This window comes from Salvia splendens, chromosome 7 (genome assembly GCF_004379255.2).
Source record: "Salvia splendens isolate huo1 chromosome 7, SspV2, whole genome shotgun sequence".
Lineage (NCBI taxonomy): Eukaryota > Viridiplantae > Streptophyta > Magnoliopsida > Lamiales > Lamiaceae > Salvia > Salvia splendens.
In genome coordinates this window covers 25,941,805-26,013,893 of record NC_056038.1, presented here as the reverse complement: position 1 = coordinate 26,013,893, position 72,089 = coordinate 25,941,805, and the positions used below count along the sequence as shown (strand labels likewise).

The 72,089-nt window shown below is 35.5% G+C and overlaps 5 protein-coding genes and 1 long non-coding RNA gene across 6 annotated transcripts; 3 read left to right on the top strand and 3 right to left on the bottom strand.

The window, feature by feature from the left end:
* Positions 1-1,076: 1,076 nt before the first annotated feature.
* On the bottom strand, positions 1,077-1,556 carry LOC121810631. Its single transcript, XM_042211389.1, has one exon. It carries the CDS (start codon positions 1,554-1,556, stop codon positions 1,077-1,079), a length of 480 nt encoding a protein of 159 aa, XP_042067323.1.
* A 3,001-nt stretch (positions 1,557-4,557) lies between these two features.
* On the bottom strand, positions 4,558-5,394 carry LOC121810630. Its single transcript, XM_042211387.1, has one exon. The coding sequence runs from the start codon at positions 5,392-5,394 to the stop codon at positions 4,558-4,560; it is 837 nt and encodes a 278-aa protein (XP_042067321.1).
* A 17,340-nt stretch (positions 5,395-22,734) lies between these two features.
* Positions 22,735-23,443, top strand: LOC121741123 (14 kDa proline-rich protein DC2.15-like). The gene has a single exon (XM_042133824.1). It carries the CDS (start codon positions 22,829-22,831, stop codon positions 23,246-23,248), a length of 420 nt encoding a protein of 139 aa, XP_041989758.1. The 5' UTR covers positions 22,735-22,828; the 3' UTR covers positions 23,249-23,443.
* Positions 23,444-26,874: 3,431 nt separating this feature from the next.
* LOC121741124 (14 kDa proline-rich protein DC2.15-like) lies at positions 26,875-27,538 on the top strand. The gene has a single exon (XM_042133825.1). The coding sequence runs from the start codon at positions 26,922-26,924 to the stop codon at positions 27,327-27,329; it is 408 nt and encodes a 135-aa protein (XP_041989759.1). The 5' UTR covers positions 26,875-26,921; the 3' UTR covers positions 27,330-27,538.
* Positions 27,539-35,846: 8,308 nt separating this feature from the next.
* LOC121740885 lies at positions 35,847-38,023 on the bottom strand. Its single transcript, XR_006037692.1, has 3 exons — positions 37,848-38,023; positions 36,947-37,011; positions 35,847-36,447 (listed from the first exon to the last, which is right to left on the bottom strand). It is a non-coding gene; the product is annotated as an uncharacterized LOC121740885 (long non-coding RNA).
* Positions 38,024-67,118: 29,095 nt separating this feature from the next.
* On the top strand, positions 67,119-67,930 carry LOC121742441 (14 kDa proline-rich protein DC2.15-like). Its single transcript, XM_042135577.1, has one exon. The coding sequence runs from the start codon at positions 67,190-67,192 to the stop codon at positions 67,622-67,624; it is 435 nt and encodes a 144-aa protein (XP_041991511.1). The 5' UTR covers positions 67,119-67,189; the 3' UTR covers positions 67,625-67,930.
* Positions 67,931-72,089: the final 4,159 nt, after the last annotated feature.

Below are 72,089 nucleotides of genomic sequence, written 5' to 3'. Positions count from 1 at the left end.
GTGGAAATGCGGGTGTAGGCGTAGGGGTGTGACGGGGGGTTTAGGGTTAAGGGGTGTGACTGGGGATATTCTGACGCGGGGGTCAGTGTTTGGGAAGAAGATGGAGGGTTTTGGGGAGGATTTTGGGGTGTGGAAGTTGTGGCTCGGTCCCTTGACAAGGAAATCCCCAGTCGGGCTTTAGGGGTGGCGTAAACGGTCAGAATATCCGTATCGGAGGGCATGCTCCGGAGAATTCTGGTTAGGCGCCGTTGGGCTTCTTCATCTACATCGGGAGATAGAGCGGCGACGCTGGTTTGTGGTAGAGGCTCAAAGGATGGGCTAGGGTTTTCAACTTGGGCCTGGGGTGAGGTCCTCCGCTCACCACTGTCGGCGCCAGAATTGGAAGAGGATGATGAAGTTAAGAGTTGTTCAAGCAACATTGTCACTGGTAATGGTGGTAGGTTTTGGTGAAGAGGATGCTGATGTTGGGCAAGGGTTTTTGAACTTTGAGCGGTATGGGAGAGCAAAGAGAATGTACTGTAGGCGATTTGGTTAATAGTGATATCAGAATCTGAAATTTGCTTTTTATACTGATATTGCGGCTGTTGGGATCCTCTACTGTTGAGATCCCTGCGGCTGTTCAGATCCTTGGGACTTTTCACGTACAGGTGCGTCCTTTCAGAGTGCCAGCTGGCTTAGCGTCTCCGATACGCTTCCTCCCTCTCTCCAGGACGTCCTTTCCAATGCAGCAGTTGGCGCTTCCTGACACCTTTCCAGTGACTACGCACGTCCTTTCATCACCTGCCCTGATCAACTCAATCATTGTACCACCAATTAAATACTAATTCGACTGATCAAGTGGTCAATGAATTCCAGATGAAGACTCAAATAGGTCCACTTGATCAGTTTCCGTCCTTACTTCTGACTCTTAAAAACTAATAATTAAAAACTGACACATAAAAAACTAGTTACACTAATTACCAAGGACTTGACCGTGTTCCCCTAGGACGTCACTTGATCATTTGAATAGACTAAGAAATTGTTGCTTGATCAAGCAGACTATCCATGAGTACTCGATCACTCCCTTTACCTGTTTACTAGTAAGAGTTAGGCATGAGTAGTGGAATGTCGTCCACCACGAATGCCTCCATTCTTTCTCTGTACGGTTTTACCTTGTGACCATTCACCATAAAAGAAGGCGAGTCTGGATCACTTCCTTGGAGTTCGACTGCTTCATTCGCTCTGATGGCGACAATGGTATAAGGCCCAATCCACCTCGACCGTAGCTTTCCTGGCATTAGTTTAAGTCTGGACTGGAAGAGAAGCACTCTCTGGCCCACCTTGAGTTCCTTCTTACGAAGGTTTTTATCATGCCACATCTTGGTTTTCGCTTTGTACCACATGATCGAATCATAGGCATCAAGGCGGAGTTCTTCAAGCTCTTGTAGTTGCATCCTTCTCTCCTGAACACCAGCTTTGACATCCATATTCATCTCTTTTACTGCCCAGAAGGCCAGGTGCTCCACTCCCACCGGCAGGTGGCACATTTTCCCAAATACCAGCCGGTATGGGAACATTCCGATAGACGTCTTAAAGGCGGTCCTATAGGCCCAGAGCTCGTCCTCCAGACGACGACTCTAGTCCTTCCTCGTGGGATTGACCGTTTTCTCTAGAATTGCCTTGATTTCTCTGTTTGACACCTCGGCTTGGCCATTGGACTGCGGGTGGTAGGGTGTGGATAGACGGTGGTGGACTCCATATTTCCTCATCAGGGCTTCAATGGTTCTATTGACAAAATGAGTTCCCTGGTCCGAGATAATATCTCGTGGCACCACATAGCGGGTGAAGATGTTCGACTTTAAGAACTTCGCCACTTCTCTGGACTCACATGTTCTTGTCGCCTTTGCCTCGATCCATTTGGACACATAGTCCACCGCTACTAAGATATAGCGATTGCCTTCAGAAGATGGGAAAGGTCCCATGAAATCCATTCCCCATACATCAAATATTTCACAGACAATAATAGGGATCTGAGGCATCTCATCTCTTGTAGATATCCCTCCAGTAAGTTGGCATCGAGGACACCTCTTCCAAAACTCATAAGCATCTCTATGGATGGAAGGCCAGTAGAACCCGCTGTCCAGTACTTTCCTTGCTGTTTTCTTTGGTCCGAAATGACCACCACAAGCTAATTCGTGGCAGTGAACCAGCACATCTTCTTGCTCCCAGTCGGGTATACAGCGTCGGATCACTTGATCTGCCCCCATTTTACATAGGTAAGGATCATCCCAATAGAAGTATCGGGAGTCGCTTTTCAGCTTCAGCTTCTGTGTTCTTGTAGCTTCATCACTTCCATGCAGCTCACCTGTCACCAAGTAGTTGTCCATGTCTGCAAACCATGCCTCTTTCCGCGTGTGCTGTCCCTTGCTTCCTTTCTCGGCTTGATCAACCTCTTCCACTAGATTGACCCATTGTCGGTCAGATGTTGACTTGATCAGGTAGAGGTGCTCCTCAGGGAAAGCGTCTGGAATAGCTTCATCGTTATCTTCTTGTAAAATTTGGCTTAAGTGATCCGCCACTCTGTTCTCGCATCCCTTCTTGTCGACTGCCTCCCAGTCGAATTCTTGTAAGAGGAGGACCCATCTGATTAGTCTTGGCTTTGATTCCTTCTTAGCTAACAGGTACTTGATCGCAGCATGGTCAGTATAGACTATTACTTTGGATCCCAGCAGGTACGGCCTGAACTTCTCAAATGCGAAGACTACCGATAGCATCTCCTTTTCGGTCACGTCATAGTTCTTCTGTGCCTAATTCAACATTTTTTATGCGTAGAAGATGATGTAACTTTTTCCTTCGATTTTCTGACCTAATACTGCCCCCACAGCATAATCGCTAGCGTCGCACATCACCTCAAAGGGGTGATTCCAGTCGGGGGTGCATATTATCAAAGAGCTTATCAATCGGTCCTTCAGAAATTGGAATGCGGCCTTGCAAGCATCAGAGAATTCAAACTCCACATCGTTATGGAGAAGCTTCGTCAGAGGTTGGGCTATCTTTGCGAAATCCTTGATAAACCTTCTATAAAACCCAGCGTGGCCTAAAAAGCCTCTGATCTCCTTCTGATTGGTAGGATACGGCAGTTTTGCAATGACCGCTACCTTTGCTGGGTCGACCTCTATTCCCCTACTCGACACTACATGGCCTAGGACTATCCTTCAGTCACCATAAAATGGCATTTCTCAAAATTCAGTACCAAGTCCTTCTGGCGGCATCTTTCCAATACCCTGTTCAGGCTATGCAGCCCTTGATCGAAATCGTCCCCATAGACAGTAAAGTCGTCCATGAAGATCTCAATGCAGTCTTCCAACAGGTCAGAGAAAATGCCCATCATACATCTTTGGAAAGTGCCCAGGGCGTTACAGAGGCCAAACAGCATCCTCCTGTAAGCGTAAGTGCCAAAGGGGTAGGTAAACATCGTCTTCTCTTGGTCATCTGGATTCACAGCGATTTGGAAGTAGCCACTATACCCATCCAGGAAGCTGAAGTACTGCTTCCCTGCCAATTTCTCTAACATCTGATCAATGAATGGCAGAGGGAAGTGGTCCTTCTTCGTACCTTGGTTCAGCTTCCTGTAGTCTATGCACATTCTCCACCCAGTAACTGGCCTTGTCGGGATCAATTCATTTTTCTCGTTCTTCACCACTTGAATCCCTCCCTTCTTGGGTACCATGTGCACTGGGCTAACCCAGTTGCTGTTTGGAATGGAGTAGATAATTCCGATTGATACCAACTTGACAATTTCCTTGAGCACTTCCTCCCTCATATTGGGGTTGAGTTTCCGTTGTTGGTCGCGGTGTGGCTTGGCTCCTTCTTCCAGTCGGATGTGGTGCATACACAAGTCTGGGCTGATGCCCACCAAGTCTGTCAGCTTCCAACCGATAGCCTTCTGATTCTTTTTCAACACTTCCAACAATTTGTTTTCCTGCCCCTGGGTCAACTGACTATTGATGATGACGGGCATTGTTTCTTCCTCCCCCAGGTAGGCGTACTTAAGATGTGCTGGAAGGGGTTTCAATTCCTTCGCGGGCTTTGGCTCTTCAGTAGGCAGAGGATTTTCTGCCGCTTCTTTTTCCAGTGGCTTGCCTTGATCAAGCCGCTTCGCTAGTCTAGATACTTGAGCTGTCCCACTTGACCCAGCTGGCCTCTGGGGCTCGCAAAAATCCATTATTGCTTTAGCAACGACCTGGTCGTCCATCTCTCCGACCTTCATGGTATCATACCACTCTTCTACTTCTTTCTCTACTTCCTCGTTTACAGCGGAGTCAGTGAACTGCCTCTTTAGGAATTTTTCCTCCAAAAATACTTGTACTAAGGGTTCCGTCACATCTACTGTGTATATATTCTCATTGTCGGCTGACCTCTTCATGGCTTCATCAATATTGAACATGAACTGTTCTCCATTGAAGTCCAAGCTTATCGTCCCATTACGGACGTCTATAATGGTGCTGGTCGTAGATAGGAACGACCGTCCCAGTAGAACTCCACTCGATTCCCTTGCTGCTGGCTCCGTCATCTTGATTACAAAAAATCGTCTGGGTACAGAAAGTTATTCACCTTCACAATAACGTCTTCCAGAATTCCTTCCGGGTGAATACACGATCTGTCGGCCAGCTGGATCATTATGTCAGTGTCGATGAGCTTGGCTGCTCCCAGCTTCTCATAGATAGTATATGGCAGCACATTAATGGATGCCCCGAGATCGCACATCGCATGCTCTATTTGAATATCTCCGATTGAAATCGGGAGAGTGAACATCCCTGGGTCGGTCTTCTTTGAAGGGAGATCACTCCGCTGGATTACGACAGAGATATTCTCATCTGCAATCATTCTACCCTCCTCATTGACCTTCCCTGCCAGGTAGTCTTTAATGAATTTGCTGATCGGGGACATTTTTAACGCCGTCAAGAGCGGCACCTTTACCTCCACATCCTTAAACATACTCGCCACGTCGATCGTGGCGTCCCTCTTTCTTGTCACCATTCCTCGGTACGGATATGGCTTAACTTTCTCAGCTTCCTCTCTCTGACTTTCCTCTGAGGATTCACCTCCCACTTTTGCCTTGCCTTTTTCACTCCATTTCGCTTGCTCTGCTCTACTGGATTCTCTTTCTTCTTCATGGCTCGGTCCAGACATAGATGCTGGAGATTTCATAGGTGGAGTAGGGCTCTGGTAGACTTTTCCTGATCTCAGGGATACTTCGCTAATGATCTCACGACCAGGTGGCTGCACAGTGGCCGGGATCTTTCCTTCATTTCCCTTCAGCTCGCCAAGTGACATTGCTACTTGAGAAATTTGCTTCGTCAGCATTTCTAAGGCCGCCCGCTGCTCCTTCTGAGCCTCTTGGATTTCCCGCATCGCATCATTAGGATAGTGTGGTACTATCATATCTCTTTGGCCATCGTTGGGGTGTCGGTTGTATCTTTGATTCGGCGGTCCCCTAACGTGGTTGGGCTGCGGGTAGTTAGATTGCCCATAATGCTCTTGCTGGTATTGCGGCTGGTTGTGCTGTTGATTTACAGGGTGCTGATTCCCCCATTGGTGCGGTGGAACATAACTGACCATTTGGTTGTTTGGCTGCCTTCCCTGGTTGCTTGACTTGGGGCCCTGATGTCTGTATCCCTAGTTTCCCTCTGGTTGTCTGCTTGACCAGTTGGGTTGTCCCCCATTGGACCAGTTCCCTTGAGGTACGCCCTGTATTTTGTTTCCTCCAGTGTTTGGTCTATCCTGGATCCGAGCAGGACAGTTGGGCTGCCCTTCGCTGTGTTGTAAGCACTGTTGCACTGGCTGCGGTGATTGGTTTTGATTTGGATCGGTCCATCGAAAGTTGGGGTGATTTCTCCATGGGGCGTCTCTTTGCTTTCCCTGGATCCAGTTGCCATTTGCATTCCAGTGGCCAACGACATTTAACTGGGGCAGCGACTCTACCTCAGGTGGGAATTCGCAATAATAGTACTGATGCTCTTCTGGCGGGGGCGGGGGCGGCGCATACTGCGTCTCTTTCTGTATAGGTGGTGGAGGGGATCTGGCTTTCTCCACTGCCTCAAGCAGCTTCTTCTCCATTTGCTCAAATCGAGCCTCCAACTTTTCATCATTTCGCGCCTCTGCTGCGTGCACTGCCCCTCTCCTATACTGTCCTCGGGACGTCTCATACGAGCGCTTGGCTTCAATAAGCCTCTCCAGGATGTTTTTGGCTTGGCTGAATGGGGTTTTTGAGAAATCTCCCTGGGCTGCGAGGTTGAGATCATTCTTGCTATCCACATTGAGTCCGCTATAGAAAATTGAGTAGATCTTTTTCTCCTTCATCTTGTGATTGGGGCATGCTTGAAGCAGCCCTTGAAATCTGTCCCAGTAATGACCGAGGGGCTCATCGTACTCCTGTCTGGCTTCCGTAATCTCCCGCTTGAGGGCACTCGTCTTAGACGCTGGGAAGAAGCGATCTAGGAAGATCATTCGGAACTTGGCCCATGTTCTGATGGATCCTTCTGGCAGTCTTGACAGCCACACTCCAGCATCACCTTTCAAAACAGAGGGGATAGCCTTCAGCCTATAATCTTCAGACGTAGATCCGGCCAGTACAGGCTGGATATCACAGTATCGGCAAAATTCCTCCAGGAAGGCGTACGGGCACTCTTTTGAAAGGCCGTAGAAATGGGATAAAACGGCTAGTACTCCTGACTTGATCGCGATGGTCTGCATTCCAGGAGTAACGACAATGGCATGTGTGGGCTCCTTCTCATCATGAGCGTGCAGAGATCCAATTCCTGAATCTTCACGTTCTGCTCTCCTTCATCTTCGCTGGTCAGTTGATCAGCGGCTGCTGCTGCTACTCCTAGTGCTGCTCTGTAACGAATGGTAACGACGCCGGCTTCCTGGACTCTCCAATACGCGTTAGTCTCTCTGTATAAAAAGAGATGATTCCAGTGTCCACCGCGTTGGTACCTTCTCATCAACAGTAAGAAAAAACAAATGAGAAAAGAAAGTAATAAGATTATGTACACCTACGCACTACGCACAAACATAAAATAACACCGTGCTTCCCCGGCAACGGCACCATTTTGGAAGGATTGCTCGAGAGGGGATGGTAATATAGAGTGGATCAAGTTATATGGAAGATAACCGAACCGGTTGGATCAGTTAGCAAATGTCGTTGCCACTTGATCAATGCAATCTCGCTCTCACTCGTTCTCTACCAAAGTAATTTATAACTCCCAATTTTGCACTACTTTAACAGTAAAGTGACAAGTTCGGGGTCGATCCCACAGAGAAGCTGGTGTATCAAGTGTGTGAATAGTGAACAGGGGGTTGGCTGCTGCCACGCTTTAACTTTGGGAGTTTTTAACTATTGATTTTAACTTAGACAGAAAAACAACTAACTACTTGATCAAGGGAAATTTAACTATTGGGTCAAGTGCTCAAAAGCGAAACTGAAACTGAAATAGTAAACATGAGGATGAAAACAGAAACAACTTTGATTAAACTAAAACTTAGAACAGTACAGCGTGAAACTTAAGCTAAGCTAACACTTCGGAAACTGTGAAAGCAAGTAAAACCGAGGAGATTCTCGGCGGGAAGCTTAAGAATACGCCGACAGATATCAAGTATTCTGCAGCGCTCTTTCGATCGCCCTTTCTAACTAAGCATTACTTTATCTAAGCTAAGCTATCTAGAGAACCAAACTAGAGAACTAAGCTAAACTAAAGACGGAAAGTAAAGGATCAGATTTCTTCAATATGGTGGCGCATCCTCTATTTATAGGCTCGGCACGTCCTTGCGTCTCATATATCAGCACGTGTCATCTTCTAGAACGTTGTCCTTGATAACAGAATGATGCGCACCATCCAGCTCATAGCCTCATGTGTCCTTCTTCTGGCAGCCAGTGGTCCCCTCCTTAACTGCTTGATTACTCCCCTTGATCAACTCCCCCGATATCTGTCCTTTTTCGCCTATTGTACTCACTTGATCAGTTTGGCCTTGTTGCCTTGGTCAAGTGGTATTCATGCACATTTAACACTTGTTTTACGCGATAAACCGATCAAGTAGCATACATTTTACCCTTAAACCGATGCATGAAATGATCCTTATCATCAATCTTCTGGCGTTCAACTGGAAATCCTAAACATGGTTGCAAAGCATTGTTAGAATTATAACATGAAAAATAAGGATGATTACCAAAATGAAAACAACTATTATCCCCCTATTTATGATGATAATCAATAGAAACCCCATTCTGGTAATGTTGAATTTGGCGTGGCTATAGTAAGATTCCTAAACGTGTAACCATGTTGAGAAGCATTGTTTGTAAGGAGAGTGTTATGGTTTCAAGCTTCTCAATTTGGATTTCTATCTGATTGATCCTTCGCTCATCCTTAATCTTATCCAACATGAATTCGATTATTAGCAGGTCTCTTTTGCTAATTTCCTCTTCTGCATTACGGCCATAATATTCATTGAAGTATCCATTCTGATATAATTGATGGCAATAGTGCATGACCTCCATATTAGTAGGTTCAGTTTCCTCTTTCCTTGATAACTCGATCTTCTCGATCCTCATTCTCATTGCTGCCAATTCCTCCATTCCTAATCAAACAAAATAAACTATAAAAAGGAAACAAAAAAATAAAATAAAAAAACAAAATATAAAAATAAAAATGACTAAAATAAAATAAAATAAAGCAGTAAAATCCAAATTAGTATTATCCTCCTTTCTATGTTATCAATCTATGCGTAAAAGTATTCCCCTGCTACGGCGCCAAAAACTTGATTCACTATTTTTTAGCACTACAACTATTTGCAAGTATATAAGACAGAAATAGTATAGCTAAAGGTTAGTACCGAGATATCGAAATCAGGGAATATAATTGCAACTGGCTATCATATACTAAGCATCATATATTATCTAGAGAAACAAGAGTTTTGGGTTTGAAATTAAAAATAAATAAATAAAGTAAAAGCATAAAACAAATAAGATAGAATCAAGCAAACAGAGAAATTTCAAGGATAATGATTTCACTAACTCTTTAGTTATTCTAATTAGTTCTATGTTCATCCGACTCAAGTTTTACCATGATTTCTCCCTATCATGCATCAATACTCATGTCACAATTATTGTATGAACATATAAGATAAACCAATCGAAGCTATCACCGATCAAAGATTGACAATAATCAAGGTAACGGCCAATTAGTCGAACAAAATTTCAAGAAAAATCAAGTGGAACGAGTTCTGAACATTAAACATAAAAAGAACTACATAAAAATTAATTACTATCAAACCTCAAAATTCTATTGTTTAGTAACCCATAGACAGATGAACTAAAACAATAATTAAAGTACGAGACATGAAATAAACAAACAAAACCCAAGGTTGAATCTTGAAGTCTTCATGCTCCTCTTGCCTTGATTCAATCTCCAAGAATGATGAAAGAATTAGGTTAAGAAGTGGAGAGGGAGGAGCCTTGAAGGCTCCCCTTTTGGGGGCTATGGAAGGGTGAATATTATAAATTAGGTTATAAGGTATATATAGGCTTGAAAATGATTTAAACTTGGTAAAACTTTTCCTCCAAGCAATACCAAATATGGAATTTTCGTGCCCCATAGGTTAAGGAAAAGATTTGGCTTCACAAGGTACTGTCTTCTTTTCTTCCTTGAATTTCTGCCTAAATTCTGCACTTGACAACTTTTTGGTAGAACCACCATAACTTTCTGCACAAAACTCGGATTGAGATGATCAAGATACCAACGAGAATATCTTTTAGAGACAAAGAGAATGGTATGTAGCACGCCCTAATCGGACTTCAGAATCGCCAACAAATTGAGTTTCATCAGAGGCTGTCGTGCGCGAACATGCCCAGCGGACGCTGGCAAGGGTCCAGGGGGCGCTGGAGAGAGTCGGAACGTTCTGGAGTGATTTTGAGCGACCTCTGGCGTGCGCCAGCGGTCCGCTAGGTTGCCTTCAGCTCCAGCTTCCGAACGTTGACGTTTTATGCCCTTTTTTAGCTTTATTTTGCACATTTCTCACAAAACACGTCAAAATATCAAAATGGATAAAATATGCAAATAATAGAAATGTAATGCAACTTTCACACACAAAGCAAACCAAAAAATGGCCTTAAAATAGTGCAAAATCCGAGCGTATCATTAACCCACATAATAAACAGATAATTGCGTACTAGAATGCAAATAGATTGATAGGACTGTTGATAGTGGTGTAGAAGACTAGACGTGTGTTGTGATGGGTGTGCACCTCAACTAACTAGGGGGGTACCTAGACCTAGTTGTGTCGTTGGGTTTGTGACTATCTTTTCTATCAAAACCTCAGCCCACTACTACTGGTTAGCATAGCGTAGTAACTGATCGATCCCACATGGATGAAAGATGCGTTATACACTTGTAAAGACACTTTGGTGGGGTTGGTTTGCTACCACGCTTTAGGGTTGAGTTAAACTAGAAGTAACAAAAATTAGAACCTAGTCCTTTCCTGACCAGTAGATCACTAAATGCAACATAATGTGAAATGTGTACATAAATGTGTGTGTTGGACTGCAAGTGTGCATGTGAAAAGTGAAAACTTACTAAAAATGGACAGACAGTAGAATATCTAATTGTGCTAGCTAACCAACTACCTAGATGTGCAGAAAAGCTTAAAAGTGAAAGGACAAAAATGATCATAAAATCAAGACTCCATTGACGAATGCTCGAAATCAAACTCATAAAACTCAGATCTAGACTAGAAATTAAATTACGAAAGTTGAATCATGCAGAAAGTAACAATGGCATAAACTAACCAACGTGCAAGGTGGCGAAAATGAAATAAAGCTTAGGTCCATGCATCTTTTGAAGAAAGAGACCGATTAAAACTTTCAACTACTTGAGAAATTACTAGAACTAACTAACTAGGCAAATCCGAGCATACAAACAACTGAAATCAACGTAAGATCTTTAGATCTATCTAAATAGGCAGAAAACATAAGTAGCTAAACTCGAATCAACCAAAAGAACTTCATTGCGTTCACGATTTCAAACCAAAACATGTTTCCAACAAGTGATTAACTACGATCAGCTCTGAATGCAAGGTAAAACAAGTGCTAAAACTTAAAAGTTACTCCCTCTGTTCCTTCATAGTTGTGTCATTTTCCATTTCGGGAAGTTCCTTCATAGTTGAGTCATTTTCAAAAATGGTAATTTTTCTCTCTCTTACTTTACTCTCTCTTACTTTATTCTCTCTACTTTTTCACTTCATACTTTATTCTCTCTACCCTTTCCTTTTTTACTTTTTTTATCTATTTATTTAATACACCCAACATTTCTTTCTAAAATTTCGTGACGAAAAGTTTCGCCTAAACTATGAAGAAACGGGGGCAGTACAAAACAAAGCAAGTAAAGATTGTTTTGTGCTGATGCACTTTTTATTAGCACTAAATAAACCTGGAAGTATACAGAGTATATATAATATAGCTAAAGGTCAGTACCAGATATCGAACACATGGAAAACAATCACAAATTGGCAACCTTCTACTAAGCTTCGTTCACTATTTGGAAAACCAAAAGTTTTGGAGATTTTGAAAACTAAAAACAGTTTGAAAGCAATAAAACAACTAATTGCAAATAATTAAAGAGGTAAAATATGAGAGATAAGAGAATTCCAGGGATGTGCGTTCACTGGTATGGTTATACAAATTCCAACTACAATACCTTAGCACAATTTATACTTCAATAGAACGAATCACATAAGTTTTTCCCATGCGGCGCAAGCGTAGATTACTAACACTAGAGTTGTCAATCCCAAATTCGCAACTCCTAAAAGCTCCTAAGACCCTTGAAAAGTCCTCACTCCCAATTAACAGTGCCATTTTAAGGGAAGCTAAATATTGTGTCTACTAAGTGGATCTAACTCACCAACCTCCTCTCAAGATTATGTAACAAGTTATATTAAATCATCACCGAATGTGTCACTCAAAAGTGAAGTATTATGAAACAACTTAGGGAAGAAACGGAGTAAAAATAAAACGAATATTAAATAGAAAACGAAATTGTAAAACCAAAGTCGTTACTAACACATCCCTAGAATCCTATGAATTTAGTTACACATAATTGAATAATCTAAAAACATAGAATTAAGGGAAAACAAAAAGAACATAAGAACTAAAGCAATAAAACCCAAAGGTTGAATCCTTGTAGCCTTGATCTTCTCTTGATTTCTTCTTCAACCTCTTGCACAATGAAGAACTCTCTTAAACTTATGCTCTAGACTTGTAAGGCAAAAAGAAGATCCTAATGAAGAGGTTTGAGGGGATATATATAGAGGAAAAATCGAGCAGCATGAAATAAGGTAAAAGGTGGCTAAGTTTGGTAAAACTTTGGGAGAAAGTTGGTCAAATTCGTGCGCCGCGTTTTCGCAGCGGGCCGCTGCACATTGATCCGTAGCCTCTGCCTCTTCGATAGCGGTCGCTGCACTATGTTGCAGCCGTAGCTGTGAATAATCCCCTAGCTTCGGAAACTCTTCGAGCGGTTGCTGCGCACTCCCTAGTGATCGTTGGGTGTGTTCTTCATTTAAGCACAACTTTCTCCGGAGCGGATCGCTACTAGCTCAGCGGTCGTTGGGCTCCAGCGGTCGCTGTGCGTGTTGCAACGGACCGCTGGGCGTCTCGAATTCTTCAAATTTCCAACTTCGACTTTTTGTTGTCTTTTAAGGCTCAAATATGCACAAATCTCACAAAACACGTCAAATTACCAAAATAGAGAAAATATGGAGAATAGGGATATGAATTGTGATTTTGACATTAAAAATAGACCAAATAAAGGCCTTAAAACAGTGCAGAATCCGAGCGCATCAGTGCTCCTTAGAGCGATGGAACTGACACACTCTTAAACTACGATAGTGATGAACTAGATGGAACGGAACGGTGAACTCCCTCCTCCGACCGGCAGCTGAAGTCGTCAAGGTGAAAGGTAGACTAGAGAGCGAGCTAAGAGAGTGGAATAGAGCTAATCTCCAAGTCTCTTATTTCTTCATGCCGATCTTTTATTTATAGGGCGGGCGGCCCCAATCCCTAGGGCTGCTTCACTTCTTCAAATGACAATTCTGCCTCTCCTGAATAGATGATCATTTTGTAGCAATCCCTTCGATCTCGTGCTCAAGATCCATGGCATGCATCCTGACTGATTTGCACCCTTTCTGAGTCTTTTTCACCTAACTTATACCTATTCCTGCCCACTTTAGCAACTAATTTTGCACATAATATCCAATTAAGCCCGTTATCATGATCATCAACCAGGGTCTAGAATGAGACTTATCATAAAGCATGCACAAGAAAATTTAAATCCTAAATCATGAATTTTTCGGTTTTGAATTACTGGATACATTTTCAAAAGAATCATTAATTGTTTGCTTGATCTCCATGTATAGTTCTTAGTACTCAACCATGAATCTTCCAATCTTCGGTTATGAACTCTAGATGAGAAAAGCTTGTCAAAAACCCAAAGGACTCTACTATAACTAAAACATAATTTTACACAGAAGAATAGAGAATATTTTGAAATTCCTAAGTTGGGGATTTTTTAATAGTATAATAGTACTAGTTATTTGCACACCAATGTGTCCCAAAGAATTGAAACCATGCATTGGTTAGACATTTATTACATCTAAACATGCCGGTGTTGGTTTTCGGAATAAATAAGAATCTATTTAGTTTGATTGATTAATTTACATCTAAACATGCTTTTTTAAATTGTAATTGGAATATAATCATAATTCAATTTGAATATATATAATTAAAATCATAAGATTTACAGTATGAATTCAAGTAATTGAATTCAAACTCTTTCTTCAATGGATCTCTACCACGGATCTTCCGATATGTTCCCTTTGACTCGAATTTGACCTTTATGTGGGCAAAGCTCGTCAAATACTCAAAAGCTGGAGAAGACTTGAAGACAGAAATCTCTAGGTTGAAGAACCCTAATTATCAATTTTTTTCACTCTCTCTCAGACCGCAGAGAACGAAAATTATGATTAATTACGTCTGTCTTCTCTTCTTCTCCCTTTTATATTAATTTAATTATTTTTTTGGCCAGACCAGGGATCATGGAGGATTGGATTGGACCACAGTTCAGGCTTTCACTGATTAAATTAAAAGTAATTTAATTCAAGCTCAAACTTAAATATTATTATCATCCACTATAGATATAATATTAATTGCCTGTCCAAATCGAAATTACGAGTATTCCCGGACTTCCTCTTTAATTAAATTATTTCTCATGTTAAAGATCTAAATATCCATTAGTCATTATCAAGTCTGCTATCTGACTTTTATTAATTAATTTATTTTTCCAAGAGTGGTCTAGTTTAAAAATATTATTTATTATTCATGGACTAAATTCCAGCCGACCAGTTTTTTGAATAATAAAACATTTTTCCAAACACCTCTTGAGGATATTATCAGACTGGTCTCTCCCAAAACACGATTCATTGCAATAACAATACTAGCACCACTTAGACATTAATGATCACTACCCAATCTATCAGGATTCTTGGGTAACGAAATACCCTCACCATTTGATAGGTCAAAGTAATTTTCAATTAATATCATATGCTCAATGTTATGTCAACAATGATTAAGAAATGACAATCACCGAGATCTCGTCTTTCAGTAAATAGCAAGAAAGACTTATGTCACTGTTTGATCCTTTCAGTGCTATACCACACCGACGTCATTCATTTCCTTAGGTATGGAAACTTTCGGACTAACGTTGCAACCTTTCACGATAGGTAGTCAAAGTCTATCTAGGTTGCGAAACATTTTTCCTTCTGCAAGAACCGGCCAAGTAACCTACTGTGAACGCCGCTCACGACTCGTCTACCATGCAGAGGACTTAGACTCATTTTGTAAAGATTGGTTTTTAAATGAAACATTTTGTTGAAGAACATAGTCATGAAATGGTTGAGCATCACTATAAGCGTTTTATGAGGTTGAATCGCAATCTAGATTTAGTTCATCAAAATCATACTTGATTGTGCTAATGTTAATTTTGGATGTACTCTGAGTTTTTGTTTATTTAATGAAATGCACGGTTGGACTAGATTATGTTAGTTGCACTGTTTTATTAGTGTACAACTACAGCCGCGACCTCAATGCATATGTCGAAGGAGCGTTGATGCACAAAGGCTATTGAGCTGAAAGGAAATTTGTGGTGGTTTCAAATTTAACCATTTGAGCTAAACTCGAAGGGCAGGCTCACACGTTTTTTTTGTGTGATCCAATTGCAAAGAAGGATTATCATATGTATGTGGTGATATTGTGTCATTTGACATTACATACTCAACTATTGGGTATGCTTAAGGTCGGGGAAAAAATAACGAAATACCGTCCTTATCCTACCAAAAAAATACTGAAAATACTGAAGTTTTGGTATACTGTGATTTTTGTTACGGTATGATACCTAACGATATGAATTTTCATATACTGCGTTATATTGCGGCATACTGAAATTCAGTATATACCGTAAATTAAGGTATATATCGTAAAATATACTCCCTCTGTCCCATTAAATATGCAACGTTTGCTTTTGCGCACTTGTTTTGGAAAAATTATAATAAATAAATAAGAGAGAGAATAATGTAGAGGAGAGTCTCCTTCACATTATTCTCTTTTTCATTTTATTTTTTCTCCACTTTAATTATTTATTATCATTTTTCAAAACATGTGTGAAAATGCAAACGTTTCATATTTAATGGGACAGAGGGAGTATATAATTATATAAAATATATTTTATATATTTTAAATTATAAAATATATTATGAAAGATAAATATAATTATATATAAATATGTTTAATATAATTATTAAATTATAAAATATAAATAATAGTCTAAAAACTCAAATATTCTATTTTCATTGATGTTGAAAGGCAGGTATACCGCAAAAGTACGATATACCGAAAATGAGGTACGGTGTCGGTATGGAAATTCGCCATACCGAAAATAATGATACCGAAGTCCGGTTTACCGAAAATTTTGGTAAGCTAAAGGTATGATTTTTCTGCATACCGTGTTTTCAGTAAGGTATACCGTATGGTAGTTTCGGTAAGGTATATGTATATTGTCACGACCACCCTTTAGGGTTAATAAATGCGGGCGATCGTGATTAAAGAACTTAAAGAACAGACATAGAAATTTAGGGTTTCAATAAAGGTTTGACCCAGAATTAATAAAACGACCAAGGGTTTGACATTATTCAAATGATACCAAGTTTCCAAACATTTAAATAAACAGCTTCAAAGTTTAATAAAAGAGAAGTAAAAGAAATGTCACAGCGGAAGCATCCAAGAGAAGAGTGCAGTTATGTGTGGAGACACAACGACACTCGGTGTTTCAAGACAACCATAGTTTTTATTGATATTTGCTCAACACCACCAACCGCTTGTCGCCGCTCAACCTGCACATAGGGAAAACACATGCAGGGCTGAGTACTATAAAAATAATACTCACTGGCTCATGCCGAAAACATTTTTTAAGTAAAAATATAATTTATCATGCCATAAGTAATTAACCATCGGGGTTTAGCTTTAGAAAGGCCCGCGGCACTCAAATCATTTCCCATAGTAAAAGTCGACTGATCAGTCATTTTCCCATAGACGTTAGCCATATCTGCCAATACATGACAAGGAATGCGGCCGCAAAGCAGGTCACTAGACCGGCCAGCCCGTACGCTAGCACACGATCTACCATAGGTGTACACTAATCCAAGTAGGGTTTGCGGCCCTACGAGGACCCGAATTCGATTTAAATAATAGTGGCAAAAGCCACATCAGATAGGCACGTTAAAACAAAACACGGCATGATAAACATGATAATTTCCACCGATAAAGTATTTAGGACATTGTCCTTAGATAAAAGAAAGCCCACCTCGACCGTTTAGACCTTAAGTACTTCTTTCCCTATGTTATCACGCTTCGTGCACTAGTTATCACCTTTAGATAATATGTATTATAAATCAGTCACAAACATTGACTCATAATTATGCATGTCCCCAACGTTTCTCATTTCCCCAACAACAAAAGGAAACACACCATAGCATGCATCATCGAATAACACATCACTTCATCATAGAGTGGGTTCCTTAACACATACATATCATGTATATCATTTAAACACAATAACATCGTTATTTTCGCAATGATAGAAATCTGGCAGAAAAGCGCGGTCATTTTGTAAAAATCATTTGAATTTCATCCGGCCTCCCCTGGGGCTGAAACTTTCCCATAATACAGTAGACACATCGAATATCATTCAGTTAAAATTTCACATCAAAATAATCTTTTTAGGTCGGTCAAATCGAAAACGTAACTCACTGGTCGAGAAAATAATTTCTTGCAGAACTGCGCAGTCAACTTCAGAAATTCACCAAAAATTCATCTTTCGTTCAAATAGATTGAAATGGACATACGACACAGACGACACCTTGAGGTTTACTCAGAAAAAGGAATCGTATAAAAAGGAGTTCGTTTGGTCGGTCAAACATGCATCGGAACCTACTGTCCGAACACTACAAATTTCATGCTTCAAAATTCGAATTAGGGTTTTATCCTCATTCATCCAAACACAACCTTTTTATGCTTCCAACACACAACCATGCTTAAAAAGGTTCTCACAATCATGTTCCCATATAATCACACATCATTCACCCATGATTCATTTAGACTTCATACAAATTCATTCAAAACGCATATTCACAATTTGTTCTCATTCAAACACGAATTCCCACAGATTAAATTCCTAGATTTGAAATCCCTATACTCACTATATGCATGAGGGAGTCAAAACAATGTTTGAATGGAGAGGATGAAGAAAAGTTCGATTGTACCTTTCTTGATTGAAACGATCGGTAGAACAAATATAAATCTTGATTCTTCAACAACTCTTGGCAAGGATGAAAAGATCTTGAGTGGAGTAGAAGAACAAGTGGGAGAGGTGTGGGGAGGAGATGGGCGTGTGGAATGAGGAGGGAGGGAGGCGTGTAGTTTAGGTTTAGGGTTTTCTCACCCCCTTTATTTATAGAGTGCAATGAAATCCCAATTAATTAAAGGAGATTTGGAGAATTAATTAAATGAAGATTTGAAGGAGATTTGAGGGGGAGATTGGCGTGAAGTATGGGGAGGAATAAGGGGAAATTTTTGAAAATCATAGGCTATTTAATTAGCCTATGATTAAATTTTGTATTTCACGGAGTAGAATAAAATAATACGGAGCAGAAAATTAATAATAATCCTTCCAAAACATAGGGAAGTAGGCGTGTAATTAGGTTCCTCCCACAAGGAAAAATTTACAAATCTTTAATAGAATAAGGTAAGGCAAGATTTGCTAGGATATTCCAATTCATTCATGGAAATAAATAATTAGGAGATCAATTAATATAGTGGAATAATTTCCTCTCCCATAGTTAGGGAAATTTCGAAACCTCCCTTGGAGTAGCATAGGGATCGATTTTTTTCTCATGAAGAAATAAAGTAATTGGTCCTTGGATTTAATTTGGATGATTATCCCAAACAAATAATTAAATCCAAGAAAATAGAATTCCTCTCCAATAATTAATAGTGGTCGAAAAGGGCAAGATGAAAAATTGATGATCCTATTTAATCTCACCCACCCTTAGGAAAATAATTCACCGCAATATATTTCATCCCACAACAATTATTTAAAAGCCACGTCGTAAAAATCAACGAAGTTGACTCAGTCAAATCAAAATTAGGTCACCAAAGAAATCACATAACAATTCGTCATTTAATTCGCGATATTAAAAGAAATTAAAGCAATCGTCTTAGGGTTCGAAAAGTGAGGCGTTACATATATAGTACCTACCCACCCCGCCGTATGCTCACGCCAATAATTTTATTCTGTATGAACTCAATTTACTTTAGAATGACCTTATAAAAATGTTTATAATTTTTGGAATGACATGTTGGAATGTTTCCCATAAAACCCGCCAGAAGGGGGGAAAACCGATTCCCAGTTTTTAACAAAAATATTTTAGCTACCAAGGATTGAACCCAAGACCTCATAGGAGACTAGGAATACATCTACCACTCCAACAAAAGAATATAAGTGATATACACTGAACAATAATTATTCTAATAATATAATCCCTCCGTCCCACAATAAGAGTCTTATTTTACCTTTACCATAAATAGTAAGTAGGCCCAACATTCCATCAACTTATTCCATTCATATTTTATTATAAAATAAATACATATAAGTGAGACTTATATTCCACTAACTTACACAACACACTTTCTTTACATTTCTTAAAATTTGTGCCATAACCAAATATGACTCCTATTGCAAAACGGAGGGAGCGTTAAATATGAAATTTTTTATTTACACTAATGAATAGTTTATATTTAATTATATGTTTTAATTAATAATTATTATTTATACTACATTCGTACCGTAGAAATATGACATTTGGTATAGTTGAAATAGTATAGTGAATGGTGAAGCCCATAAATATTAGTAAAGTCAAAGAAAAGGAAAAAAAATTATAAATGGATACGAACTATTTATGTGGAACTGAAGGAAAATAAAGTTGAATTATTTCTATAGGACGAAGAAAGTAATATATATTGAATTGTATTTATCGTCCACTTTAGGTATACTTTATCATTCATTAGATTTTATTATTTTTATATATAGTTAATCATAGAATTAATACTTTTGTTAGTATATTATTATTACATTTTTTAATTACTAAATATAAATAGTTACAATTATTATTAAAATGTGTGCTATAATATTGCTTTATTATACTAATTATATATAATGTTTAAGGTTAAATTGTGATATGTAATTAATTTATAGATTAATCACTAAATTAATATATTTTGTATATTATATATTAATTTTATATATTTACAACAATATTCTCCATTGACCAGTGGTTTAATTGGTCGGACCCGGGCCGGTTAAACCATGACCAGTTGTCTCGTCAGTTCGTTTATCAGTTTGATTTTTAAAACATTGATTAGTGGAAAATGAGACATACATCATCAGATAATTTTTTAACTATATATTAATAAAGACCGATTTTGGTAAATGGCCAAAAATAAAAGCCGAAACTATTTTTTATAGACGGGGTAGTATTATTTACTTTCCTTGTACATATAGAATAAAACTCTATATAACGAGTTGGAATGCAGTGAGAGATTAAAATAAAGCATAATAAAATGCAATCTTTAAGATTATTTCCATTTTTTTATTTTCTGTAATAGTCTTTTATTTTCCGTATTCTAAAATCAGAGCGGCTAATGATTCATAATTAATTACTAGTTTTTTTCATTACAAAAGCTAATTTGATTCACTTTAACCATCCAATTCATAATGAATTATTAGTTTATTCATTATAAAAACTAATTTGATTCACTTTAACCATCCAAATGAACTTTTGATACAAAAAATATCTTCAAATGACTCCTGAATATGATAAAAATTGTTTAGATTTTGCTCCTAGACACGAGTTAAAATTTTCTGAATTAGCTCGTTGATAAGAGTTAAAACTCTGTGTTTAGCTTCTAGACACGAGTAAAAAGTGCCAATGATGAACTGAAAAGGCTAATTGATACGAGTATGAACTTTTAATTAAAATTAAAGAACTCCTAAATACGAGTATAAACTATTTATCGAATTGAAGATTGTTGCAAATTAAGTATAGACATGTCTGATATTCAACTTGATGAGGGGTGTTGGAATGAAGAGAAGATTGAGTTACGAAAGAAAATAATAAAGATTACCATTTGAATCTACTCGAGAAACGAAGAAAGTAATCATGACCAATCAACTATTATAAAAAAATCAAATATAATAAATTTTATATTAAATACTCATAATACTACAATATAGTCTCTACAATTCTTTCAATCTTTATGTTTTCTTTATTAATTTATTTTTTCAAATTTTATTTTCTGGATCATCTGAATTTAGTAACGAGCAATCATACACAACCCGCGAGTCCCAACAACAAATAATCGAAAAGTAAGTTATCGTTGAAATTATTGCTAGCAACCAAAAGAGCATAATGTCTTTTAAAAAATAATATAAGTATATCCGATCAACAATTTAGCACAGATCATCAAATCACGATAATGACTTCGCAAAAATCCAGTCGTCGTTTGTGCTTTATTGTGGGGCAACCGACATTATGAACTGAAAAAGACATTGTTCATATCTGATTTATGTAATATAAAATGGATAAAAACTTGTATACATTCAAACGTATGGAATATCTTTTTAATTTGGAGTTATCAATTAAAATTAAAATTTATTAATAATTAGAGAAAACTTATTGATCATATGCCGTTAGAATCTTATCAGGACATGTTCACCCTACATTGAAATCATTTGTATATAATGCATGTGAAAAATGTATAGAGCCTGGGAAAGACGGATCAAACTAAGAAAACGAATTACTTTAACTGAGACAAATGATACACACCCTGCGTTTACAAATAAAATAGTTCTATATTTTCATTTTCATCCGTCTATTAATAATGGAAAGTTACTCACAATTATTACTCACTTTTTATCGTTCTCTATTTTACTTTATTCACATTTTCTTTTTCTCTCTTCTATTTTATCCATTTTTATCTCTTTCTCTCTCATAGTTTATCAATTTCATATCAAAGTTTGTATCGTGCACCAATAAGACTATTTCTGGTGGATGGGGATACTAATTTATTCGATTTTAATATGTCTACTTCAACAATAATTGTCTACTTAATTGATTTTCATTCTAACTATTGGTTATTGGCCTAATATCACGAAACCTTTGAAAATTATAATTTTCTTCACGAACTTCAAACTTGGGCCATAATGTTACAAACTTTAATAGTATAAAATAAAGGTTATTGACGCATAATATAAAAAAACATTACTTTCGGGTGGTATTTTTCATAACAAAAATGACGACGTTTCCCTTTTATGCTAGTGAATTCCACGTCATCTTTTCAATGGAAAATTTTGCCACATCTTCTATCAGATGGAAAATTGGCACCCCGATCAAAATTCGTGATACAATTTACTAAGTTTGAAGTTCATCAAACAAAGATCTTCTAAAGTTCCGTAATATATTAGCGCTAATAGAACATAACATGTAAATACCTACAATGCATCAATAATCCGAATTATATATATAGTATTATTATTGGGGAATCCAATTAATATTTTGAACTTAAAAAATTTTAAAACTCCATAGTAGAAGCATACACCACTATAAGTAAAACTCCAAATCATAGTCTGGCATAGCCTCATTTGACAGTTTACAAAAGTATCACCTTGTCGTTCTAGATTCAATAAAACGAATAATCAGCAACTGACCAATGTGCATGTTACTTAGTTATATGATAACGACAAGAGATGTGATTCATATATATTACAAGTTACAACACTAATTCTAATGTAATAATACTAATTAATAAATCTTCTCTTGCAGTTATACATGCACTAAAACAACTACAAGATTGATAGATCTCGCATCCACCACAAACACTGAGTGCTAACTGATAACTTTTACAATTATACTACACAATGTTTCATGACAAATATTATTAATTTTTCCTCTAGTGTCGCCATATCCACATGGCTCCTCTACTCAAATTATTACACCAAAAAATTCAATAAAACCCACATTTCTCACTATAAAAACCCTAATTTCATCCCCCAATTTTCTCACCTAACTCTAAAGCAAAGCCTACTTCATTCCTCAGAAACACCATCAATCAATTAGTCCCAAACACTCTCTCCAAATGGCTTCAAGAGCTGCCATTTTCGTTGTCCTAAACATTCTCTTCTTCACACTAGCAAGCTCAACCAATGCCCCATGCCCTCCTTCATCTCCGACTCCGATCCCAAAGCCACCATCCCCGGCCCACCACGGCCACGGCCATGGACACAAGGCGTCGAAGGGAAAGTGCCCCAAAGACACCTTGAAATTGGGGGTTTGCGCCAACTTACTGAATGACTTAGTGCACCTTGTGGTGGGGACACCTCCCAAAACCCCATGCTGCACTCTCATTGAGGGTTTGGCCGATCTCGAGGCGGCCGTGTGCCTCTGCACTGCGCTCAAGGCCAATGTGTTGGGAAACAACCTCAACGTGCCCGTCTCGCTCAGCTTGCTCGTCAACTACTGCGGCAAGAAGGTGCCATCCGGCTTCCAATGCGCATAAGTTATCACCAATTTGATCAAACTATATTACTACGGTTGCTTTGTATGTCATGTCGATTCCTTATGTTTGTTCATATTTTTTTTATCTTTGATTATAATGTATGCTTCTTGCCTTCTGTCATTTGTATTGGTTGCTACTGAAGCACCATCTTAATTAACAATGAAATGGAAATGGATTATGATTCCGATTTCAGAATTATAATTAGCCAATAATTAGGCACTTTACATTTTGGAATGTTACCATCATAATAGAGTCGTTGCTATTTTTGCCAAAAGTTAATCATTTTATCTTTCCTACTGTATTATTTATGCTTCTTTCTTAATTTATTATCTTCCCACTTAATAACACTAAACATCTCTTTCATAAGCTTTGTGGCGAATAGAAACTGTCTCTTTTAACAAGAAAAAGAGGAAGTATCTAATTGTGACCAATAAGTTTTAATTGGATATTGCTTAGTCAAACAAATTATAAGTTAATTTGCTAGACGTAATTGAGTATTGCTAAATTCTAATGTGTACTAATTTACAGTAAGTATAATTTTAAATCTCAAATTATTACCGTAGTAAAATATATCCCAAACTTTAATATGTACATGTATAGACTGTCTGAAATATGTACATTTTCCAACCCGCGAGCTTATCAGATGCGCCACTTTATAATTTTTATTTGAGGGAACATCTTTTTTGTCCCACGAACTTTACCAAAGTATCATTTTAGGTCCGTGAACTTTGAAATTATCATTTAAGGTCCACCAACTATGAATTAGTATCATTTGAAGTACTTTTTACTATTTTCAAGTTTTTTTGGACGAAAATACCCTCAATACCTTAAAGGGTGTATATTTTTAATAAATTTATCATATACTCATATTTTTTTATAAATATCTTTACAATATATTTTTGACAAATTTTCTAAATATAATTTGACCTTCAATATTATCATTTAATTTTGTGACATGCAAGAAAAGATCTTTATTCAAATTTTTATTATTAAAGAAAAGTTCTTTATTCAATTTTTTAAAAAATTAATATAAAAAATTGAAGAAGCAATTTTACTTGCATGTCACAAAATTACTCCCTCCGTACCATTAAATATACAACATTTGCTTTTCGGCACGAGATTTTATGTAGTGTTGTTTTGTGAGTTAATGAAGAGAGGGTAAAGTAAGAGAGAAGAAAAAGTAGAGAGAGTATTGTTTCCATTTTTAGAAACGTTTCATTTTTAATGGGACAGACTAAAAAGGAAAACGTTTCATTTCTAATGGGACAGAGGGAGTAAGTGATAATATTTAAGGTCAAATTATATTTAGAAAATTTGTCCAAAATATATTGTAAAGATATTTATAAGAAATATGAGTATATGATAAATTTATTAAAAATATATACACTTTAAGGTATTGAGGGTATTTTCATCCAAAAAAACTTGGAAATAGTAAAAAGTACTTCAAATGATACTAACTCATAGTTGGTGGACCTCAAATGATATTTTCAAAGTTCACGGACCTAAAATGATACTTTGGCAAAGTTCGTGGACCAAAAAATATGTTCCCTCTTTTTATTTTTAGTTTTAGTTTTAATACTCCGACTCCAATTTGTTATTAAATCCATCTCTAATCATTTACACCAAATTCAAATTCATTTTTTTACATATATCACACAACAAAAATAATTTACTACCACAACTATCTACCCCAACTTTAAATTTTACACTATTTTTTTAGTATACGTCTCACAAATTTTTTGCAGTAGCTACAATATAAAAAATACAAGAAAATTCTGGATTTGCAATATAATTTGATAAGTTTTCCATACCAAAAATAATATTTGATGAATTGTTTGACTTATGAAGAAAAATAGGAAAATGAATTACTAGAGGGTAGATCTCACTTTTATGTACTCCATCCGTCCCACAATAAGAGTTACATTTGGTGTGGGCACAAGTTTTAACAAATATAAAGAATAGTGAGTTGAAAAAGTTAGTGGAATATGAAGCTCATTTTTTATATTTGTTTTATAATAAAATAAGAGTAAAGTGAGTTAGTGGAATGTAGGACATACTTATCATTTATGGTAAAATTGAAATGTGACTCTTATAGTGAGACAAACCAAAATGACAAAATATGATTTTTATTGTGGGACGGGGGGAATATTGGTTTTATAATAAAATGTATGGTGGGATCCGTATCTAGGGAGTATTGGTTTTATAATAAAATGTATGGTGGAATCCATATCTAAAATAGAAAAATTACTACTACTCTCTCCGTTCCCTCTTAATTGAGGCGAAACTTTTCGGCACCGAGTTTTAGAAATTGATGTTTAGTGTGTTAGGTAGATAGGAAAAAAAGTAAGAGATATAAAAAAGTGGAGAGAATAGAGCAGAAAGTGAATAAAGTAGACAGTAAAGTAAAAGTGAGAAAAAGTGTTACCATATATAGAAACTCAACTATGAGTGAACTTCCCGAAATGGAAAAATGACTCAACTATTAGGGAATTGATGGAGTATTAAATAAGACTTGAAATTGTGGACATTCGAAAATAGTAAAATGAAATAATTTTTCCTGGACGAACGGAGTATTATACAGTGGCATCTGAAATGCCACGTAAGATTTTGAGCCGAAAAAATAGATGTAAATGTTTCTTAAAGTTCGAAAAAATGGCATAGTTGTGTGCTACTCCGTCCTTCCTAAAAGAATATGTACTTTGGGTTCAGCACGAATTTTAATTTTAATGCAAAATTAAAAAAGTAAGAGAGAGGTAGAGAGAAATGGTAATTAAAATATTGTTAGTGAAGAGTGAGTCTCCCCACATTATAGAGAAGAGTTTTCAAAATTAGAAAGTGCATATTCTTGAAGGACGGACTAAAAAGAAAATAGTGAATATTATTGAGGGACGAAGGGAGTATATCCTTAACAGGAACATCTAAAGAATTTTTAGTACATTGGATTTGTGGCTTCTATATTGTCAGCAAAAAGTTCATGGACAAAGTTACCAAAAGGCCTAGCCTTAGCCCAAAATCATGTTTGGAATTTTCATTGCCAAAATTGCACAGCTAAATACATGCCCAAATTTAAATAAGTACTTATGTAGATTAGATTCAACATAAAAAAAACCTCCCCATTTAGTGACGGATTATTTGGCTAGCATTATTGAATCAAAAAAATATAATTTAAAGGGAGAATAAGATTGGCATATCCACAATAGCATACAACTCCTATTGTATCGCCTCGTTTACCAGTTTGCTAATATTTTCCACCACACTTGTCTTCTAGATTCAACCCCACTCTTAATTCAAGAAAAATCACATATGTATGGCATGAGACGAGTATTTTAAGTGATAGGTATAACACAAGAGCTGTGACCGAGCTATACAATACACTCATTTGTAAAATAAAATGATAATTTGCAGGACCAAATTTCATGAGAATCGTTCCCATACACATTTCTATGATTTTACATGAATGCATAGTAACAAAAAAAAAAGGAAAAAAACTCAGCCATAACTTTAGCAAGATTTCTCATTACATCCTGTAACAAATATTTTATTTTTTTCAACCACATGGATGCTAAAAAATCATATCTTCAAAACATTGAATAAAATCAACAATTTTCCTATAAAACCCCCAATTCCCACACAATAGAATCCATCACAAACACAACTCTAGCTAAAATTCACAATGGCTTCAAGAGGTGTGATTTTCATTGTTTTCAACATTCTCTTGTTCACAATGGTGAGCTCAAATAAGGTCACATGCCCTCCTCCATCTAAACCTCCTGTCCCGGCCCCCAAGGCGCCGTCCCCAGCCCCCAAGCCGCCATCGAAGGGGAAGTGCCCCAAAGACACACTCAAATTGGGAGTGTGTGCCAACTTGTTGAATGACTTGGTGCACCTTGTGGTGGGAAACCCTCCCAAGACACCATGCTGCACCCTCATCAAGGGTTTGGCGGATCTCGAAGCCGCGGTGTGCCTCTGCACTGCACTCAAAGCCAATGTGTTGGGAAACAACTTCAATTTGCCCATCTCGCTCAGCTTGCTCTTGAACTACTGCGGCAAGAAGGTGCCCACTGGCTTCCAATGCCCATAATAGATCATACTTATATGTAGTTCAAAGTCAAACCATGTTGTTTCTTTATTGTTATAGTAATATATATGTATGGGGAGTTGTCTTGTGTTGTGTTAGATTTGATATATGATTTTAAGTGGTCCATTTTATAGTGATGAAGGTGTTCCACCTTTCTGTCATTGTATCTGTAGTTTCTATAGTAATAAAGTGATTCCTCATTTTCAATTTTATTATTCATATAATTATATATTGTTGAATAAGGTGGTGATAAAATGCAAATTTTATACATTGTACAAACTCCAAATTGCTCAACACAATGTCAGGACATTGTAAAATTTCAAGATTTTAATGTCAACACATCATCAACCATTGACTGTGTTAACATTTTTTGTTGCTGTTATTTTCTAATGGTCATTATAGTTTGGTGTTTATACGTTATTTACCGTTTGCATTTGATTAAATTGAATATTTGTATACTCAGTATGTTTCCAATTCAACCATTTTTACTCCATTTGATAAAATTTAATCAAACTAAAGTAAAATAAAATTCTAATCCATCTTAGTAAACGATAAATTAGTCTAAACCAGGTTTACCCATCTAGATTAATCCTAATTGGACTACGAATGAGAGAGATGATGGTACTTTGCTTGATAAAGACGATTCTTGCATGAGGACAATATCTAGTTTCCATATTAATTCTAACTATGCATGCAGTTTCAGTGCTATTAATCCAAGGCACAATTCGAGAATGACCATATATGGATATAGTGATGCCTGTTCGCTCTCGAGAAAGACCAAAGATATAAGGGAGACGAAGCCAATCGATAAAAAACACAAGTTTCTAATTCTCGTTATTAAACTTTCCAAACGCTAACATTCAAACTAAAAATGAAGCCTATATATATATATACTACATAGGCAAAATTCTCATAATTAAATTTCAGCTGGAAATACTATATGGACATTTTGACAACAAGCTAGGTAGCACAAAATTAGATTTAATTTATTTAGTATTGCACAAATCAGTAAAGTAGGGTATCTATACATTTATATATAGTCAAGTCGAAACAGCTAAAATAACATCTTGGATTGGAACCTTTGTACTTGGATTGTTCTCATACCTATATGAATTGAATATAGTTTATGATTTCATCTTTTGGGTCGAGTTACAAAAATTATCTAAATTATGATATGATTACAAATAGGGCTTGCGACAAATTTTCGGATCATGAAATGTTAGCAATATCAATTTGTGCGGACCATTTAGGCAAAAAGTTATGCCACGCACCAAAATTGCAACATGTTATCTCTCTTAAGTCTTAACGTTGTAAATTTTGTCTCATAGTATTGTTTTCGAAGGTATGTCATTTTTGCAGCTCGATTTAAAAATCAGGTCACAATTTAACTAACATATCTTTAAATGAAACTGACCTGAGCCTTCAATTTCATTTTTTTCTTACTTTTTATTAACTATAAACAGTATCAAATCCGTGAACAATAAAAATTCCTAGTACGTTTACAAGAATTTCTATTTTTTTACAGAAAATATCTTCCAAATTAATTACTAATTCAAACTTAATTCGAACTCAACATATATAATTTCTTTATTAAATTTACATCAATAACTGCGCATAAATAAGATGCATGGGCAGAAACTAAGTTGAAGTTAGGTTAGTTAGTTGATTCAATATTTATAAGTAAATATACATAGCCTCTGTTAAAAAATTGGTAACCATAGATAAATAAGCTAGCAGTTTTCCCTTTCAATATTCAATTGGATGACATTATACTCCATATACTTGTGACACCTGTTGGAAACTCTAAAAGTGTGAATAATGTATGCCTTCATGCACCATAAATGCTTGATTTGGCTGCATGCAATATCTGGGGACTTCTATTCCAATCACAAATTCATCATTTAAACCCTCATCCCTCATTTACGAGATTTGTTTTTATAATGTGTGGATATGTATTTATATACTGAATTATGAATATTATTTTGTTCGTCTCACTCTAAATGATACATTTTCTTTTTTGGAATGTATTACTCTAAATGACACATTTCTAAATACCCCATTGAAGTATAAAAATATCATCCTCTCTATTTTTCCTCTCTCTTACTTTATTCTCTCTAATTACTCACAAAACAACACTATATAAAATCTCGTGTCGAATTAGAAAGGTTCCGTTTAAAGTGGGACCAGTAGTGGACGCAGAAAAAATTATTGGCAGGGGCTTCACTAGTATATGAAAAATAGTACTATTTCCCATGATCCATTTAAGATGACTTATTTTCTTTTTGACATCATCTCTATTTTTTTCTATCTTAACTTAATTTTTAATAGAACACCATATAAAATCTCATTTCTAGAAAGAAATTTCGCTTTAAGCAATATATTAAAGCGATTCATGTTGTATTTATATTTGTTATTGTTTGACAGTATTTATGTATTTTCATGGATTGAATTATATATTTTCTGAGGAGTGTAAATATAATTTGAATCTACTTCAAAATATTCAACTTAAATAACTTAAATTCTAACTCAGCATAAAAACTTTAAACCTAATATATTAAAGTCAAGCAAAATAATCATAAATTATAATTTTTAATAAATTATACAACTTTATATGAATCATACTATTACACGTCCAATGCTTATTTTTTATATTGTATTCTCATATTTCAATAATAAAGTAAATATAAAGAATTATAAAAAATTAATGTTTACATAATCGAATAAAAAGAAAAATCATGATAGAAAACTGAACTTAAATCAAAATTGGCTAAAAAATTGAGCCACTAAATTTCCCACAAACTATTTGATCGACCTCGATTGTTTTTTTAGTCAATTAATGTGATTTATCATATATATACCATTTACAGATTTTTTTTAGTAAATTAATCACTTATAAAAATAAAATATATATAATAGTTTTTTAAAGTGAAATTATTTGGTAAAGTCAATAAATGTAATAGGCAAAGCAATGAATAATATAATATAATAATCCTATATTGATGATTATCTTCTTCCTTCAGACGTTGGGTGGCCATTTTATTTCTTTATTTTTCTCAGTAAGTTTTCAATTTGTAGGTTCAATTCAGCCCTTCCTACCAATAAATTTTTGTTGATTTATTCTTTAATTGCACTATCTTGGCATGAGTTGAATCTTGCTTTTGAAATTTTCAAAAAGTTTTGAAGTGGAAAAAAGAGAAGAAATTAATTTATTGGTAGGGGCTTAAGAGCATCCATTATAGGGGTGGCGCGCCGGCCGCCCCGGAACCGCTGCCGCGGCAGCTAACTATAGTAAGAGAAGCGTCCACCCCAGTGCGGATGTTTTTTTTTGGGGCGGAAACCCTTCGGCGACAGGGCGGCGAGGACGCGCCTATAGGCGCGCCTGCCTATTGCACGTCCACCCCGGCGCGGCGATCCGGTGGTTTTTTTATTTTTATTATTTTCTAAATTTTTTTTATAAAAACCACTCCTCCACACACATCTTCACACCCATTTCAAACTTACACCCATCTTCACTATCTAATATATTTCTCTCTAAAAATGCACGGTGGAGACAACGAATCACCCAGCACTGACGAATCGGGATATGGCGGCTATCCTCCTTCCCAGCCGTGGGGATCGAGTCAAACTCCTCCTCCGTGGGAATCGAGTCCAACTCCCCCTCCATCTCAGCCGTGGAGGTCGAGTCCCATGCCCCCTCCATTCCAGTCGTGGTCGCCGACATCCCCGCCTTGGCAACAGACCTAATATCGGGGTCAGGCCTCTATTCAGAAAAATTTGGGTCGCTCGGCGTTTGGAGATTACCGACCCAATATGGGCGCAATTAACCATCCGCGACCGAAGACCCCTTTCCAATCCAGCCAATCTCCTCTCACCGATGTAGATAGATTTGCACTAGAGCATATGATGGGTTTGTTGAGTCTGGGATTACCGGATACTCCACCAGCCCGTGTGGATATGCCCGTTCCGACGAGAGTCGGCGGGATCGGTGGGGTAGGTGGAAGCAGCCGCGGCGGCGGAGGCAAGGGAGGCGGTGGCGGCGAGGGCAGCGGCGCCGGCAGCGACGGTGGCGGCGAGGGCAGTGAGGCAATGAGGGCTGGCAGTCGTCGGTCCACGCACTACACAAAAGCGGTGTCCATTGTTGTGGCGAGGGCGTGAGATGTCGTCACATCGGACCCCATAGTGGGCACCAATCGGACGGAGCCGAGCTTTTTGAAGCGCGTCCTGTTGGCATACAACGAGTTCAAGCCGAGAGGCGCCAAACCGCGTGATGGGGAACAGCTCCGCAAAAAGTGCTCTAGGATTCTGCGATCCACCAAGAGGTTTGCGGGCATATACGAGAACAACCTGCTCACTGCTGAGAGTGGCCGAAGCGAAGCCGACGTGAAAGCGTTGTCTATGTCCCAATTCAACACGGAAGGCTATCCGAAGTTCAACTCTTGGGAGGAGTATCTCGTTCTCGAGAACTGTCCGAAATTCAAGGCCATATGTGCGCAAGAGCGGGAAGCAGCTCCTGGGGCGAAGGGAACTAGACACAACATACCTAGGGACTACAGCAGCGGCTCGCAATTATTCGACCTCAACGACGCCCAAACGAAAGAGCCCTCCACCGCACACTCTAGGCGCCCACGCCCTCCGGGAAAAATGCCACTATTCGAAGAGCTAGAGTGGCTACAGGTTCCTCCCGCCTCTCGTCGGCTGCGTCTGGATCGCACATCTCGCAGCCCGCCCCTATACCGTACTCCGTGGGCACTGGTCCCCACGAGCTCTGTGCAGTTGATGAAACAACTGCAAGATAACTATCATTTCTACGAGACCGCAACCGATCCGATTACCAAGGATTTATACTACGAGCTTATGTGTCGGATCAAGGATCAGCTGGGGTTGTCTGGGCCAGCGGCGAGCGGCAGCGGGGGGGGGAAGCGGCGGAGAAGAGGAGGCGGAATCTGACTCAGCCACCGAGTAGGCGGTGGCGGAGTTTTTATTTGTATTTTTTTAAAATGTTCGTCGTATAATTTTCCCGTTTCCGTAATACAACGAATATTTGGTCCCAATACTTTTTTTAAATTTCAGTATTACCGCGTTTTCTAATTATTTACATTCCGATAATTTTAATTATAATTGAATTAAAATATATAAAAATAAAATAAAATGAAAAGTGGCTAAAAAAGTGTCCACTATTGCTGCGGATACTTTTTTGTTAGCGCAGACAAATAAGAAGTGGCTGTGGAAAAAAAAAAAAGTGACGGAGCTATTGGAAATGTCCACTTATAGTTGATGCTCTAAGCCCTCCATTCTGTCTTATTGTGTTGTCACTGAGTGGGACAGAGGGAGAGGGAGTACTACTAAATCTATCTTTCAAAAATTAAATCGGTATTGTTTTTCCTTTTTGGTAGTGATCATGTCATATCAAATCACTCTTTAAAAATTGAATTATTATCCTTTCAAAAATTAAATCGGTATTGTTTTTCCTTTTTGGTAGTGAATCATGTCATATCAAATCACTCTTTAAAAATTGAATTATTATTCTCAAATCAATCTTTCAAATATTATGTAATTGAACTCTATTAATATGAAAGGTCCGAGATGTTATATTCAACAGTACAGAATTATTATAGTATTTAGATTCGAATTGAAACCGACGCTAAGCATGTGGCCTCTATTAATATGTCAATGTTCGAACTGCGGATGTCTGTTTAATTTTAAGCATACTGAAACCAATTATGATTCGTTAACATGTGGTTGTACATTAATTGTTAGTGGACAAACTCGTTTTGTCATACTAGTTGATAGAAAACATAAAATTGGAATCTGTGTTCGTAAATTGTTACCATTTGATGCCAAGGAAATTAAGAATGAGTTTAATTTTCTTTTGTTATAAAAGGGAGTGTTTACTTTGATATTAATATATTAAAAAATATTATTAAAATTTGTAATTTTATAAATTCATGAAATTTAAGTGTTATTTGTTGTTTGTTTTCTCTATAAATTCAAATAAATGTATAAAAATAATAAATCGAGATTTGTTTTTTATAAATTTTGTAAATTTAAAAATTTCAATAATATCTTTTAATGATGTAGAATCATAAAATATGTAAAACCAAAAAACACAATGTTAAACATGCGTCGAACAACGTTAATGCAGTAGTGCTCACATACGGAGTTCACATAAGGTATGTAGCATAACATTTCCCTTAGAATTAATATCTAAAGATTTATTCATCATAATGTATTATCGCGTCCGCCAATAAAAGACTCAATTTTGCTCCGTGCATATTGAAAAAATTATGAAAGGAAGTGAGGAAAAAAGTTAGTGGAAGGGTCCTACTTTTTGATATACTTGGATTTTGCATGATTTTAGTTGGTAGTTTTGTATAAATTTGATCACATTCCGTCTATTATTTGGCGTGTTTATATCTACTTCTCTATTATATTCGTATTTTGACCATTTTGCGAAAAATGTATAGAAAAAAGTACAAAATATGTGGATGTGCAGCAGCCTTAGTTCGAGACTCTTTTTCTGGCGATTTTGAAGTCTAACTAGTTTTTAATGAGTATCATTTCTTCGTCTTTGAAAGATCTTCGCGTGCTATTCTGTAAGTCTCAATCGGAATTTTGTAGTGAATGTTATGCCCATTTTACAAGACTACGCGCTGTCCAGAAACATGGAGCGGCCAGCTTTGGAAAACTGCCGAAAATTCATCTCCAGTCAGAAACTTAGAGCGGCCCGCTCTAGAAAAGCGGAAATGCGGGTTTTATTACGTTTTTTTGAGGGATTTTGATGCTAATTATATTTGGAAACTTAGGGCACGAAATATATAACCTATTGGGTGTTTTTCAAACCATCATCATTCCCACAACTCAAGAGAGAGAAAAACAACTTTGGGGGCAAGGATTCAAGATTGAACTTCCCCAATTCATTTGAAAGTTTAAAGAAGGAGGTTCCCATCAAGATTCCCCAACTCAAGGGTGTAGTTGGTTTAGTTTTTAACTTTTTATGATGTTTTATTCCTTTTGTTATTTGACTTTTGACATGAACATGTGTAAGTAAATCCCCCGTAGAGTTCTACGGGGTAGATACAATGATTCTTATGTTTAATTGAGTTCATTTTTCTATGCCTTGGTTCATGTGGTTATTTTGATATCTCTTGTGCTTATACATTTATTTGACTAATCACCTTATAAATGCATATGATTCTACTACAATAATCGGGAGATGAGTAGTTTAATTTGAAAGAGAAGAAATTGACGTCTTTGCCAATATAATAAAGATATTTGAGCCTTTGAATGAAGTTAATTATCTTGTGAACTTTTAGGAATTGTTGCCTTAGTTCTAGGAAGAAGACTCCGGTTCCAGGTAACAATCTACAAATTGTATGCTTCCGGAGAATATATAGTTTTACCTTAGTGATAGCTTAGTAACCCTTCAGACCTTGCTGGCATAGTTTGGACTTTGATTGAACATAGCGTAGTTGTTATCGACCGCTTAGGCGCGTAGGATTCTATTTCTCCAATTCTTGGCTTCCATCATTTACTTGCTCTTGTTTGTTTTGAGTTGTCTTGTTTGCTTTTTATTGTTTTAATTATTGTTTATGCTTTTATTTTAGTAGAATTAGAAATCAAAAACCCTTTTGATTTATCTAGATAATAGTTGAGATTGGTTTGTGGTACTTAGGTTGGTACATATTGTCTCTGTGGATACGATACCCTTACTTGCTATTTGATACAGTAACTCCATGCACTTGCGGATATATTTGTGTTAATTAAAATAAGTTGAGTCACTTTTACATTTGGTTTTAAAATAAAATATGAGTGGAATGTGTTACTGGAATGTAGGGTCTACTTACCCTAGAGAGTAAAAGTGAATTGGAATATTTATTAATGGGCGGACGAAAAAAAAAGTGGCATTTTATAGTGGAAATATGGAGTACTATTTTGTTGTAACATTACCATCTTTATCGTTATTTCATGGCAAACAAAGTATATGAATTCTTGAATACGCCTGCGAATTCGGGTACCCACAGGTACCCAAACCTAAAAAATCGGGTACCCAAATCCGAAATCTGTAAAATAGCATACCCAATATCCGATCCGTATGTTAATTCGGGTACCCTAATACCCGATGCAAGTACCCAAACCTGATTAATCGGGTACCCATAAACTCGAAATATTACATTTAAATTTTATTCTATTTAAATTATATTACCATAAGTATAGGAGTAATTAAAAATAACATAATACTACCTATTGGCTATTGTTAAAAGTTCAAACTTCAATTTTAATATTGGCTATTGTTAAAAGTTCAAACTTCAATTTTAATGTTTTAGTTTTCTTATTACTATGATTATAAGACTATAAATATGTAGTAGTATAATAGACATTAGACACTACATAATTTTAAAATAAAAAAAATTTCGGCATAAGTCAAACTCAAAAGAGATTATGATAAACATTTTTAAAATTTTATTAATGAAAATGTAAATTAAATGGAAAAACATAATTGTATATTGAAGACATAACAAATTAACAAGAAAGAATATATATAATATCCTATCATAGATAAAAATATTTATCATAAATTGGGCACCCGAAACCCGTATTCGGGTACCCAAAACCCGGAAAATTATTACACTAAATACCCGAACCTATAATTTTGGGTTTCGGGTACCCAAAACTCGCCGGATATGGGATTGGGATCTGGTATATGTCACGACCGCCCTTCTAGGGTATAATAAATGCGGCGATCGCGACTTAAACAGACTTAAATATAACAATGAAAATAGGCTAGGGTTTCATCAAGGAGGTTTGACCAACATATTAAATGAGCAATTAAGTATAAAACAAGATGAGGGCTCGGGTTTAAATAATGAGTTGGGCCAGACATTAATATTAATGGAAAAGATTAAGAGTTTGACATTATCCAACAAAATTACAAGAAACCAATAACCGGACAAATTCAATTTTTGGCCCAACAACAAATAAGTAAAAGAAATATCGCAGCGGAAAACGACCAAGAGAAAGAGTGAAGTCATGTGTGGAGACACGACGACACTCGGGGTTTCAAGACAATATTATCATTTCGTTTAATTTGCTCAACACCGCCAACCGCTCGTCGCCGCTCAACCTGCACATAAGGAAAACATATGCAGGGCTGAGTACTTATAAAATACTCAGTGGACTTATGCCGAAAACATTTTTTATAAAGATATAGTTTATCATGCCATACGTAAGTAACCATCGGGGTTTAGCTTTAGAAAGGCCCGAGGCACTCAAATCATTTCCCATTGTAAAATTCGACTGATCAGTCATTTTCCCATAGACAATAGCCATATCTGCCAATACATGACAAGGAATGCGGCCGCAAACCAGGTCACTAGACCGGCCAGCCCGTACGCTAGCACACGATCTACCATAGGTGTACACTAATCCAAGTAGGGTTTGCGGCCCTACGAGGACCCGAATTCGATTTATATAACAGTGGCAACAACCACATCAGATAGGCACGTTAAAACAAATCATGGCATGATAAATACTTTAAACCACCCTTATAGCTCCACAATCATACGTAAAAGAGTTTAGTAAAAGAAAGCCCACACATAGTGTAGGGTAGAAAAGAAGCCCACCTCGACCGTTTAGATATCAACTACTGCCTTTCCATTGTTATCACGCTTCGCGCACGAGTTATCACCTTTAGATAATGTATATATCTTATCAGTCACAACCATTGACTTAATATTATGCATGTCCCTATCGTTTTCCCTTTTCCCATCTTTGAACCACACATCATGTCATCACATATATCAATCATGTATATCACTTATAACAACATAGTGTTTTTGGTAAAGGTAGAAATCTGGCAGCACTGCGCAACCATTTTATAAAAATTATTAAAAATTCACCCGACTTCCGTTGGGGCTAAAATTTTACCACAACGCAGTATACTCATCAAATAACTTCCAGTTTAAAAATCATGTTAAAATAACGATTTTAGGTTAGTCAAATAGAAAACGTAACTCACTGGTCGGGAAAACACTTTCTGCCAGAAATGCGCAGTCAACTTTAAAAATTCACCATAAATTCATCTTTCGTCCATATGAGTTGAAATTCACACACAACACAGAACACATCATGAAGTTTACTCAGGAAAAAGAATCGGTTAAATCGGAGTTCATTTGGTCGGTCAAAAACGAGTCGGAACTTACTGTTCGGAATCACAGTTCCTCATGCTTTTAGAAATTCGAATTAGGGTTTACCCCCACTTATTCAAAATCAACCTTTTTCATGGTTTTAACACACAAACATGCTCGAGAGAGTCCTTATACTCATGTTTTCGTAACATCATATATCATTCACCATAGATTCATTAAATCATCAAACAATTCATTCAAAACGCAATCAAACATACGATTACACATTCCCACCGATTAAACCCTTAGATCTGCATTCCCTACACTCTCTAGATGCATGAGGGAAACAAAAGAAGAGTTGGGATGGAGAGGATGAAGAATATAGGTTTGAATTTACCTTTCTTGGACGAAACAATCGGTAAAAGCGAATATAACTCTTGATTCTTCAACAAACTCTTGGCGAATCGAAAGGATCTTGAGTAGAGTAGAAGAACATGTGGGAGAGGTGTGGGGAGGAAAATGGCGTGAACTTCAAGGGAAGGGAGGGGGGAGCGATTTTTTTGATTCTAGGTTTTAGGGTTGCTCTCTTATTTATAGAGTTCAAGAATAATCTCCACAATTAATTAAAGATTTGGGAGAATATGAGAGAAGGAAAATAGGCGTGATTTTTAGAAAGAATTAAGGAGATTTTCAAAATCTTGGCTATTTAATTAGCCTATGATTAATTTGGTACTTTTACGGAGTGGGATAAAATAATACGGAGCAAGAAAAATTAAATAAAAAGTCCTCCCACAATTGGAAATAGGCTTGTGTTTTAATGCCTTCCACAAGGAATAATTTCCAACCTTTAATAAAATAAAGGTATGGAAAGATTTGCTAGGATATTTCAATTAAAACATGGAAAGAAATAATTAAGGGATCAAATGAATAATGAATAATTTCTTTCTCTCACAAGTCAAGAGATTTCGAAATCTCCCATAGAAAAATAATAGGGGCCGTTTCTTTCATCAAGAAATAGGATAATTAGGCTTTGGATTTAATTGGGTAATTATCCCAAGCAAATAATTAAATCCAAGAAAATAATTCCTCTCCATAAATTCATAGTGGTCGAAAATTCCAATAAAATGGGTAAGGCAATTATTGATGATCCTATTAAAATCTCACTCCCCAAAATAAAAATATAATTTGCGGCTATATTTCATTCCGCATCGATTAATTAAAGCCACGTCATCAATTCGACAAGATTGACTATTCCACCTCTCAACTCCAAAACAAAATTAGGTCACATAGAAATCAAGCAATTAATTCACTCGTCAATTAATCCACATACTTCACGGCATTAAAACATTTAATGCAAAATTTTAGGGTTCGAAAATTAGGGTTCGAAAAGTAGGGCGTTACAGTATACCCTAAACCCGAGAACTAAATTTGCAGCCCTATTCATGAATAATAGTAATTACTTACCCAATACATTTGTGCAATGTTTATATATGGTTGTAGCAAACAATGTAATTAAATTTGAATGTGTTAAGTTCTAGCTAATTACCCAATACATTCAGTGTGTATCTTTGTAGCCTTACATGCTTCTTGTTTTACCATCTGCATATCAGATCACTCACTTAATTACTTTGCAAATTTATTTGTGAAAAGCCTAGTAAAATCATAACAACACGCAAAATTAGTGTAAGATAATACTTCCTCTATCCACGAAAATTAGTCTCATATTGTCATTTTTGAATGTGCACAAAATATAGTCTCATTTTTAAAAATTGAAAGTTTCTCTTTCATACTTACTCATTTTTCCCCTCTTTAATACTTTACCTATTTTTTCTCTCTATCTCTCTTACTTTACCTATTTTTTCTCCTCTTTTATTTTGTCAATGTTCTCATTAAAACTCGTACCATCCACAATGAAACTATTTTTTTTGAATGGAAGGACGTCCTTATCCAAGTATGTACAAAAATGAGTTATCATTCAATGAATGCACGCATATTATCATACGAGTTCAACTAATTACAATCGTAGAAAAAATAAATAAAAAGAGAGTTGTGATTATGATAGATTTGACACATATGAGAATATCTACGTATTATTATATTTTTATTAGTAATCATATAAATATGAGAATATCTACGTATTATTATATTTTTATTAGTAATCATATAATCAAGTATGTGGTTGTGTATTATTCTAGAAAAGTAGGCATGGCATGATTCGACCCTCGTAAGAATATCTACGTATTATTATATTTTTATTAGTAATCATATAAATATGAGAATATCTATGTATTATTATATTTTTATTAGTAATCATATAATCAAGTATGTGGTTGTGTATTATTCTAGAAATGTATGCATGGCATGATTCGACCCTCGTAAGAATATCTACGTATTATTATATTTTTATTAGTAATCATATAAATATGAGAATATCTAAGTATTATTATATTTTTTATTAGTAATCATATAATCAAGTATGTGGTTGTGTATTATTCTAGAAAAGAATGCTTGGCGTGATTCGACCCTCAAATCCATTCTTCAGCTCAATGAATTTATACAACAACTAACCAATTAATCACTCAAATCAAATTTACTTTCTACTTAAAATTAGATGAGGACTGGAATGCTCGATTTTGTGTTTTTGAACTTTTTTATCTCTACAAACTAGTGATTTATAATCTCTGTGTCCGCCATTAAGAGTCTCAGCCACTTTTATGCACTCGTTTTATAAAAATGATAATAAATAGTTAAACTGGAGAAATGGTAAGTAAGAGAGATAATGATGTTAAGAAGACTCTTTTCGACATTATTCTCTTTCTTACTTTACCATTTCTCTACTTTAACTATTTATTACTATCATTTTTACAAAATGAGTGTGCAAAAGTGACTGGGACTCCTGATGGCGGACGGATAGAGTATTTAGAAACATTGTGTGATAATCATATCATGTGAATCATCGTCCATGCATTAATAAGAAGAAAGCTTGTTGTGAGTTGTCCATACAATACGGACACGCCCATTGCACAACATTGAATATGCAAGGACATCGCTAATAGTCCAATCAACAGTGCACGCAGTTAAAATTTTATGTTCATGATATACTCCCTCCGTCCCGGGCTACTCGCTCCTTTCCTTTTCGGCACGGAGAATAAGGAATGAGTGTATAGAAAAGTAAAAAATGACGGCGGTAGGTGAAAATTTTTACTAAAAATGAAAAGAGTGCAAGTAACTTGGGACGCCCAAAAAGGAAATAAGTGCGAGTAGCTTGGGACGGAGGGAGTATTATATGCAGGAATTTCATCGACCCATAAATTATGAAGATCTGAAATCACAGTAAAAAAATATGTATAGATCTTTTATGTACATCGAAGACAACAAATTGTACAGAGTTAAAGATGACAACAAATTGTATAGATCTTTTATGCAAATTCTACAGTTAAAGGGTGCACGTTCTGTTGGTGCGAATGACTGGAATTACAAGAGATACACAAGATCGGGCGTAATACAACCCAAGAAGAAAGAACGGAAAACTGAAAAATACAATGAAATCGAAACAGTAAATCAAGCATAGCCGAGTCGAGGAAAGCCCTCTTTCCGCAAGACGAGATACGCCCTGGTAGTGCTCTCGGTTATGGCGTGTCGTCCCCAAAGATAAAACGGCAACGTCTCTGGTGAAGCAGCACCGCTATCAGCAGAGCTCCGGCGAACTGGAAGAGGAGAGAGCAGAGCTTCGGGAAGAAAAGACTATGCAGAGAGAGTATGATGCTCGGTATGTTCTAATTGTATTTGATGCAAGGAATGACTAGCCTATTTATAGGCCTAGTCCACTGCAGGGGTTATCTCAGCCTTGATGGCTGTCATCATGGCTCATTTTGGCGGGGCTGTAATCGCCGGCCGTTACGAGTTTGAATGCCGGAGTGGTCGACGTTGAATCTAGACGATGTACACGCTCTAGTTCAACCGTCACATGTGGACTTCGTGAAGCGACTTGATCAAGACACTAATCAAGTCATCACTCAAGGCGTTGCAGACCGAGTTGATCAGGCTGCTGCCCAAAACTGAGGTGGTCCAAAATATTAATTGCCAAGATACAAGTCCAAGTCCAAGACCAAGGGGACGGGCACGGGTGCGGGCGCGGGCAAGGGCACGGCTCGGCTCGGCTCTGCGCGCGTGTGCGCGCGTGTGCGGGCGTGTAGGCCTTTTCACCTATTTTAGTCCACGATAATTACTAAGTGTAATAAATCACTTGATAAATACACATTTAAAGATGTGTCTCACCTCCTATGTGGGATAATTAACACAAGTTAATTACTCCCTAGGCTTTCATTCCATAGCTTTATCAAAGCTACAATGTGACCAACATTTCTCACTCACCGGGAATCGGATTTGAGAAAGTGAGTATACTACAATCATCTACGCGGTACGTAGATCGACGCTATATCATTTAATTTCCTCGAATTAAATGTCTCGTCATATTTATTACCGATCAAATTTCGTTGACCGGACATCTTAAATACTCTTAAATTCAAGATTCCAATAATCCCCCACATGAGTGCAAATAGCCAAATGCATATGCATGCAGACACAAGCTCAACCCTCACGAGGTATATAAGCATACGGATAGGTAGTTTTTGGCTTTGAACCATCCATAGATAGCACCATCGGATACACAGGCGGACTAGTAGCGCGATGCTTTGAACTATTCCTCCACGGCGTGTACCGAGACAATAATGTTAACACTTAAACACCTCAACCTCTTCCGTTCTTACGGTTTGTGTCCATTGCGGTCTTGGACACCACTTTGGATTCATAAATACGTTTTATGAAGCGACCACACTTTGCACTTACATAGGTGATTCTTAGTCAAGTGCCTTTCCATACTTGGACTCTTTGAGAACTCCATCTCTTTGAGATCCTTAAGAAACATCAAAAGTCATAGACTTAGCCTTGACCACTTAGGCATGTTTTTCAACACTCTATTGCTCTTTAGGGAATAGACGATGAGTGTTTCTCATGAACTCTCATAGCTTAGTTTTCCCATTGAATCAAGTTCTTGAGATCTCCAGTCATCATGGTTGGGTTACCACTATGATTATTCTTTTAGTTTGTGGATTTTAGACCCATTCCTTCTAGCAGTTTATTCATATGATCACGGTTTAACCCTTTGGTTAGCGGATGCGCTAGATTATATATTGACTTCACATAGTCAATTGTAATCACGCCAGTTGTGATCAAGTGCCTCACGGTATTGTGTCGTCACGAATGTGTCGAAACTTACCATTATAGAAGCCATTATTTGCCCTTCCGATAGCTGCTTGGCTATCACAGTGAATCAACACTGGAAGCGCAGGCTTGGACCAACAAGGAATGTCCTCTAGGAAATTCTTAAGTCACTCGGCTTCTTCACCAGCTGTATCTAAAGCTATGAATTCAGTTTCCATTGTTGATCGGGCTATACATGTCTGTTTTGTGGATTTTCACGAGACAGCACCACCCCCAATGGTAAAGACGTATCCACTTGTAGAAAGTGAGTCTTTGTTATCGGATATCCAGTTTGCATCACAGTACCCTTCAAGTACCGCGGGGGGGAGGGTATCTCGTAAAGTGTAGCCCATGATTTTTAGTATATTTTAAATATCTCAAAACCCTTACAAGAGCAGTCCAATGCTCTTTGTTTAGATTGCTCGTGTAGCGTGCTACTCTGTTCACAGCGCAAGCAATATCGAGCCGGGTGCAATTAGTCAGATACATAATGCACCCAATGACCTTCGCATAGCCTTCTTGTGTGACAGGTTCACCTTTATTCTTAGTTAAATGAACATTTAGCTCTATAGGTGTCTTACCCGGCGTGCTATCATAAGCTTTGAATCTTTTTAGTACTTTCTCAACATAATGAGATTGTGTTAAGGTGATTCCTTTTGATGTTCTTAGAATTTTCATTCCAAGAATTACATCGGCTAGACCCATGTCCTTCATGTCAAAGTTTCTTTTTAACATGGCTTTCGTGTCGTTAATCACTTGGGTGTTACTACCCATGATTAGCATATCATCAACATAGAGACACACTATAACGTATCCATTATCCGTGTTCTTAATGTAGACACATTTGTCACATTCGTTGATTTTAAATCCATTTGATAACATCACGTTATCAAATTTCAAGTGCCATTGCAACGACACTTGTTTCAATCCATAGAGGGATTTAACCAGTTTGCATACCTTTTCTCTTGTCCAGGTACTACAAAACCTTCAGGTTGTTCCATATAGATTTCATCTTCAAGGTCACCATTTAGAAACGCAGTCTTAACATCTATTTGATGAATCTCAAGATTGTGCACAGCAGCAATCGCGAGAAGCACTCGAATTGATGTAATCCTCGTTACAGGTGAGTAGGTATCGAAGAAATCGTACCCTTTCTTTTGTTTAAAGCCTTTGACTACCAGTCGAGCTTTATACTTGTCCACTGTTCCATCGGGTAGATCAACCAACACCCACGTGCGGTTTAGTAATATTGAATCAGTTTCGCTTTGAACAGCTTCTTTCCAAAGCAACCCGTCTAGGCTAGCAAAGGCTACTTTTATCGATGTTGGTTCTTCATCCAACATGAATGCAATATAGTCAGGACCAAATGTCTTTGGTGTTCTGACCCTATTCCCACGTCTCAGTGCAGCCTCATTTAGGCCAGGCCTTGCACGTTTGCGTGAATCAGGCTCTATCTCCAATGATTTAGAGCTCGTGGTTTCATCCTCAATTCTCGCCTCAGAATTGGATGCTACCTTTTCCTTATTTCTACAAGGAAATGTATTTTCAAGAAATACAGCGTTTCTAGATTCAATCGTTGTTCCCACAGTCACGGTTGAAATTTCAGACTTGTGGACCACAAATCTGTATGCACTACTATTAAATGCATATCCAATGAAGATGCAATCAACCGTTTTAGGTCCGATTGAATCTAGACGATGTACACGCTCTAGTTCAACCGTCACACGTGGACTTCGTGAAGCGACTTGATCAAGACAGTGATCAAGCCATCGCTCAAGGCGCAGCAAGCCGAGTTGATCAGGCTGCTGCCCAAAACTGAGGTGGTCCAAAACATTAAGTCTGGATCCAGGGACAAGCCCAAGAACCAAGCCCAAAGACCACCCAAACACCAATTGCCAAGATCCAAGTCCAAGTCCAAGACCAATGGCACGGGCACGGGTACGGGTGCGGGCACGGGCACGGGCACGGCTCGGCTCGGCGCGCGTGTGCGGGCGTGTGGCTCTTTCCCCCATCTTAGTCCACGATAATTACTAAGTGTAATAAATCACTTCATAAATACACATTTAAAGATGTGTCTCACCTCCTATGTGGGATAATTAACACTAGTTAATTACTCACTAGGCTTTCATTCCATAGCTTTATCAAAGCTGCAATGTGACCAACTTTAACCCAATATTTCTCACTCACCGGGAATCGGATTTGAGAAAGTGAGTATACCACGGTCATCTACGCGGAACGTAGATCGACGCTATATCATTTAATTTTCTCGAATTAAATGTCTCGTCACATTTATTATCGGTCAAATTTCGTTGACCGGGCATCTTAAATACTCTTAAATACAAGATTCCAATAATCCCCCACATGAGTGGAAATAGCCAAATGCATATGCATGCAGACGCAAGCTCAACCCTCATGAGGTATATAAGCATACGGATAGGTAGTTTTTGGCTTTTAACCATCCATAGATAGCACCATTGGATACACAGACGGACTAGTAGCGCGATGCTTTGAACTATTCCTCCACGGCTTGTACCGAGACAATGATTTTAACACTTAAACACTTCAACCTCTTCCGTTCTTACGGTTTGTGTCCATTGCGGTCTTGGATACCACTTTGGATTCATAAGTGCGTTTTATGAAGTGACTACACTTCGCACTTACATATGTGATTCTTAGTCAAGTACCTTGCCATACTTGGTCTCTTTGAGAACTCTATCTCTTTGAGATCCTTAATAATCATTAAAAGTCATAGACTTAGCCTTTACCTCTTAGGCATGTTTTTCAACACTCTATTGCTCTTTAGGGAATATACGATGAGTGTTTCTCATGAACTCTCATAGCTTAGTTTTCCCATTGAACCAAGTTCTTGGGATCTCCAGTCATCATGGTTGGGTTACCACTATGATTATTCTTTTAGTTTGTGGATTTTAGACCCATTCCCTCTAGCAGTGTATTCATTTGATCACGGTTTAATCCTTTGGTTAGCGGATCCGCTAGATTATATATTGACTTCACATAGTCAATTGTAATCACGCCAGTTGTGATCACGTGCGTCACGGTATTGTGTCGTCGATGAATGTGTCGAGACTTACCATTATAGAAGCCATTATTTGCCCTTCCGATAGCTGCTTGGCTATCATAGTGAATCAACACTGGAGGCCCAGGCTTGGACCAACAAGGAATGTCCTCTAGGAAATTCTTAAGCCACTCGGCTTCTTCCCCAGCTTTATCTAAAGCTATGAATTCAGATTCCATTGTTGATGCTTGGTATGTTCTAATTGTATTTGATGCAAGGAATGACTAGCCTATTTATAGGCCCGTTACGAGTTTGAAAGCTGGAGTGGTCGACGCAGCAGGCCGAGTTGATCAGGCTGCTGATCAAGGCGCAACACATCAAGTTGATCAGGCTGCTGCCCAAAACTGAGGTGGTCCAAAACATTAAGTCTGGATCCAGGGACAAGTCCAAGAACCAAACCCAAAGACCAATTGCCAAGATCCAAGTCCAAGGGCACGGGCATGGCTCGGCTCGACGCATGTGGGCTCTTTCACCCATCTTAGTCCACGATAATTACTAAGTGTAATAAATCACTTGATAAATACACATTTAAAGATGTGTCTCACCTCCTATGTGGGATAATTAACACTAGTTAATTACTCCCTAGGCTTTCATTCCATAGCTTTATCAAAGCTACAATGTGACCAACTTTAACCCAATACTTCTCACTCACCGGGAATCGGATTTGAGAAAGTGAGTATACTACGGTCATCTACACGGAACGTAGATCGACGCTATATCATTTAATTTCCTCAAATTAAATGTCTCGTCACATTTATTACCGGTCAAATTTCGTTGACCGAGCATCTTAAATACTCTTAAATTCAAGATTCCAATACGTTCGAATTGAAGAAATCGTCGGGAAGAAAAGGAGGAACGCTGAAGAAAAAGGAAGATTGAAAAAATTAACTACACACTATTAAACCATCAATTTAAAAACCAATTCGGATATATAGGTTAAATGTAAGTTTGTAAGACAAGAGTAATTTATGGCCTAAGGGGAAAATAGTATTCCCAATATTTAAAGCCTTGGATTCTTATCTCACCAACAGGTTTTAATATAGTTGCCGTAATAAGATTGTATAAATCACATCGAATATAATTAATGCATATAGATTCTCAATGAATAAAAATAGAATAAAGATAAATTAACAAAAATTGCATATACAAAATGCCCTTCAAATTTGAATAGGATAAGATCAAATTGTTTTTAATTGATAGCTTCATTAATTACCTACTTTTATGACTAATTTGACCCTATTAACATTTATAGGAGGAAAATTATATTCCTTGCTTATTTATATTGTTTAAAATATGTAATTGATTTTCTTCTTGAAAATATTCGCCATTATTAAAAAGATTCACAGTAAAATTTTGGATAGAAAAATTATTCTTAGTATATTAACGAAAAGTTTATTTATTCATTTTATTTAAACTATCACAATGATATAAAGATAAATAAATTGTTTCTTTTCTACAAAGTAAAAATTGAAAAAATAATCTGTTATTTGAAAATTTTCACGTATTATGCCATATACTATAATATTTAAACTACTACTTTTTTATTTTTTATTTTGAACTTTTAATTTCACAAGTATTATAAACATATTGGTAGATATTTCAACAGAGGAAAATTGTTCGATTGCAAAAAAAATCTTTAAATGTTTTTTTTAATATATTTCTTTGTAGAGATATTTTTTTATCTTTTATAAATAATATTTTGTTAGTATATAGAAATATGTGTTTATTATTTTATATAGTATAATATACATTGATAAGATTTCAAAATGAAAATTTTATATAATAAAAAACTATTATGATTGAGTGATATTAGGTGGATATATGACATTGCTATAAAACATTATTAATATTGCATTGTTTGACTCAATAAATATAATACTCCGAACAATCTAGTAATATATAGCCCGTGCTGCATAAATTGATAATGTCATTTAAAGTTGAAATTATATGATAAATCACTATAATTTTAATATTTCACTGAAATATTCTGATACTAATTTCATAATTATTTTTATATTGCGCCAAATAGTATTCATAATAGGGTGGTCTGATGATAGCAACTCGTGGCACCCAACATGTGGCATATCCTTTAATTGTATGACTACCAGATAAATTGATATAGTGAATAATATATAATAAATCCCTATAATTTTTTAACTCATATTGTAAAATTATTTTTTTATTAATATATGTTTATATTCTATAGTGCATCAAATTATAACATGATAGAGGTAATTCGATTAGTGACGGGTCAGTGATGGATCAGTTTCTCCCAATTGGTGACGGATTAGTGACGGGTCAGTTTCTCCCAGTTAGTGACGGATTTGTGACCCGGTAATTAAAACCGTCAGAAATTTGACGGAACCGTCCAAAATGGACCAAATGTGATCCGATTTCAAATGTGAGGGACCGAATAATTCAAAAGATAATATTTTGGACCAAAATAAAAAAAACGCAATATGTTAAGGACCATTTTGGGACTTTAGTCTTATATATAGAGTTTTGATCATATGATAACCCCCAATTTGTGTGATAACCCTATAATCAAATCTGGACCACACATATTTTCTAATCTTGTGGCTGATATTCAAACATAGATTTACTTCATATAAAAGGCGCAGGGGGTAAATATGTCATTTCTCTCATTTAATTTCTAAATTTCGCTCCATTCTTTCATTCTCTCTCAGTTCGATTCTCTCCTCTTTCTCAGCAATTTTGTTTCCATATTCATCTTCTCATCGATTTTGTTCCCAGATTTGATGTGTTGAGGGAAGAATTCTGGTTGATGAAGCTTCTAAAGCGGCAGACGACACCGGATCTGGAACAGAATCGCACTGTCTCTTCCCGGAAGAAGGTCGGCCGAGAAATGTTGACTCTCCTCGCCACCGTCGTTAGACAAAGCTCGAGAGTCTTAATTTCGTTCCAAAAATAATTGTACCATAAAAAATGAGAAAGAGGGTGCATGTACAATTTGATTGGTACACCTCAAAACTCTATATATATCTTTCTTTTGTAATATCAGCTGAAACTAAACTCCGCATCAACTCAGTTTTATAATTAATTTGATGATGATTTTATTCGAATGGGTGAGATCTTCTTTATTTGTTCAGTAAAAAAAAATTTGAAAGAGGTTTTAGTGTCTTTTTTATCTGTAAGATGAGCTATCCAATACATAGTTGTCTACATGTTCTTCATTTTAATGATGCTAAAATGATAGTTTTGCCGGATAGAATGATATTCTGAGTTGATAAAATGATAGTTTTCCCGGATAGAATGATACTCTGAGTTGATAAAATGATACTTTTACTTTTATCCCCTGAAACTATCATTTTATCCCCTGAAACGATCATTTTATCAAGTGCAACTATCATTTTACCTTCTGAAACTATCATTTTATCCCCTGAAACTATCATTTTATCCAGTGCAACTATCATTTTACCTTCTGAAACTATCATTTTATCCCCTGAAACTATCATTTTATCCCCTGAAACCATCATGTTTATAGTGAAATATGGACATAAACTCATCAAAGCACCTTTATAGTGAAATATGGACATAAACTCTAAGATAATGCAATGAAAGCACACAAAAGATCATGTTTAATGTCCAATAAAACAGTTAAAATCCGAGTTTATCATAGAATGATACTCTGAGTTGTTAAAATGATAGTTTTGCCGGATAGAATGATACTCTGAGTTAGATTTATAATTGTTTCACTGATGTTAAGTGATTATGAAAACCGTAGTTTCTGTGGTTAGATTTATAATTGTTTCACTGATGTTAACGGATTATGAAAATCGTATGGCCTTTGTATTATGTTTACATGGTTAGATTTATAGTTGTTTTGCAAATAAGAGTGAAGTGAAATCATAATAAGAGTGATGTGTTTTGTGAAAAAGAGTGAAGTGTTTTCTGAACAAGAGTGATGTGTTTTGAGAAAAAGAGTGAAGTGTTTTCTGAACAAGAGTGATGTGTTTTGTGAACAAGAGTGAAGTGTTTTCCGAACAAGAGTGACGTGTTTTGTGAACAAGAGTGAAGTAAAATCAGAATAAGAGTGAAGTGTTTTCTGAACAAGAGTGATGTGTTTTGTGAACAAGAGTGAAGTAAAATCAGAATAAGAGTGATGTGTTTTCTGAACAAGAGTGATGTGTTTTGTGAACAAGAGTGAAGTAAAATCAGAATAAGAGTGATGTGTTTTGTGAACAAGAGTGAAGTGTTTTTTGAACAAGAGTGATGTGTTTTGTGAAAAAGAGTGAATTGTTTTCTGAACAAGAGGGATGTGTATTTTGAACAAGAGTGAAGTGTTTTCTGAACAAGAGTGATGTGTTTTGTGAACAAGAGTGAAGTAAAATCAGAATAAGAGTGATGTGTTTTGTGAACAAGAGTGAAGTGCAACTATCATTTTACCTTCTGAAACTATCATTTTATATGATAATATTAGCCTTCAATACAACTCATTTCTTCTAATTGAAGATCAGTATTATTCCTTTCATTTCTTAAAAGTACTGTTATTTTCATTCGTCGAAAATATTTTCCACAACTCATTACCTCTAATTAATAATGTGGACAATAGTCACAATACAACAAGCAAAGTTTAGTATTCTCCAAATTTTGGGATTTTAGATAAAAATATTTATGTATATATCAAAATTATCCATATGCACTGTATATTATTCCGCAGCATTCTATACAATGCGGCATTGCTTCCCCCACCCTACACCACCCCCCCTTCCCCAGCATTCTATACAAGGCGCAGAGGGTAAATATGTCTTTTCCCTCATTTAATTTCTGAATTTCGCTCCATTCTTTCATTCTCTCTCAGTTCGATTCTCTCCTCTTTCTCAGCGATTTTGTTTCCATATTCCTCTTCTCATCGATTTTGTTCCCAGATCTGAATCCGATTTGGTTCATTATTCCATAATCTCCAGATTTTATTTCCATATTTCTCGCATAATTGTGAATTATGATCGGTGTGATGTTTTCAATTTTGCGTTCTTATTTTCATTGATTACCTTTTCAATTGTTGTCAGAATTCGCTTCGATGGAGTCTGTAGCAAATAACGAAGGTAACAATCATCATCTATTATTTAGCTTATTGATTGTGTTCATATTTTAATTTATTGATTGTTTTGCTTCATGTATTGAATTTGATTTTAGAATAATATTAGTTGTCAATTGGTTTATGTTTCTGATGTATTGAACTTCATATTTAATTATATTATGTAGTGTTAAGATGATACTTTTGGCTTATAAATGTTAGGTGTACTGTATAAAATGATAATTTTGCCGGATAGAATGATACTCTGAGTTGATAAAATGATACTTTTGTCGGATAGAATGATACTCTGAGTTAATAAAATGATAGTTTAGCCGGATAGAATGATACTCTGAGTTAATAAAATGATAGTTTTGCCGGATAGAATGATACTCCGAGTTGATAAAATGATAGTTTTGCCGGATAGAATGATACTCTGAGTTGATAAAATGATAGTTTTGGTTTATAAAATGATAGTTTTGACGCATAGAATGATACTCTGAGTTGATAAAATGATACTTTTACCAATCATTGGCTTCAAAGCATCATCACAAACAGGAATGTACATACCTACAAATCAGTAAAAGTATCATTTTATCAACTCAGAGTATCATTCTATGCGTCAAAACTATCATTTTATAAACCAAAACTATCATTTTATCAAATCAGAGTATCATTCTATCCGGCAAAACTATCATTTTATCAGAAAGAAGTATCATTTTAATCAAACAAAACTATCATTTTATCCCATGAAACCATCATTTTATCAACCCAGACTATCATTCTATCCGGCAAAACTATCATTTTATCAACTCAGAGTATCATTGTATGCAGGAATGTATATACCTACAAATCAATAAAATTATCATTTTATCAACTCGGAGTATAATTCTATTCGGCAAAACTATCATTTTATCAACTCAGAGTATCATTCTATCAGGCAAAACTATCATTTTATCAACTCAGAGTATCATTTTAATCAAACAAAACTATCATTTTATCAAATAAAACCATCATATTTTGTTTATATAAGGGCAAAATTGTCATTTCGTTATAAAATTGGCGCGTTGAAAGAAAACGTAAACTAGACGCTTCGAATTCAATTTCTCTCACACTCAAACCCTTTGAATTCAATTTCTCTCACACTCAAATCCTTCGAATCGCATCCAAACCCTCCGAATCTCATTCAAACCCTTGCTTCTTCTGTTTCGAAGGAAAAACCATTCAACTTCTGAAATGTGACGACGGAAAACGCTCTAGTATCATCGAAGAATGGTTGGGTGAAGTTTTTTACTTATTTCACTTTTGTTTTTGATCGATTTTATCATTTTGTCTGCAATTCTCGTTTTTTTAGATTCTATAGTTTTTTTAGTGTAGATTTAGAGTTACATATGACAGCATGTTGAATTTACTTTATATAATAACATAAACCGTTTAACACACTGAAATCTTTTGTGTATTAGGAAAGAACATTCGTGATGCTTCTGCTGCTGATGATGATAGACAATTAATGATGGTTTCAGAAGGTAAAATGATAAATCTCATGTGTATTAATGATAAATCTTTAAATTGAAAATGATATTTTCAGAAGGTAAAATGATAGTTGCACTTGATACAATGATGCTCTCAGGGGAAAAAATGATAGTTTCAGGGAATAAAATGATAGTTTCAGAAGGTAAAATGATAGTTGCACTTGATAAAATGATGGTTTCAGAGGATAAAATGATAGTTTCAGCAGGTAAAATGATAGTTTCAGAGTATAAAATGATAGTTTCAGGGTATAAAATGATAGTTTCAGTGGGTAAAATGATAGTTTCAGGGGATAAAATGATACTTTGAGTTTATATACTGACATAAACCGTTTAACACACTGGATCTTTTGTGTATTAGGAAAGAACATTGGTGATGCTGCTGCTGATGATGATATACTATTAGCAGATGAAGTAGAACGTATAAGAAATAACAAGAAAAGAAAGAATGATGATGCAAGTAATAGTAATGCAGCTTCAAAGAAGGGCAAGAAAATAGTTGTTCAAGATGATATAGCCATTCAGTCACCAACTTTGGCAGGAAGACGAAATACTGACTTCTTCGTTGACATGCTCAAATCTCTAAACAAGAATCAAAGAAGAGGTGTTCGAGAGATTGGGTTTGACGCACTCCTAAACTTCAATATAAGAAGTTTCCCAAGATCATTGGCATATTATCTGATTTACAACTTTAACCATAAAAGTTCATCAATTAAATTGAACAATGAGGAATCACTGTTTTTAGATGATGAAGATGTCCATATAACTCTTGGGTTCCCCATTGGATCTTTACCTATGAATAGGATAAAATTTCAGAAAAATATCGACATCAAAACTCAAATTGCTAGATTCTTAAAGGTGGAGAGAAAAAAATGGTGCCAGTGTATGTTGTAGAGCAGATGATGAAAGACGAAGAAGGTGGTGAGTGGTTCAAATGGTGTTTTATGGTTCTCGTGGAGTATGCCTTAATTAACACTCCTGCTGATGGAAATTTGAGTCCACAAATTTTGGATTACATAGCTGATGTTGAGAAGATCAATCAATACAATTGGTGTAGCTATGTCATAACTAAATTGCTTGAAACACAAAAGAGATGGAAAAGAAACACAGCAAAGATATTTACCGGACCAGTTATCTTTGTAGTGGTAAGAATATATTTGTTTTCCATTGTCTATGAATCTATTTACAGAAAAACTAATTTTTATTTTTTGTTAATGTAGGCTTGTTACGTGGACAGGATTGTCTTTGAAAAAAAATGGTGCCAAGATGTTATCCAACAGTTAAGGGATGGACTGCCGAACTGTTGAAAGAAAGACAAAGAGCAGAAATGAATGATTCAGATTTTGGTCTCGGTCATAAGTATGACCGATATAAAAAGCAACCAGATGAAGAAAATGATGAACATAATGAATCTGAAGATGAAGATGTAAAAGCTTTGAAGATGAAAGATCATGATGAAGAGGGGACAACCAGTGGAAGGAAGCTGCCAGGGATTGTAAAGCGTCAATGTCGAAGATGCTTGATGTCCTTGAAGCAGCGCCGGATGAACTCAGGAAGCTTGATAGCTTTAAGATAATATGTGATACAACAAGAAATGCAATGGGAGTGAGAGAGGAAGGTATGCAGAATGTTACAGAAAGTCAGAAAACAATGTCACATGCTATGAGCAATGATGAAATTGATGATCCTGAATGGATCGATATCATGATTGAGCTAACTAAAGCAGCTGAGAGGACATTTATTCTGAAAAATAGGAATGAGTTCCCTACCTTCACTCTCATACCGGAATATGACCACACTCCTGTTGAGGTGGAAAAAGAGCAAGAGAAACAGAATGAAAGCGAAAAGGAAAAGGCTAATAAAGCAGCTCGAGAAGAGAAGGAAAAAGTTCTAGAGAAAGAAGTTGAATTCTTTCACAATGTTAAATATGAGGTAACTTTTAAAAATGATAGTTGAAGTACATAAAATGATTGTTTATATGGTTAAGATGATATAGGTTTGATGATGTTTTTTTGGTTGTTCTGTTTTATTTGAAAAATGATACTTTTGCATCATAAAATGATAGTGTAAGGGGATAAAATGATAGTTTCAAATGATAAAATGATACTTTTGCATAAAATGATAAAATGATAGTTTCAGTGGGTAAAATGATAGGTTCAGTGATAAAATGAAATTTTTGTTTCATAATAATAGTTTTAGATTTTTGGCTGATAAAATGATACTTTTGGCTGATAATATGAGTTCCATTGGGTAAAATAATATCCCTTATGTCAATAACATTTATATTTTTGAATGAAAGCATGACAGAGCATATACCATAATATCCACTGTCATGGAGGATATACATGGTGAAATAGGAGATGATGAAGTTTTAAAAGAGAGAGAAGAAATTTTGAAAAAGGCCAAAGGGAAGAAGATGGTTTCCCAAGAACCTCCAGTTGAAAAGGAGAAAGTGGCCAGAACAACAAAGAAAATTGTTGAAGCACTGTGCTCTCCCTACAATGTCAGAGCAGTAAATATAAAAGGAAAACTGAATAAAGAAGAGAAAGAAATAATGTACTGGTTGATGACACATGAAGAAAGTGAATAGTAAGTTTTGAATTACATAATTATATTCTTATTAAATTCTTTTAACTAACATTAAATATGATTTTGAAATCAGTTATGAGATGGTTTATGAGAACAACATGATGAGCATGTTCAAGATTGATTTCCACAGCCTTGCTCCACGTACATACGTCAGTATCAACATCATAGATGCATGGGTTGTGTACCTCAACCACCATGAAAAATTCAAATCAAAGGCATCACCAAGTCGTCTTTTCATCAACACCACACCTACGGTACAGTAAACGAGTAAATAAATAATAGTGTTACATTAAAAGTTAAATTTATTTGCAAAAATGTAAACATGACAGGTATACAATATTACTGCAAGGAGATCTGAATGGACTCAAGCCGAGGCTCAAGAAAAATTATGCACAACGTTAAATGAATTTGTGTCAAAGATTGAAAATTTCAGATGGGAACATTATGACATGGTAAGTCATAATGAGATATACATTACAGAACAACGTACCTATATTTTTTAAAATGACATTTTTATATAATGTTTTGAAAATTAGATATTCTTTCCGATCTGGGCACACAAATATTTTTATATCATGTGCTTCAATCTCAAAATGCAAATGATGGATGTGATTGACAATGCTCTGATTAGTGAAAATTTGATTAAGAAGAAATATGGAGCTGCACCAAGTATGCTGGTATGTTTAGTCAAATGCATTCAATATTTATTAGTTAAAATGCATTGAATATCATTTAGTACGGAACATAATATCATTTTTAATCAACCTCATGTATGTTTTGTGTTATTTGAATAGAAACATTTCTTCCGAATTTATCTTGGTGATGGAGTTAATCAATCCATGGGGAGAATTGTCAAAATGTCAAAAATCAGACACATGACTCTGCCATGGCAGAACGATACAAACAAAGTTGACTGTGGAGTTTATGTGATGCGCCATATGGAGACTTATATGGGTGGTGCTGTTCGTAACTGGAATTCGGGCTTAACGAAGAAGGCGACAGACACTTTCACAAAACTCCGTGCCAAATATACTGAAGCATTTGGAGAAACTAACAAGAAGGCTCTTGAGACATTTACAATGATACAGCAGAAGTTTCAGAATGATAGCAAAAAAGGGGAAATCGATGTTGAAAAGAGGATTAGAGAATTTGAACCCCCTAAAGAGAGCTAGTAGTTGTAATAGTAACTTGTAAGACATTTTGTCACGTTAAAGTATCATTTTATCAGTTTATATGCCATTTCTTCAGCTTATATATCATTTTAAAAGGTTACTGTCATTTTATCCGCTTACATTATCAGGTTAAAGTGTCAGCTTATATAGTTTCAGAGGGTAAAATGATAGTTGCACTTGATAAAATGATGGTTTAAGGGGATAAAATGATAGATTCAGGAAATAAAATGATAGTTTCAGAAGGTAAAATGATAGTTACACTTGATAAAATGATAGTTGCACTTGATAAAATGATAGTTTTGGCTTATAAATGTTAGGTTTACTGCATAACTAAAATGATAGTTTTTCCAGATAGAATGATACTATGAGTTGATAAAATGATACTTTTACTGATTTATAGGTATGTACATTCCTGCATACAATGATACTCTGAGTTGATAAAATGATAGTTTTGCCGGTTAAAATGATACTCTAAGTTGATAAAATGATAACTTTTTGCCGGATAGAATGATACTATGAGTTAATAAAATGATACTTTTGGCTTATAAATGTTAGGTTTACTGCATAAATAAAATGATTATTTTGCCGGATAAAATGATACTCTGAGTTGATAAAATGATAGTTTTACTGATTTGTAGGTATGTACATTCCTGTTTATGATGATGCTTTGAAGCCAATGATTGATATGAAATTCAATACATTATGCAGTAAACCTAACATTTATAAGCCAAAAGTATCATTTTATCAACCCAGAGTATCATTCTATCCGGCAAAACTATCATTTTATCAACTCAGAGTATAATTCTATTCGGTAAAAGTATCATTTTATAAACTCAGAGTATCATTTTATCAACTCAGAGTATCATTTTAATCAAACAAAACTATCATTTTATCAAATAAAACTATCATATTTCGTTTATATAAGAGCAAAATTGTCATTTCGTTATAAAATTGGCGCGTCGAAAGAAGACGTGAACTAGACGCTGAATTCAATTTCTCTCACACTCAAACCCTCCGTATCGCATTCAAACCCTTGCTTCTTCAGTTTCGAAGGAAAAACCATTCAACTTCTGAAATATGACGACGGAAAACGCTCTAGTATCATCGAAGAATGATTGGATGAAGTTTTTTACTTATTTCACTTTCGTTTTTTGCTATATTGATTTTTTTTTCTCATATCCATGAAGTTGCTGCATCCGAAATAAGGTCTAAGATGCGTGAGGATAGACCGCAACAAATTGCTGAAATATTTAGTACAAATGAAATATTTAATTATTTAGTATCTTAGTGAATAATTTTGTCCTATATTAAGTGTGTATTCATGAATTTCACCACTTTTTATGTATGTCTTCCAGCCTCAAAGCGTGGGAGGTCACAAACCAACGATGAAGAAGAAATGCTTGCCAGAAAGAAACAGGATAAAAAAAAGAGTGTTAAAGATATTAGTTGTAAAATTAGAAGACCTAAATTGGTCGTAAAGATAGGGGTGAAAGTTCTGGTTGATGCCATTGAGAAAATGAACTGCAAACAAATAGCTGCTCTGGAAGAGATGGGTTTTGGACAGCTTGTGCATTTGAAGATACGATGTATTCCTGCTGACATGACATTTTCACTACTTGAAAATTTTAATCATGACAACTGCTCCAGAATAAAACTTGTTGATGATCAACCATTACACATCACTGAGGAGGATGTGTATGCTACATTGGGACTGCCATGAGGAGAGTTGATGATTAAAAGAGAAAAGAAGCATGAAATGAATGATGTGATGAAGATCATTGTCAAGGCTAAGAAGAAAAAAGCAATAACCCCAGCTGATTTGCAAGAACAGCTTGATAGTGATCTAAAAGGTGGTGAGTGGTTTAAGAAAATATTTCTTATTCTGTTAGACAATGTTCTGATCTCACCAACTGCCAATGGAAAATGTCTTGGCCGTATCTTGGACGATATTGGAAACATTTCAAATGTGAGGCAGTACAATTGGTGCAGCTACGTGTTGGATACGCTAATCACTGCACATGATAGCTGGAAACTCAAGAACAAATCCACCCCATTCACTGGACCAATCACTTTCCTCTTGGTGAGTTTTCTATTTTAACCACTCCTTTATAGTGAAGTAAAAACATGCTTAGAGTGAAGTAAAATCATATTTAGAGTGATATTTTACACGGTTAAGTAGTAAATGCATGGTTAGAGTGATGTGTTTTTTATACATGAGTGAAGTAAAATCAGAATAAGAGTGATGTGTTTTGTGAACAAGAGTGAAGTAAAATGTGAATAAGAGTGAAGTGTTTTGTGTACAAGAGTGAAGTAAAATCAGAACAAGAGTGATGTGTTTTGTGAACAAGAGTGAAGTAAAATCAGAACAAGAGTGATGTGTTTTGTGAACAAGGGTGAAGTAAAATCAGAATAAGAGTGATGTGTTTTGCGAACAAGAGTGAAGTAAAATGAGAATAAGAGTGAAGTGTTTTGTGAACAAGAGTGAAGTAAAATCATAATAAGAGTGAAGTCCTTGTAATGCATTTTATTATTGATCTGTTTTTGCAGGCATGCTATGTAGATATGGTTGTCTATAGAACAAGACTGGTGGTTAGAAGATTCCCAACTGTCCGTAACTGGACAGAATCCATTCTTAAGGAGAGAGGACAGATGGAATTCGATAATGGAGGCACCATTGGAAGAGGAAGCATAGAAAGTATCATTGATCCTATCTCCATTGAATCTTTATATGCCAACAAGTATTCAATAACTGTCACTACCTCTGTCCCTTCAACTGATCAAGTTCCTTCGTCTGATGAAATTAAAAGTTCAATTAGGGAGGCTGCAGATGCTATTAGTAAAATGATGAGGTATATGAAGAATGCTCCAGCAAATACCAATGACACCAACTGCTTCAAAGTTGCAGCTATAAATGCACTAAAGATGGTTGGTGTGGAGGTTGATCAAGGGGACCAAGCTGTGTCTAAGCCAATTGAAAACATGACACAAGCTATGGAAGAGGATCAAGAAGATGATCCAGAATGGATTCAGCTTATGGAAAAAATGATGGAAGCCCATGATGAAAAATGCAAATTAGTGAATGAAGGCACATCAATTTTGCCTGATATTAACTTGGGAAAGAAACCAGTAAGTTGAAGATTTAGGGAACAATTTATTTACTTTTTTGAGTTTTTATTCTTATGTTATATCACATTTCACTATTTGCAGGAGACAAATGAATTTTATGAAGATGTAGCTAAAGCAACATCACAAAACACACAGATGCAGGTATAAAAAAGTGCTTCGAGTGATGTGTTCCATTGTTAAGTGAGGTTTCTGTGTTGCATGTATATAGTGATGTGTTTTGTGAACAAGAGTGAAGTGAAATCAGAATAAGAGTGATGTGTTTTGTGAACAAGAGGGAAGTGTTTTCTGAACAAGAGTGATGTGTTTGTTACAAGAGTGAAGTGAAATCAGATAAGAGTGATGTGTTTTCTAAACAAGAGTGATGTGTTTTGTGAACAATACACATCAATCTTATTCTGATTTCACTTCACTCTTGTTCAAAAAACACATCACTCTTATTCTGAAGTAAAAATCGTGTTAATATTGATGTGTTTTCATTTCTTATTATGAAAATAGGAAGACATTGTAGATGCCCAGATTGCATCTGCAATAGAAGCATGCATGGAGATATGTGCTGATGATGATTGTGTTCAATCAGACTTGAATGTATCTGGCAAAAATCCTTCAACCGAAATAGTAGTTTACAATCCAGACATGGTAAGTGTTAAGCAAAGATATATCTCATCCATTCACCAACACTTTTAACAAACATCAAGTGAAGTATATGTCTTATATAGTGAAGTTTTCATATCATTCTTGCCCTGACAGGCAACTGCTAGGACTGAACAAATGGAGATATGTTCAAAAGCTGAGAAGAGAATATCAGCTGCATTGAAATCTCCATTCCATGAAAGGGTGGTCCAGGCCAAAACCAAGTTTACCTTGAAGGAGTCACAAATCTTTTTGTGGATTATGACAACATATGAATCAAATGAGTAAGATTTATATTATAGTTCTGAGTTAGAAGAAAAATATACAAAAGATGTGCTAACACACACACACATATTTGAACAGGGACGCCATAGTGTATGATGATAATGTCATATTGGTAACAAAAAGAGAATTATGTTCACTATTGCCATGTACGCTAATAGAAGTGGGTGTGATCAGTGCATGGGCTTCTTATTTGAATAATATGGAAGAATACATGGCTCTATCTTCATCAAGGCGCCTCTTTTTCACTACATACCCATCCGTAAGAATAATATAAGTTTTGAAAAATTTATTGCATCGTATATGTTCATTATAAAGCATGTTTACTTCACTACTAATCATATTCATTTCACTATATGATATTTAAACTTCATAAGTATATATGCACTATATTTTGATTTCACTTCACTCTTGCTCAGAAAACACATTACTCTTTTTCAGAAAACACTTCACTCTTGTTCACAGAACACATCACTCTTACTTCGATTTCACTTCACTCTTGTTCACAAAACACATCACTCTTACTTCGATATTACTTCACTCTTGTTTACAAAACACTTCACAACCAAAGCAAATCAATAAAGGATGTGATCATAGTAAGGCTCAAAATGCCTTGGAGAACAACATCAAATGTAGAAGATTGTGGAGTTTTTTTGATGCGACATTTGGAATGTTATTATGGTGAGCGTGAACAAGATTGGAAGTGTGGATTAACTGCAAGAAGCAAGGGAATACTCCAAAGACTAAGAGCAAAGTATTGCAGCGCATTAATATTGTCGGAAAAAAACCATTAGGCATTGAATATCTTGTCACTAGCATCAAAGCGTTATGAAGAATATGGGAAAACAAATAAAATAGATGTGGAAAAAATGATTGTAAACTTCAAGCGTTCATGAACTATTGTAGAAAATTTCATTTAAATTCAATAGCAAGTACTTATTGTACATTAATATCTTGTTTACTATTTAATTCACTGTTGTGTTGTATCTATTTACTTCACTGAATAAGGAACTAGTGTTTTATGAACAACAGTGAAGTAAAATACAAATAAGAGTGATGTGTTTTACTTGATAAAATGATACTTTTACTGATTTGTAGGTATGTACATTCCTATTTGTGATGATGCTTTGAACCCAATGATTGGTAGTTAAGATGATACTTTTGGCTTATATATGTTAGGTGTACTGCATAAAATGATAGTTTTGCTTCATAGAATGATACTCTGAGTTGATAAAATGATACTTTTGCTGATAGAATTGTACTCTGAGTTGATAAAATGATAGTTTTGACGGATAGAATGATACTCTGAGTTGATAAAATGATACTTTTGCCGGATAGAATGATAGTCTGAGTTGATAAAATGATACTTTTGGCTTATAAATGTTAGGTTTATTGCATAAAATGATAGTTTTGCCCGATAGAATGATACTCTGAGTTGATAAAATGATAGTTTTATTGATTTGTAGGTATGTATATTCCTGTTTGTTATGATGCTTTGAACCCAATGATTGGTAGTTAAGATAATACTTTTGGCTTATAAATGTTAGGTTTACTGCATAAAATGATAGTTTTGCTTAATAGAATGATACTCTGAGTTGATAAAATGATACTTTTGGCTTATAAATGTTAGGTTTACTGCATAAAATGATAGTTTTGCTTAATAGAATGATACTCTGAGTTGATAAAATGATACTTTTGCCCATTGAATGATATTCTGAGTTGATAAAATGATAGCTTTGCCGGATAGAATGATACTATGAGTTGATAAAATGATACTTTTGGATTATAAATGTTATGTTTACTACATAAAATGATAGTTTTGCTTCATAGAATGATACTCTGAGTTGATAAAATGATAGTTTTGCCGGATAGAATGATACTCTGAGTTGATAAAATGATAGTTTTGTCGGATAGAATGATACTCTGAGTTGATAAAATGATAGTTTTGGTTTGTAAAATGATAGTTTTGCCGCATAGAATGATAGTCTTGCTGGATAGAATGATACTCTGGGTTGATAAAATGATACTTTTGAAAGGATTGAACTTTTGAAAAATCCAAACTTTTAAAGGATTGAACTATTATTTTATCCCTGAAACTATCATTTATCCCCTGAAACCAATATTTTATCAAGTGCAACTATCATTTTAACCTGAAACTATCATTTTACCTTCTGAAACTATCATTTTATCCCCTGAAACCATCATTTTATCAAGTGCAACTATCATTTTACCTTCTGAAACTATCATTTGCTAAATTTCAATGAGATCAAAACAGCAGAGAGAGCATAACTTGTCACTTAAGTAGAACAAAACAGTACTCACAAAATCAGCACTCAAATAAATTGCTTTGAATCTGTATTACTGCTGTACACAATAATATGGAATAAGGTATGAATTGATGATACAAAACCAAGTGTGCAGTAAATTTATCACGCTGTCATATGTAACTCTAAATCTACACTAAAAAACTATAGAATCTAAAAAAACGAGAATCGCTGGCAAAATGATAAAATCGAGCAAAAACAAAAGTGAAATAAGTAAAAAACTTTATCCACCCTTTCTTCGATGATGCTTGATCCTTTTACGTCGTCATATTCCAGAATTTGGATGGTTTTTCCCTCGAAACTGAAGAAGCAAGGGTTTGAATGAGATTCGGAGGGTTTGAGTGTGAGAAAAATTGAATGCAGCGTTTAGTTCATGTTTTCTTTTTACGCACCCAATTTTATAATGAAATGACAATTTTGCCCTTATGTAACCAAAATATGATAGTTTTATTTGATAAAATGATAGTTTTGTTAAATTAAATCTATACCACATATTTTAAAAATGTGTGGTGGAGATTTAGTTATAGGGTTATCACACAAATTGGGGTTATCATTATAATGCACCCCTATATATATATATTAATATACATCCATATATAGGGGAGCGTTATTCTCCTATTCATCCCTTAGATCATTTATTCTTCTTAATATTGGCCGTTAGATCTCATTCATCAACGGTCCAGATGATCTGCATTATTACACTATAATGATGCATTATTAGTCGGTGTGCATTATTGAATTGAAAATCTGCATTATTAGTCGGTGTGCATTATTCAACTGAAAATTTGCATTATTAAAAGACACGTGGCACCAATCTAACCGTCGGATGACAAAATCGTGGGGCTGAGATTAAAAAGGACAAAGAACAAAAGATACAAAAAGGAAATGAATACATCCATATATATATATATATATTTATATATATATAGTCCCATTATAGCAAATCCACTCTTAAAGATCGAATTAGAGACCAAATTTGAGCCCTTAGATCTTAAATTTGATGGATTAGATTAGATAATCAAGGGTTATTTTCCGCACTTCATTGCATACTCAATTTACTTCAATGCGGGGGTATTTATGTAATTTCATAATTAGGGTAAAAATCAAAATCACCAAAAATTTATTCGTCCCGCTTACGAGTCTTCAGTTGTAAGCTTCTTCTCTCTCAAAACTTCTCTCACTAACCTAGCTAAAATCCGACGAAGAATCTTCATTTTCATCGGTCATCTCCGGCAAAAACGACTGAAATCGACGACATTCATCGACGATTCAACACTTCGATCTATTTGTTCAGCATTTAAATCGGTAGATTTAGCATCTACATCGAATCCACATATTCAAAATGGTTGATACTCGAAAAAGTTCGACCGAAAATTCTGGCTCCACTTGCGTTTTGGCTAATCTTCTGGTGAAGGTAATACACCTTTGAAGCTTTGCAAAGTTCTTAGTCTTAATTTACGTCATCTAATTCCTAACTTGGAATATGATTTTTGTCAAAATAGTAATAAAATATACTCGCAAGCAGTCGGGTAAATCAAAGACGGTCAAACAATCAAATCCGAAGCCCGATGCGGATGCTGGAAATAAAATTCCAGATCCAGAAGGTAAAACCAAGAAATTAAATTGGTAAAATGAAGAAATAAATTATCATGATGAGGTAGCAGAGTATTCCAAGTGAACTGTCTATAATTGTGGATGATATGTTGTATATTGATACAATGTTTCTTATGAATGGGTTTAGGGTTTTAGGATTAAACTTAACTGTTGTGTTGTTTCCACATAAAAATGAACTACATATTCTAATTTATGATATAATAACCTCATGTGATGAAGTAATGCAAGTAATCTGTTTTACTATTATCTATAACCTAGTTGTTGTGAAGTATTGAATTGATATAATGAAGTTATCTATGTATTAAATGAAGTAATATACACTGACTGGATGTATGTAAAAGGTTTAGAAGTAATAATCTATTGCACATGTAAATAGATAGTGATGAAGTTAAAGCCCTACTCCTACTGTATAAAGCTAATAAGTAGTAAATTGGTAAAATGAAGTAATAAAACATGATAATGAAGTAACAGAGTCTAAAAATGAACTATCTATTTACTGTGTTACATGGGTTTAGGGTTTTAGGATTAAACTTAACTGCTGTGTTGTTTCCACATTAAAATGAACTACATATTCTTTTTAATGAAGTAGTAAATTGGTAAGACGAAGTAATAAATATGGTAATGAAGTAATATAAATGACTTGTTTATACAGTAGGGTTTATTACTAAAATGAAGTAATAAATTAAGATAATGAAGTGTTGTACTTATTATATGAAGTATATGCACATAGTACTGTAGTAATGATATGTTTTGATGGAGTAATATTATTGTTATAAATTGAAATATTCTATTTCCTAAATTTTTTATTGTACTTCATTCTCACAGTTCATTACTTTATTCGTGTGGTCTGTTACTTCATTACATAGGTCTTCTTCCCCATATGTGCGAATCAGCATTATTATGGTATTTGTTTTTGCTTCAAAAGAAGTGGAATTGTTTTACTAGATAACTCTGGAAATGGCAACAGCAATGATCTCACCATCAATTATGGTGACATTCCAGAGACGCTGGTTTGTATTCTTCTCATATAATTGAATTTTATTAGACTTACATATGAAATTGATACACAACTGAAAATAACATATATTTGTTTTATACATGCATAGATCATATTTTTGTCACTTCCTCACCCAAACTGGTCTTCACACACAGTGCAAGACAATATCCAATGCTAAAATACAAAGATTCAAAATGCCATGGAGAACTTCTGATAATGTTAAAGACTGTGGAGTATTTCTAATGCGCCACATGGAAATATACAAGGGTGGGCGTGAAGGTTGCTGGAACTGTGGCTTAAAAAAATCAAGTTTAGGTGTGCTCCAGAGCTTGAGGGCCAAATATTGCTCAGCGTTGATGTTAGCAAATAACAGCCATGAAAGCTTCAACAGAAAACACATTACAGCAGCATACTACGAGGAGGAAAGCAAACACCATGTAATAGATGTTGAGAAAATGATTGCAGCATATTTAAAGAAGAAATGATGATTTTAGCAGATTAAGTTTTGTAATACTCATACATCTGTTTTGAGCAATTGAAAATAAAGTACCACACCTTTTAATGTTGTTCATTATTAGCTTTAAATACTGCATTGGGTAATGGATATAGTTCATTGGGTAGTAAATTGGTAGAATGAAGTAACAAACTACAAATTTGAAGTATCAGACTCTAAAAATGAAGTAACATACTCTAATTATGAACTCTATATAACCTCATGTGATGAGGTAATGCAAATGATCTGTTTTCATATTAACTATAACCTAGTTGTTGTGAAGTACTGAATTGCTATAATGAAATTATCTCTGTACTAAATGAAATAATGACATTTTACTTTATATCAATTAATAAACTAAACTATAGAACTTATAAAATATTTTCAGCCTCAACAATAAAAAAACATCATAATAAAGAACAACATAAGCCATTATAAAAACACTTTAGTCTATACTCTTTAAGATTGCAAAATGTTTAAACAAATTCAAATTCAAAGTGTAAATGAAATAAGAAACTACGGGACTGAAGTACAGAACTTAAAGAATGAAGTACAGAACATATCCCACTGAAGTAATAAACAATTGAACAGAACTACTGGAACAGAACAGAACAACAAGCCTCAACATTGTTGTTTCCTCTTCTTCTTCTTCTTCTTCTTCTTCTTCTTCTTCTTCTTCTTCTTCTTCTTCTTCTTCTTCTTCTTCTTCTTCTTCTCCTCCTGTATCTTGTCATAATTCCTTGAATCATGCCGACCAACCTCGCCACATTTGGCACATTTTCGACCAGGCTTGGACAACTCTCTTAATTGTTTCTCAAGGCGTGAAAGACGTCGACCGGAACCCTTGGTGCTGACAACATCAGGTGCATGAACTTCTATTTCACTAGGGACTTATGAGCCATAAAAATTCTCAATCATCTATCTCTTTTCACTATTTTTTATTATTTTTTCTTTTAACTCATTTTTTATAATATTTTTGGTAAAACTATAAAGCATAATGTAAAATATTTATTTAAATTTCTGAAATTAAAATATTTTATTAGAAAAAAAAATTAAGTACTATATGTTTTTTAATATTTAATTGAAAGTATTATAGTCCATCCCTTAATTAACATGAAGGGTTATAATGTAAAATTAAAGTACAATTAAAATAAGTAAGTATCTTATTTGTTGCAAATGATAGAATATGACAAATATATCCCAATTTTGTATATACAATTTTTGATAATTTATCACTTACTCATAAAAATAACAATGTAGTAATGAATCTATGCAAGTTGCGGGACATGGTTTTCTGCGTATTTTCACGTATATATTATTAAACACATTAAAATATCCCAAGCTAAGCTGATTTAGACAAAACCATCTTCATGGAATCCGAGCAAAGCAACATGTCAATTTGCAATCCTGATTCACATGCCTCCAAAACTTGCCAAAGCTATGCTACTTGTGCCAGCTACAATCCACCACTCCCACCAATTTCTTTAAAATTTCATCCAAATAATAAATATGATTTTTAGCCTATAAAAACCCCATCAAATTTCGCATAACTTCACAAAGTACCTCACTAAACCAAAACTTGCAATAAATTAGGTTTACCAAGAGGAAAAATGAGTTCCAAGAAAACTACCTCAATTGCCCTTTTCTTTGTGCTTAACCTTGCATTCTTCACTCTTTCTAGTGCATGTGGCTCTTGCCCAACTCCCAAACCAAAGCCGCCGCCGCCGCCGCCACCGCCACCTAAGGGCACACCATGCCCACCTCCGCCTTCGACCCCGAGCAAGGCCACTTGCCCTAGGGATACCCTAAAACTAGGTGTTTGTGCTGACTTACTTGGAGGATTGATTGGTGTCACAATTGGAACTCCTCCAAAGACTCCATGCTGCACCCTCATCGAAGGGCTGGCCGATCTCGAGGCGGCCGTGTGCCTATGCACCGCTATCAAAGCCAATGTGTTGGGAATCAACCTTAATGTTCCCATTTCTCTTAGTTTGCTTCTCAATGTTTGCTCCAAGAAGGTTCCCAAGGGCTTCCAATGTGCCTGAATGTTCAAATGCACAATTTGCTTGGATTCTTTTTAAATTTGTTGTGATTTAGTTTTGCACTCTCCATTTATGAATAACAAAGGGAAAAATAGTGCAAGAGAAGTCGTACAATGCTCTGATCACTAACTAAGTGATATTGGTGAGAATGAGATAGTACGTACTTTTTATGAATTATTAGTTCCTTTTAAAGTTGTAGTGTTAATTGTGTTTTCTTTGTCTAAATTAGTTCCCTTTAAAGCTGTATTAATTGTATTTTCTATGTCTAAGGAATTGTGAATTTATAATGATTGTGCTTGGACCTCTAAATTGCGAGATACGATATGTTTTCTTCATCATATTCATCTAGAATAGAATGGAGTATTATTGGAGTCATAAACATCGGTGGAATATTATTGAAAGAGTGAGCAGAAGCTAACAATATTTCCATGAATCATTTCAAAATAGAATAATTTGGATAGTAAAATAATAAAGTAAACTATAATGAAACATAATATGTACTCCGTCTGACCACTTTCTATTATCGTGCGTCTCAACTATTATCGTGCGTCTCAACTAAAATGACTCCTTACTTATTTAGGAAATAATTAAAATATATATTCAATTACTTTTTTTTCCTCTTACTATATATATTCATCTCTCCTATTTTAAACACCTCAGAACCTTTTCTCTGTTACGTTATTATCTCTCGTACTTTTAAACACCCAAACTCTTTTTATCTTTCTTACTTTATTTCTCTCTAATACTTTTCAACACTCAATAATCTTTTATCAATCTCCTTAAACTCTTTAAAATAAGTGTACATAAAATTGTGTGGTCGTCCTAAGAAGGAGTCATCTTTCCTGCGACGGAGGGAGTACATATTAGGCGTCGGCCTGATATGGAGTCATGTTGAGGCCCGTATGATAAAAAAGTGTTTAAATAGTAGTAAGCCCAAGAGAGAAATAAAGACCATCGACGTGGGCACACATGAGTTACAATTATGAGTTACTACTCTAAACTTGGTTCATTACCTCCGGTGGCCATGACCAACAAGCACATTGGCCTTTAGCGGGGGGCGATTATTATGGATTTAATGTCTCATATCGGTTGTGAGAGCAACTTTTGTATGGTTTATAGACAAAATGGACTCAGTTTCCTAACAAGCAGGTCTTTTGAGATGAGTTCTCTCGTTTGGGCCATAAAAGGCTATAACTCTGAGGAATGACCAAAGAACGTAGTATGGACCATGAAAAGAAAAAAATCGTGCTCAAGAGGAAATCAACAGGCCTAGTATGAAGTGGCTTAAAAAGTTACCCGATCGGGTGAAAGCAAGGCGATTCAGCTTGTTGCATAATATAATACTATAATAACAAAATATATTACTCTTAATAATAGTATTATTTCCATCTTATAAATTATATTAGGGTGTTATAAATTGATTTTATTGATTATCATTGGTTTCAATTACGGTATGATATATTCAAGAAAATAGAAAGATAATTTTAAAGTAATTCAAATTTTATCTTAAACCCTAAATTCCAATGTAAAATATAAAAAAAATGAACATAAACATAAACTCAAACTTAATACCGATCTACTGTACCTTCCCAACGAACCAAATTCTTTAGGGTAAATTGCTTCAAAAGTCGTCAACTTTGCAAATAGTTTGGTATTTCCCATAAACTTTAAAAGTTGCATGAAAAGTCATAAACTTTACTAGGTATTGTAAATTTCCCGTACGACGCGACCCGGTACATTTCCGGCAAAAACTAACCCTACGTGGCTCACCAGAAACACGATGAGATTGCAGATTGACGAATCGCGACCAGTTACATGTCGCAATGGAGAAGAAATAGTTGATATCTCGACGGGAATTGAGATTTCTGTCACAGAGAGAAGAGACATAAACCCTAAATTGATATACATTTTAATTTAATTGAAACTAAAAAACGTCGTCGTTTTATTGTTCTGCCGGAGATTTTGCCATGTCACGCCTCCGGCAAGCCACGTAGGATTAGTTTTTGCCGGAAATGTACCGGGTCGGGTCGTACGGGAAATTTGCAACACATGGTAAAGTTCATGACTTTTCATGCAACTTTTAAAGTTTACGGGAAATACCAAACTATTTGCAAAGTTGACGACTTTTGAAGCAATTTACCCAATTCTTTATTCCCCTCTTCTCTGAAACTAAATCCGAACATTGAGAGTGGATATAAAGGATTTTAACGACTATTGTTTAAGGAGTATATGTAACAAATCTACAGCATTGAAAATTTGATTTAACTTTTCGAATATTTTAATAATTATAATTATTATGACACCTTGCTTGGATGGCATAACGTCACCACTAAACATTACTTTTTAACTTTAATAGCTATAGGCCTAATCTCTATCCATATATGGTGGTTACAAACTTACAACTAATGCATAATTATGTTCTCCCTAATCAATTCTATAGCACATGTAATGACGTGTTCTTGTTAGGCTCAGTTTGTCCGAAACCAAAATACAAATGACAATGGAATAATTAGCATCCTTTAACTCCAATTAATGTATAAATAGATATTTTCTGAACAACAAAGTCAGCAATGATGCCTATATTATGTGAACAAGAGTTTGTAATTTACTAAAAAACAAAAACCCTGTCATGTTATGCGCCATCAATGTGGAAATAAAATATGAATGCTTATTACATTAATTCAATAAAATCCCGAGTCACGGGCAGTACAATTATTCTCATGGCCCATAGGACTAAGACTACCAGCTAATTTAGGACCAAACAAGTTCATTTAATTTGAAGTTTTATTTGCTTTTATCATTACCCATTGTGAAAAATAAACGAGATTTTTTTCAGTTGTTAGATCACAGCGGACTTAGTGATTATTGAGTCATGGGTGGGACAATTGGTTTAGGCATTTAAGACTACTTCATACTCCAAAGGAAGGGATCGATCGATCTCCTGACCATTTATTTAATAATGGACGAGACAAATACCACTCCACAACACCTTTTGGGTTAACGAGATTTTCTTTAATATTCCATTAATTTCCCTATAATTAGTTTTGATATTATCGCTGTGTATTGCCTCAACTAAAAAATAAATAAAAAAACTCGTGGTTTGCCAGTTTGTAGTTCATGCTTTAATGTACTGTCTTAACTACAACATTTGATCAGGCATTGAAATTCTTTTAATATAAAAATATGGTTCATAATTAGAATAATGATGATATAATATGAAGGATCATATTTACTTTAATATACAATTAGTGATGTAACAAGGTAAACTGATGAATGGTTTGTTTTAAGAAAATTACATATTTTTATTGTGAAGAACAAGCTTATGTATATATTATAAATATGATTATTCGTCCTGCAGTGACTCCCACCGGCCACCAAGCAAATTAAACAAAATATAGATTACGAACAAACAAAATTCTAGAGATGGTGAATCTCTAATTCTCTTTGTATTGTTACATCAACAATATTAATCTATTCATATATCTGGTACTCGATTACAAAATTATAATATATTCTTCAAAAAATTATAATATAGATTATTTTTGGCATAGTAATCTATAAATTATTGAACTCTAGTAAATAAATATTTTCCTCACTATAACTGTATTTCGCATGTAATTTGTTATACTTTTCGAAGTTTACTCCCAATTTAAACGTTTAGGGTACATAAACTTTAAGAATCATTGTTTTTATTTCATTTTAAAAATTTGTCGCGTTAACGTGTCTTACATTGGGCAGAATTTATGGGGTCAGGTTGAAGGGAATGGAAAGAGGGTCTGGTATCAGGCCTCAGACTTAAAATTGTGCAACTAAAATTTAAGTTAGGCAATTTTTGGTGGTAAATTAATATAATTTTAAGAAAGCTGAATAATATAAAGTTTATATATTTAATTAACAAAATTTTAAGTTATTTATTTTAATTCTAAAGATAATTAAAATCAAAAATAAATATTCACTTTGTCCTAACTAAATCGAGGCATATCTTTTGGACACGAAAATTAAGAAATTTTTTTCAATGGGTAAATGAGGATAAAATAAAATAGTAGAATGAATAAAGTAGGAGTCATAAAAGAAAATAAAGTAGGAATATGATTAAAGTAAAGCTGATTAAATATTTTTTTTACTTAAAAAATGATTCAATATAGTTAGGACTATATTCAAAAATAATACTCCTACAACTTAATTTAATTAAAGCATCCGTCCCACAAAAATATGGACATTTGGGATGATACGGGAATTAATGCATAACGGTAAATTAAAAGATAAATAAAAAGAAAACGTAATTATAGTATTGTTAGTGGACAATGGGGGGCCTACCTTATTAGAGGAAAAAAAGTTACTAAAAATAAAATAGAATATTTTTATGAGACGATTCAAAATGAAAAATATGTTATTTTTATGGGACGAAAGGATTATGAAATTTTATCATAACGAAAAAAGAAAGACAATAAAAATATAAGCTGTGATG

Bases quoted from the DNA above. Each gene is read 5' to 3' on its own strand.
- LOC121741123 (XM_042133824.1), top strand. From the start codon at position 22,829: ATGGCTTCAAGAGCTGCCATTTTCGTTGTCCTAAACATTCTCTTCTTC.
- LOC121742441 (XM_042135577.1), top strand. From the start codon at position 67,190: ATGAGTTCCAAGAAAACTACCTCAATTGCCCTTTTCTTTGTGCTTAAC.
- LOC121810631 (XM_042211389.1), bottom strand. From the start codon at position 1,556: ATGTTCCCATACCGGCTGGTATTTGGGAAAATGTGCCACCTGCCGGTG.
- LOC121810630 (XM_042211387.1), bottom strand. From the start codon at position 5,394: ATGCGGGAAATCCAAGAGGCTCAGAAGGAGCAGCGGGCGGCCTTAGAA.
- LOC121741124 (XM_042133825.1), top strand. From the start codon at position 26,922: ATGGCTTCAAGAGGTGTGATTTTCATTGTTTTCAACATTCTCTTGTTC.